Below are 72,089 nucleotides of genomic sequence, written 5' to 3'. Positions count from 1 at the left end.
CCCTTAACTTTTGTTTGTCTAGAAAAGATTTAATTTCTCCCTCATATCTGAAGGAAATTCTTGCTGGATAGAGTATTCTTGGCTGAAGATTTTTATCTTTTAAAGCTTTGATTATGTCACTCCATTCTCTCCTAGCTTGTAAGGTTTCTGTAGAGAAATCCACTGAAAGTCTGATAGGAGCTCCTTTGATAGGTTATTCTTTTCTTTTTTCTTACTTCCCTGAGTATTCTTTCTTTATCTTTCCTTCTTGCCAATTGTACTACTACGTGCCTTGCAGTAGGTCTTTTTACATTGACAAATCTAGGAGATCTGAAAGCTTCCTCTACACACATTTCTCCGTCAATCCCAGATTTGGGAAGTTCGCTTCAATAATTTCGTTAAGTACACTTTCTGCTCCATTTTCCTTTTCCACGTTCTCGGGAATTCCTATGATCCTTAAATTCTTACTCCTCATTGAATCCACATTCTCTCGGAGATTTTCCTCGTTTTTTTTTTTAATTCATAGTTCTCTTTCTTCCTCTGTCTGGAGCCATTCAGCCTGTCTATCTTCAATTATGTTAATTTGCTCTTCTATGGTGTCTACATGGGCATTCAGGGAATCCATATTCTGTTTTGTCTGGTCCATTGTGTTTTTCATCTCTAGTAATTCTGTTTGATTCTTCTTTATAATTTCAATCTCTTTTGTGAAGTAACTCCAGAACTCATTGGCTTGTTTCTCTATCTTTCTCTGTCCCTCATTGAGTTTTTTTATTATAGCTGCTCTGAACTCATTATCACTTAGTTGACCTAATTCCAAGTCCTCAGGACTTAATTCTATGTTTTTATTGTTTTCCTTCTGGTCTGGGGCTTTTATAAATTGCTGGATGGTAGAGGAGCATTTTTTTCACATGGTGGTAGAATTTGGTTGCAGTTACAGCCTGTTGCCACTAGATGGGGGTCGAGAGCCACGTGTTCTGAGCTCTCGCCTTCGGGCAAGATGGTGGCACCCAGTGCGCTTTTCCATGAGGGAGGGGCTGCTATTCTTGCAGCCGATCTGGATTCAGATCAGTTCTGTTCTCTGGTCTCCTGAGGCCCTGGGTTTATGGGGTCCCTGTGCACTGAAGCATTCCCCCCTAGCGGGTTTCCACTGAACCAGCAGCAGGAGTCCTGGATGATCCCCCGGTCACGCAGCCCCTCCACTGCTCCTTCCCAACCAGCGCAGCAGGGATCGCAGACTCTAGGGGAGGGAGCCACTTGCTCTCCTACCATTCCAGCGCCTCCGAGGCCATCAGCAGGTTTATGGTCTCTGCCTTCTTGGTATTGTAGGTCTCTAATGTGTTGGCATTAGATTTATTCTCTGAAATTCAGTTTTTCCAATCCTTTGTTGTATTTTGGAGGGGAGAGAATCCCAGGTCAGCTCACCCCGCCATTTTGCTCTGCCTAGAAGACCTGTCCATTTACTTTTTAATAGATGCTATTATAATTTCTATTCTAAAAGCCATATTTGATTCTTTAAAAAATCTACTATGCTAATTTTTTTGTAGTTTCTTATTCCCTGCAAGTATGTGCAAGCTTTTACTTCATTTATTTAAACTTATAAAACATAATTCTTGTAGAATATTTTCTGATAATTCTCATCTGTTGTCTTATAGTTCTGTTTCTGCTATTTTTCCACCTTTACTTATGTATAGTACCTTGTTTTCTTATATACTTTGTGATTCTACACTGTGGGCTGCATATTGTCCTTGAAACATTATTTGTGGAGAATTTTGATGCCTTGAATAAAGCTACCTTCTTTCAGAAAGCATTTTTATTTGTATTTATGTCAGGAGCCTAGAGGCATTACTAGTCTAAGACCAATTTAGATTAAAATTAAATTCATGGGCTTGATATTTTTTCAACTACTTAAATGATATGAATGTGGACTGCAAATTTTCACTAGGACCAGTTTGTAAACACAGCTTCTAAGGGAAAGATTTTATTTTTCCTCTGCTCTGCTCAGCACCAATACAGACACTTGGGGTTATTTTAGGTGGTGTAGGGGGATGAGTTTATCTCTTGTCATCCTTCCCACAATGCTGCAGTCCTTTGGAATCTCAGCTTAACGTGGGGAGGGGTCCTAGTTGACTCCCTTCCATTGAGTATGCCCTGGAACTTGATGTGAAAATCAAAGTTCAAGTTTGACATAGCAACAGAGATTGGATTGGTGGTTACCTTAGGGCAAGGGGGGCAGGGGGAGGGCAAAAGGGGAGATTAGGCTCACATGGGTGGTGATGGACTGTAATTAGTTTTTGGGTGGTGAACATGATATTATCTACACAGAATTTGAAACATATTACTATGTACATCTGAAAGCTATATAATGTTATAACCCAATGTTACTGAAATAAAAAAATTTAAAAGAAATAATATCCAAAGTCAAAAAAGAAAGTTCAAGTTTTCAGAAATTGGCAAAGGCCCTGAGGACAATAGCATCGAATTTCTGAGCCTTCATTTTCCTCTTAGGCTTCATAGTTGCTTACTTTCTTATCAGCTCTTTGATGCCTTTAAGATCTTTTTATTATTATTATTTGATGCAGAACTTTTAGTTGTGGGAGGTTTTGGTATTTGATACAGAATGCATGGTTCAGGGAGGGATTGGTCCCAACAAATTGATCTGCCTTCATCACAGAAATAGAAGTCTCCTTCATGTCTTCTGGATCCTCCCATATCCTTTAGCTCCCCTCTTACCCTGAAAACTTGCTATTATCCAGGTTTCCATCCTTGTATTCTTTTCTATTTGTGTATGTTCTCCCTTGGTTTGGTGACATCCACTGGCATGGGTTGATTGCTACATTCCTGTCTTCTACTCTGAGTTGGACATTTCCATGTGGATGTATTTGCCTGCACCCTCAAGTCAGAATCTTTTCTCATGAACCAGTTCCTCCTGTCATATTCATCTGTGAAACAACACTATTTTCCCAGGCATTGTTCTCAATATGTAAAGTCACAATTGATTCTTCTTCATCCTGTGTAAGCAGTGCCTCACAGTTCTCCCACAGGCTTGCTATCTTCCAACTTGGTCACGTCTCATCGAGCCATTGCTAACTTTTACCTGGGCTCCCTTTCTCTGTAATCTTCCACCTCTGGCCCATTCTGGGCATTTCCTCCAGTAGTGAATGCCCTTTTTATGAAACGCTTCATGGGTTTACATTTCTCAATCAAAAAAGCCCAGACTCCTTAACCAGTTGTCATGTGAGCCCTACATGATCTTCTTCTAGGCTTTCTTTTCAGGCTTGTATCCCACTATACATAGGCATTAGGCCAACTCGACAACTTGCAAATCTCTGAAAACACTGTATATTTTTCTATTTCTATACTCTTGTACATTCCATTTGCATTCTGGAATAATCTCCTTCATGTATCTCTCTTGAAATCTAATCATGCTAGGTCGAATTCTAAATGTCGCTACCTCTAAAAATATCTTCCGTCTTCACCCCAGCCTTTTTTTCTAATACCCATAGAATCTCTTATATATCAGATTGAATCATATGAGATTGAAGCTTTGATAGGTCAAAATTGGCAATTTCATTTGAGTTGACCTAAAACCTAGCTCAGTGCTTTATGTAAAATTAACACGTGCATAATAAGTATTCACTTAAATGAGTGAAGGAACATTTTGACAAAAATAAGCAATACAGTCCAACAATGAAGGAAGATAAGTCTACTTTAATACTTTCAGAATAAAGAGAATTGAAATTTTACTCCCCTAAATGTATGAAGTATTGTCAGTGTACATTCATATACACATACAGTAAGTGAAATTGCCCAAGGAAGTCAGAAATCACTATGGCTGGAATTCAGAGAAGAATAAGCATAGCAAAAGTAGCAGAATTACCCATGTTTGCAGCTCATACTCACTTCATAAGGCTCAATGGAAACTGATAAGCTACATGTACCCAAATCTACTTTGAACTAATTGAATGCAAGGGACTCTTTAAGAACAAAGTGTTATTATTGCAACAATACTATTGAAAACATCATGTGGTAATTGGAAAATAAAGTCAGGAACTGCAATTTAACTTAAAAATTAAAGGAAATTCATTTAAGAGCTCTCTTGGCATTTCACTTCTTGTTGCTAAAAATCTACTTTTAAAAGCCAAATTAACCAGATTGTCCATTAACATTGATCACATTAGCTAGATAATTTCCAGGTCTCGATCTTACTTATGCTGTGTGAATGCAGCATAATGTGAAAGTGAAGACAATGTGTCTTTCTTTTTTTCTTTTTTTTGGGTGAGGAAGATTGTCGCTGAGCTAACATCTGTGCCAATCTTCCTCTATATTGTATGTGGGACACTGCCACAGCACAACTTGATGAATGGTGTGTAGGTCTGCACCTGGGATCCAAACCTGTGAACCCTGGGCTGCCAAAGTGGAGTGCGTGAACTTAACCACTCTGCAACCAGGCCAGCCCCTGGGGACAATGTATTTTGATGCCTAATGTACTGTTTTCACAAGAATCCTCTCTGCCATGTCCATTGTTAGTTAGAACTGCTTTGTATTACATAAGCATGGAAGAGAACCATTAACAAGGACTTCTCTGATGTCATAAAAACAATGTCTCCTCTTTGCTCTCTTGTGTAATGAAGGACAGAGTTCACAGATAAATATGAATGGGACTCCGCCAAGATTTCCTTAGCAGTACCTGTAATAAAGACGCTGAGCTGAAAGGAAAAATCCTCCTCCATTTGCTGAATTGGCTACTTCACTTCTCAGAGCTGTCCTTACAGCTTTTTATCACCAGGGAAACAAAGAATGTACCTTGAGCTCAGTGCCAACCTTTGCAACTCTCCCTCTTAAAATAAAATGAGTACATTTTGTACCACCTGCAGAACAGGAATAATTAAGCAATAAGCTGAAAAACATGAATACAACTTGATACTTTTCTCAATGAACTGATATGTATCCAACTAGGAAATCAAGAATCTTGCTTTTTGACAGAATAATTTTTAAAAATATTTATGGCGATGTTTTCATTTTTGTGCAATGTTGTGGTTACTTTCCTTTTAATTTGCTTAGGATTGTATGGGTTTGGTTGTACTATTGGTGGAGAAACTCTAGCATCTGCTCTATTTCAAACCAGAAGAGCTCTCAGATGTATAGTTAATGGCCATCCAGGATGGTTGCAGTGTTGTGTAAGCTTATAAAGCATGTTTGCTGGGGAAAAGTAAAAACAAAAACACTGAATCAAAGACCTGAGTTTGATTCACAGTTACTACCAATGAGGTGTATAATCATGAGCAAGTTTTTAACCTATTTTTTTTAACCTTTTCTTCCTTTCTATAAAATTAAAATGAGACTATGCACTTCTTACTTTATTAAGATGCTGTAGGGATTAAAGTATATTTCATAAAAACTCTATGAGGTGCAATATAGCATGCATCCATAAGGTATTACTGTTGTTAATTTCTCTCATAGAAAGATAACAATGTAATGAGAACAAAGAATACTTTAGGAACCGTGAGTGCTATGCATCACTTAATAAAAGGTTGGCTTTATTTCCCCAAATACTTTCTTTTGCTGTTCTGCTACTATTATTCAGACCATTAAGGGAAAATGGTGAGCCCTGTGAACAGAATTATGTGTGACCTATTCTGTAATGCAAGTGGGAGCTCTGTTCTCTGATTGCAGCATTGTAATCTCCCATTACAGCATGCACGGTAAATCATTCTGCAGGCAGAAGGCAGGTTGGATCCTCAGGTAATCTGTGAACAGTGACACTCTTTATAACAAGGCTACGCCACTCTGTCCTCCGTGTGATGATGGTGTCTCCAGCATACATGGTACTGCATTTCCACTAGACAGTTAGATGTAACGATCAATAAAAGAAGATCTATTTTTATTCTGTGGAGCAGCTTCTAAAAGGTGCACAATGAGTAAGATATACATTGAACAACATAGCAGACCAAGAAGCACAGATGATATCAATCAAACCAATGATAAAATAGTAATATCTTACACTTGTATGACACTTTTTTGGTAAAAAAACAAAACAGAAACAGAGCCTTCTCATGGATGATTTTATTTGATTTTCACAACAGCTTCATGCGGTAGGTAGGCAAATTACATTTACTGCCATTTTTACAGACAGTGAGAGGGGTTAAGTGACTCGTCCGAGCTCACAGAAATTTTATGATTCCTACTACAGCTCTCTTTCTAACATTTCTGATTATGCAAAAGGCAGACAAGAAACATTCCACCGATTATGTTGCTTTATTAAATTTTTGTTTCTCACCTTCTCCAATGGAGTTTGTGACTAGGTGAAGGTAATGTGAAAAGGGAAAGGAGAGACAAGAAGAAAACATAAAAACGGTATTCTTCAAACTGCACAAAATTCTAATGTATTGGGGCTGGCCTGGTGGTGTAGTGGTTAAGTTCGCAGACTCTGCTTGGGCAGCCTGGGGTTTACCGGTTCAAATCCCAGGGGACAACCTACACACCACTCATCAAGCTATGCAGTGGTAGTGTCCCACATACAAAGCAGAGGAAGATTGGTGCGGACGTTAGCTCAGTGGCAATCTTTCTCACACAAAAAGAGGAAGATTGGCAACAGATGTTAACTCAGGGCCAATCTTCTTCACCAAAAAAAAAAAAAGGTAATGTATTATGCTCATACATTTGGTTTTGAAATAGCCATCTAACAGCAGCATGTGGCATTCACTGGATTTTTTTCTGTAACTGAAATTAATTTGATTTTGATAATTTTACTGTAACCTTTGTGTAGGCACCTTAAGATGCACTGAAATGAAAAGTATCAGTTGTTCATTTTTAATGATTTCCCAATAATCTGGATGCCTCCTGCCACATTGCCATACCTCCCTCCACATGTCACATACTCATACTGCTTTCCATGGCACTCCCACCAAATAAATAAATAAATAATGCATGTATGCATGCGTTAAGAATTTATAATTGGTCAGATAATTTTCTAGATTCTTTAGCAAATATTGTCTCCTTCCTGACTTGAAGAAACCGTAAGCTTTTCGACAGAGAAGGATCTCTTCAGTTAGGGGCCTGTACATTTTGAGAAATAGTGTTTGAAAGTGTTGAATGGAAGAAAACTCAATAAATGAGGATAATGTATAACTCTGGGGCTCCTAAAACTAGACGAGGGAGGTGGGAGTGTGACAGGTTTTTCATCAGTCTCTGCTCTTTTCGTATCTGGCATGGAATGGGTGCTTGGTAACTGTTTGCTGGTGGTTGGTTAGATGGGTGGATAAATTTAAAGTGACACACTCCAAGTGTAAACTTCCTGTAGAAATTATATCTTAAATATCTCTTGCACTTTTGAGCCCCAAATTGGCCCTGCAGGCCAATGTTGGGCAAAATCATAAAAAATTACATTCTTTTTCACTTGACCTCTTACTCATCTTCTTGGCTCTTTGATTCACACAAAAGCGTTGAAGAACATGGTAGCATTTATTAATTACAGTGCAATTTTACATAACATCCTTATAATATATGTACGGCAGACATTATAATCAATACCCCTTCAAAGATTGAGAAACTGATGCTCAGAGAAAGGAGTGCAGCCAAGAATTTGGTCCAAGTTATCTGAATACAGACATGTCCTGTATCTTTCCTATCAGACTTTTCTCTGCTATCTCTTAGAATCTAGCTGTCAGCTATCTATCAATTATTCCACCAGTATTTATATGATAACTAATGATAGTGCTTAGACAATGCTTCCTAGGACACTTAAAGTCTGGAAAATGGCAGTTTTTTAAAAACCTTCAGGATCCAAAGGAACGAAATTATAAAGGTCAAAGGATAAATTGGCAGGGTTCATGTGTTTGGTCAGGAAACCCCACTCAATGCTTCCTTGAAGTCACATTCTCAAAAGTCCTCTGTTGATTAATGTATGTATTCACACACATGGGAAGGGTGGGAAGCAAAACAAAATTTTATTTATCTGTTAATGTCACATGCAGGTTCTAATCCTGACCCTACAAAGACATCCTTCATAATGTTCTCAATGACACACTTAATTTCAGAGTCTTAATACAACAAAATTACACTTCTTCAGTTAATTTCTTTGCTTGTTTGTAAGTGAATTCCAATTGGAATTAAGTTTTTGCCTGGAAAACATGATCTATTCCAAATTTCAGCATTTTCTGTGTCTTTTAAGCACTGTCCATAAAGGCCTCTGGGAAAAGGTTTGAATTTATTTTTGATTATTTTGTTTCTTGCCCACTAGCCCCTTGCCTCCCTTTCATTTTTCTTTATCTCAATCAAGGCCATCCTGATTTTAAACATGAATTTGGATTCTGAAATCCTCAGGCAACACTAAGTGTTGTCCTAGTTAATAAATAATAGTTATTTAGTGCAAAATTTGTCTGTACCTTAACAAAAAGGGAAAGGGTAAGAAATTGGCAAAGATTTGAATAGTGTGCTTCAACCAGCAATATGAGACATGTTTAAAGATAATTTTCTAGGTTTGCACTCATATATTACTATACTGCAAATATAATTTTTAATATTTTAATAGCTATATTTGAATATAATTGGTGTTCTTTGCAATCCTGTGTGTTTTACTTTATGCATTTAAATATATTTTTCTGATTAGCAGTCCGTCTCATGCTGCTAAAGAGTCCATGGCACAAAATAGGTTAATAACTCTTGCTCCACATGCTGGGATACTAGAGGTCAAACAAAAGACAAAGCTCCAAACACTCATTTACAGAAGTTTAGTGACATCAACACAAAAGGGCCTACTTGTTGTGGTGGCGAAATAAAATGAATTTAAAATAGATAGAGAAGAGATATAATGAAGAGAGTAATGGATGTAAACTTAGTTTGTAAAGTGTAAAATGGTTATGTAAATAATGATGTTACTGCTATCACAAGAAACAATATTAGTGTAAATAATAATATTTACTACCTCTTGAAAATTATTCCTTTTGCCAAGCTTTATGAAGTTTCTAGGATTCCACTCCAGTGGAAAGAAAATTTTAAATTTTATTTAATCTTCATTCAGAAGATAAACTGAATTATAAACTACCTATGTCCTCCTTCCGTATATAAAGCTTTTATTTCCCCCCCCCTCCAAAAGAAAAGGATTTGTATATCTTAAGTATGGTAATTTCTCTGTTTCAAATTTTGTGCTGCATATTCTGGTCCCTAGGAATAACTGAAGATTCTGGAAAAATATCATGTAATAATATCTTTTTAATTTATAAAATGAGATTTTTTGAAATATGTATCTTCCTGTTTCTACAGTTTTCTCCTCTGTACAAAGATTTTACATTTTGCAGCCACAGAACTTGATTTTTTTCTATCTTCATTCCAAAATATCTTATGAAATGAGGCATAAATATCACCCTAGACAAGAGACATTTCATGGAGGAAATGGAAGAGGGAGTTGAGGAACTCTCTAAATTGATCTACAAATTCAATGCAATCTATCAGAATTCTACCTGGCTTCTTTGCAGAAATTGACAAGCTCATATTAAAATTCATATGAAATTCAAGGGCCCCAGAATAGCCAAACAATCTTGAAAAAGAAGAACAAAGTAGGAGGGCTAGCAATTCCCGATTTCAAAACTTAGTACAAAGCAATAATCAAGACGGTGTGCATTGGCATAAGTATAGAAATAAAGATCAATGGGATAGAACTAAGAGCCCAGAAATAAGCCTATCTATGACTAACTGATTTTCAACAAAGACTATTCAATGGGGAAAGAATCGTCTTTCCAACAAATGGTGCAGAGACACCTGGATGCAAAAGAATGAAGTGCAACCCTTACCTTACACTACATAAAAAAATTCACTCAAAATGGGTCTAAGACATAAGTGTAAGAGCCAAAACCACAAAACTCTTAGAAGAAAGATAGATGTTAAGTGTAAATTTTCATGACCTTGGTTTTGGTAATGGATTCTTAGATATGACAAAAAAGCACAAGCAACAAAAAAGAAAAAATAGCTAATTGGTCTTTATCAAAATTAAACTTTTCTGCCTCAAATAACCTCATCAAGGAAGTGAAAAGACAACCTACAGAATGAGAGAAAATATTTTCAAATCATATCTGATAAGGGACTCATATCTAGAACATAAAAAGAAGCCTTATAACTCAATAATAAAAAGAGAATGCAGATAAAAAATGAGCCTGGGTGTGGAGGACTGAAAACAGAAGAAGTGGTTGAAGGATTGCATAAAAAACAGATGGGCTTCCAAAACCCAAATTCCTTTGTTCCCCACCTCAGCAGAAGGCTCTCACTTTCGTGAGAAAGAGCAGAAGGCTCTGAATATGAAACTCCAGGTATAACTGAAGGCAAGAATAAGGCTCTGAAATGGAAAACAGAAGTTTTCAGGGAAATCTTGTATTTCTACCAGAATATTGGCAATCAGGTTTATACCCCCAAGCAGGAAATTGGGAGATTTCTCCCTGGAAGAACTGACCAGCCCAAGAGAAAATTTGAGGTATGCTCTCAAAACAAGTCAAGTTTTTGCTTAATCACCCTAAGTGGCCCATTAGTCAGCAAGCCTTTCCCCTCACACAGAACTTCTAATCATCAATCAGCTTTTTAGTAACATGCTCCTGAATACATAAATGCAGGATCATCAGATAGATTAGGGAAATCTCAACTAAGAAGAATTATATACAAAAACACTTCACACTTATACTACACATCTGTACACAAAAACCCAACTATAAGCAATATTCTTAGCTAAGAGAAAATATTAACCCATGAAATAAGAATAAGATACTATAAAAAGGAACCCTCAATAAATAAAAAAGAAGCCATGGAAATTCCAAAAAGATGGAGAGAACAGAAAGTTTTAAAAATTCAATAAAAGTGTTGGAGGATAAAGATGAGGATGTCTCTGAGAAAGCTGAAGTAGAAGATAAAGGGGTAGAAAACAGAGAGAAAGGAAAACTATAGGATCAGTTCACAAGATCCAAACTTGAATTACTAGGAAATCCATGAAAGAACAGAGAAAAAGGAAAAGAAGGCACTATCAAAGAAGTAATAGGATAAAATTTCCAAAAGCGAAGGTCATGATTTAGCAGATTGAAAGGACTCATCCTGCATAATGGATGAAAAAATCCATATTTAGGCACATTATCATGAAATTTTTGAACACTGTAGTTAAAGAGAATATTCTGCAAACTATCAGAGAGAAAACCAAGAATGAAGAAAACTTGATACCAAGGAAACAATAATATTACACACAGGAGAGAGATGAAGGAAAATTTCACGACAACAGTTGTGCAGATGGAAGGGGAAGAGACGAGGCTTCACTGGGACATTGCCAAGAAAGAAAAACGGACTTACAGAGTAGCTGATATGTTAGCCATATTTAGCAGAGTTTTAAAGTTCTGTGAGAAAATTTGTGGCTGAATTAATAACAGGTGCATATAAAAGTAAGGAAATTTTTAAAAAAACAATTATTAACCTTAGGGAAACAAAACAAAGAAAGGAAATACAGTCACTCTATAGCATGTAGTTCAACTATTACAATATTTACATATATTTTAAAATGTAAATATAGAACAATGATCTAACCAAAACTATGACATAACCAAAGTAGAAGAAGGGGAAAACGAAGAGGGAGAACACATTGCAGCTATTGACAATAGCCAAAATGTGGAAACAACCTAAGTGTCTATTGACAGATGAATGGATAAAGAAATGTGTTGGGGCTGGCCCGATGGTATACTGGTTAAGTTTGTGCACTCTGCTTGAGTGGCCCAGGGTGCACAGATTTGGATGCAGGGTGTAGAACTACACGCTGCTCATCAAGCCATGCTGTGGTGGCGTCCCATATATAAAATAGAAGAAGATTGGCACAGATGTTAGCTCATGGCCAGTCTTACACACACACACACACAAAAAGAAAATGTGGTATATACATATGTATATATATGTATATGTATATACAATGAAATATTATTCAGCCGTAAAAAGAGAAAGAGGTCCTGCCATTTGCAGCAACATTGATGAACCTGGTGGACATTATGCTTAGTGAAAGAAGCCTGTCACAGAAGGACAAATACTGCAAGATCTCATTTATACAAAGTATCTAAAATAGTCAAACTCGTAGAAGCAGAGAGTGAATGGTGGTTGACAGGATCTAGGAGAAGGGGGAAATGGGGAGTTGTTCAACAAATATAAGGTTTGTGGGGCCAGCCCCATGGCCAAGTGATTAAGTTCGCATGCTCCACTTCAGTGGCCCAGGGTTCCTGGGTTCGGATCCTGGGTGCAGACCTACGCACTGCTCATCAGGCCGTGCTGCGGCATCCCACATTGAAGAACTAGAATGACTTACAGCTAGGATATGCAACTATGTACTGGGGCTTTGGGGAGGAAAAAAAAAAGAGGAAGGTTGGCAACAGATATTAGTTCCGGGCTAATCTGAAAACAAAAATAAATACAAGGTTTCAGTCATGCAAGATGAATAAGTTCTAGAGATCCGCTACACAGCATCGTGCTTATAGTTAACATTACTGTACATTACTGTGTTCTACACTTAAACATTTGTTAGGAGAGTAGATCTCATGTTATGTGTTCTTACCACAACAGTAAAAAAGATTGACTTGGAAAATAAGATAATTATTAAGAATGGAGTCAAATGGTTTCCATTATAGAAGATAGACCAGTAATCCAAATGACTGGCCTCAATAGCTTTGGTAAATAGAGAAGTCTGAGTCTGCTTCTGCTTGTGCATTAGCATTCAAGTTATCTCAAAGATGGGCTGAGGAGGCTTTGGGCAGACCAGCATCCCATGAATAGAAATTCCAGAAGACAGGAACCATAGACAGAATGAAGAGTTTGATTAGGATGCTTTTTACAAATGTGAAACTGTCACATTTTGCTATGAGTCAACAAATAAATTTAAAAAAGAAAAAGAAAGAAAGAGAAGAGAGGACAGTAAAAGAGGAAAGTCATCATCTTCCTTATCAGGAAGTCAGTGTATAAGTCTAAAATTGAAAAATAAAAAGTAGCAGTGTAGGAGTGCTGTTTTATAAACATGATATATTGTGAGTGGGTGGAGGAATAAAGTTGAGTAGCCATTTATGGAAAGATTTTTCTTTAACAGGAGGAGTAAAGAATGACTTCATAGAGGAGAGGTCTTTATCAAATTTCTTTTGGTTGCAAGAAACAGAATCTCACCTGACCTGCCAAAGCAAAAAAAAAAAGAAAGAAAGAAAAGGGAGCGGGGGGTAGTTTACTATAAAGATACAAGGGTAGTTCCTGGAACTTAAGTATGGAAAGTACAGCTAATGCCTAGTGAGGGACTGGAACTGGGAATCTCGTGCCAAATGGAACAAGGGTTACTATATCTACCCCTTCAGAATCACAAGGTCTATGATCTTTGCTTTTCTTTGTTCATCTACCTTTACTACTATTTATAGAATGGCTTTCTCTACTTCTGAGCATGGTTCCTACAGAATGACATTCTCAGCCCCAAAGCCTACATCATCTAGGTCCAAGGGGGATCATCAGAAACTCTCTAAAACTTCTGAATCCCAGTTCCAAATAACCAGAAGAGAGGATCTGAGTATCTCAACTTTGATCAGGTATCAATTCTGGCCATATTAGCAACTGCAAAGGTAGAGGGGTCGTTTATAACAAATAAAGCAGCAGAAGCCTCTACTGTGGCCAGAGAGTGAAAGGAACTCAAAGAAGGAGTGGTGTAGGGTAGGCAGAAATCCTGACAGGTGTCCATCATATATTTTCATGATAGGTATGTTTTGGGCAAAAGAGATATTGGTAAAGAATTCCAAGCAGAGGAAAGAACTGAAGCAAAGCAAGCAAGTGCAGGTCCTGCGTGGATGCCAATATATGATTCTGTTTAGCTAGCAGGGATAATGCAGGAATGCAATGCTAAACAAGGTTGGAAACACAAATTCTATGACCTTCAGACCTAATCCCACTCTTCGTCTTTGCCTCCTGGCTGAAATATCCAGGGTTCTGTTTGTCCTTTGCTGATGGTTGCTGTGTTTCGTAATGTTGGATTGCTTAGAGGATTTGAAAACCAACCTGTTCAGGCCTGTCTGCAAAAGCTTATAGAGGTAAAGGAGTGAAAGGTTTGTATAAGCATCCTGCCTAACACTGTACAAGGGAACATTTAATATCCTAAATCCTCAATTAAAATGGTTTCATAATTATTTTTCCTAGTGAAATTTTAACTAAATTTATACTTAAGAAGCATTTAAAGTACTTTCGAGAGAAAAGGTGATTTTTCAAGCGTCCAGTATAACATCAAATCCTGAATGCCATCACTTGACAGAGGAAATGATTTTATAAGAGAATAGAAAAATTTCCTAGAAAAATACCAAAGTGAAAAACAAACCAAGCTTCTTTGACAGAAGAAATAAAATGGACAAACATCTCTGAAGATAAGTTTTTGAAAATGTGAGAAGACACTAACCAGCAAGATTAGGAATAAAACAATCAACGATGCTTCAAAGATTAAAAAGGTAACAAGTAGGTATTATGAACAACTTTACATGATGCATTTGAAAACTCAAATGAAATGGATAAACCTCTAGAAAAAAATATGATGTCAAAATTTATTTAGGAAGAAATGGAAAATTTAAAGTCATATAACCATAAAGGAAATTGAATCAGAAGTTAAGAATTTTTTTCAGACACTACTTTTTACAGACAGTGTTGCCAGCAATTTCCAACAAATAGTCAAGGAAAAAATAAGTCTGCAAACATTCAAGGAAAAAATAACTCCAATCTCACACAACTATCTCAGTGTATAGAAAGTGGGAATATTACTAGTTAGCTTTACTAGGCTAGTGTAACTTTGATACAAAACCCAGTGAAACATGAGAACAAAATTGCAGATCAATCTTGCTCATGAACACAGACACAAAATTAGAAACTTAACAAACAGAATCCAGAAGTTTGTGTGTGTGTGTATGTATGTTTTAAGATAATGCATCATTTGGTTGACCCCAGCAGTGCAAGTCTGATTTTATGTAAGAAATAAATTAACATATATCACCATATTGACTGACAAAAGGAGAAATCGTATAATCATCTCAATAGAAATAGAAAGAGCAATTGATAAAATTCCACATCCTTTTCTAAATTAAAAGAAAATAAATTAGAAATAAAAGAGGCCTTCCTTAAATTGAGAAAGGGTAGCTACAGAAAGCCTACATCCAGCATTATATTTAACGGTAAAATATTTAAAGCATTCCTTTTGAGGTTATGAACAAGACAAGTGTATCTGCTACCACCATGTGTGTAATATTGTACTGGAAGGCTTAGCCAGTAATCAAGCAGGAAAAAGTACTAAACAGTATGAGGATTGGAAAGAAAGCTGTCATTACATATCATCACACATCATTACTTGTGGATGTAAACTTTATGTGGGAAATCCAAAAGGAGCTACAAATAAATTATTAAAATTAATAAGGTAATTTAGCATAGTTGTAGGATATAAACCTCAATATACAAAAATAAATTTCAACAAACATAAAATGAAGTTTAAAAAATATATTTACAATAACATCAAAATTATAAAATGTATAGGAATAAATATAAGAAAATTGTTCAAGATCGTCATAAAAAAATTATAAAACTTTATTGAAAGACAAAGAAAACCTACATAAACATAGGTATACACATCGTATACATGGATAAGAAGACTTGACATCATAGAAACACCAATCCTTCCCAAACTGACATGTAATTTCAATGTTTTTCCCATCAAAATCCCAGTAGGTATTTTGTGGCACTTGACAAGCTGATTTAAAAATTTATATGGAAGAGCAAGGGCCCAAGAAGAAGAAAAAGAAAAAGGAGTGCTTACTTTATCACATAGAATTATTATAATGCTCTAATAGTTAAGACCAAGGGGCTCTATCATGGGATAGTCAAATGAAACACAACAGAAAGTCCAAAAAGTGATCCACTCAAATGTGGATCTTTGATATATGACCAAAGGTATGTAGAGGTCATTGGAGAAAGAATGTTCTTTGCAATAAATTATCCTGGCACACTTGAGTATCCACGGGTGAAAATATAAAATCATATCCCTACCATACACTATGTTTAAAAACCAATCCATTAAATTAAGTTTTAGATGAGAAAGGCAAAGCTAACAACATAGAATATTCTTTTGATCTCCATATAGGGAAGGATTTCTTAAAATACAAAAACCATAAAGGAAAAGTTAAATTCTATGATTTAATTCAAAAGACATAAAAATAGTTAAAAGAAAATACACAAGCTATGAGAAGAGATTTTTAACACACAAAACTGAAAAAGATTAATATCCAAAATATGTTTAAAAATCAAACAAAAATAAAAACATTTCCTGCAAATGAATTAAAAGAGAGAAAACAGTTCGACAAAAAGGGGCAAAATCTTGAATGAGAAGTTCACAGGTGAATAATCATAAGTGGACATAAACACAGGAAAAGATGCTCAACTTTATTAGAAATGCTGAAATGTAAATTCAAAATATAATGAGATAATATCACACCCCAAATGGAAGATAAAGTCTGGCAACATTACATGCTGGTGAGGATGTGGGAAAAGGATGGGTTTTATACCGCTGACATGAGTATCAATACCCCATGACCCAGGAATTCCACTCCTGGAAATCCACGTGCATATGCAGCAAGAGAAATACCCGAGAAAGTATATAGTAGCACTATTTATTATCTCAACAAATTCTAAATGACCCAAATGCCCATCAACAATAGGACCAACAAATAAGTTGTGTGTTACTGCCATGGATTACTGTGCACTAGTAAAATTTAACAGATTTCAGCTACACAAAACAACATGAATTTTAAAAAATTTTATTAAAAATATATATGGTATGATCCGTTTCATATAAAGCTAATATGTTGTTGAGCGATTCAAGGAAAAGGTAATGCTATTATAGGAAGAAATGAAATTATGAACACAAAATGCTGGAGCATAGTTATCTGAGACAGAAAATGGAATGAGGTAAGAAAGGGACACACAAGAAACTTTAATATTGTTGGTCATGTCCTGTTTCTGGACTGGACAGTGGATAAGTGAATGTTCATTGTATTTATCCCTTACATCTTACACATGTTCCATAAATATTTTTGCATGGGTCTCAGTTTTTAAATTCTTAAAAGTTGTTTAAGTATCTCAAGCATAATAACAACTTTTCAACACTCTGCATTAGCACCATCTGAGAGAGTCTGTGCTCCGGTCAAAGGATCCAATCAGCTGAATCCTATGGGAGCAAAATCCCAAATGCAGAAATGAATGCATCAGACCACTGTAGCCTGTCACACCCAGTCACCTCATCTCACTTCTCTTGTTCCAATTCTTCTTTTGCCAACCCATCTCCCAATTATAAATTTTACATCCCACATCGATTTGCCCACAGGGAGAGCGGGTACCGATCAACAAACATGAGTCACCAGAGAGCTTGATAGCTCCATTCCTCACTGTAATTTAAAGCTGGCATTCTGGCTGATATTTTAAATTCTATAAGCATCCTCAGGGACAATCTATGCCTGCTGAAGAGAAGAAGGAAAGATGAATCATTCCAAGGACAAGTGGAAGGGGAAGCTGAGAAGGAGGCAGAAGGGGAGAAAGCCATAAATCAGATACAATAACAAGAGACTTTATTATAGGGCACTTAAACTGGTTGCGTGCGGAAACAGGAGTGTTTACAAAGCAAATACACAACTTATAAAGTAGTGCCATCACAGAAGACAGTATCCTGTAGTGGAAAGAACAAAGTTTTCAGAGTCAAATTTGGCTTGTGTACTGGCTTCCTCAATCATGAGCTCTGTAAGTCTCAGTATATTTATCTGTAAATGAAGATAATAATACTGGTGATGAATAAAGATAATATACTGCAGCTCTTCTCAAAGGAAGGCAATTTGGTAACATAGAGGGGCTTGGGTTTTGATGCCAGACTCCAGCCTGATTCTGGCTCCACTACCTTCTAGTTTTATAGTCTCCAAGACTCATTTTTCTCATCTATAAAATAGGGTAATGAGACCTACCTTGGGGATGTCATGAGACTTAGAGATAATGAGCCAAGTATTGACACTTACAAAGTGTTCAACAAAGCTTACATAATACTATTGTTACTGGATGTTGATTCGTTATTAAAAAAGCAAGATCAGACATGGCTAGGACATGGAAGTGGAGAGACTCTGGGGACAAGGAGAAGGTGTAGTTACACTGATAGGCCATCAGCATGAGCTGAGGCAGGAGGGCAAAGAGAAGAAATAGTAGTCAATAGCTACATGGGGCTGGCTATGGTAAACTAAGGAGGAAGCACCAAGCAGGAAGGAAACTGGCCTTAGGTTGGTCTGATCATGGCATCAGTGATTCAGATATGGGGCTTCTACTCAAAGACAAATATCTATTCACTGAAAAGGAGACTGGGAAGAAGGAGTCCTGCCAGTCAGTCCCAGAGGAACGTGGGTAGCAGATGGGTAATCGAGATAAGGATTCTGACCCAGATGTAGTTGACAGACATAAGATGCGGAATTAGGTGGTGGAACTGTGGCATAAGTCACAGTATTAATCACATATTCAAAGCAAGAGTCCACAAGATCACAGCAAGGCTGACAGATGCAGAGCTTGCTTTGGCTTCTTAAATATTCTAACCAGGCTAAAGTAATCATTCTCTCCTCTGAGAAAGGAATGTTCGGGAGCTCTAGGGTATAGTGTCTGGGGAACTCATGGTGGCAAGGGGATAGAATATTACTTAACCTGGGGCTATATTACACAGAACAGAGGGAAAGTTCTGTGAAGCAAGATGCTGGACAAAAGCTAGATGCTGGCCAGCCACATCATCCAGAACAAGGCCAGGCAGAGTCCTAGTCATCAGGATGGAAGGCAGGCTTGAAAGCTGGAGTAACCTGTGCTAGCAAAAGTTTCTACAGATGGCATTTTATCTGATGTGTGAGGGCTTGAGAAATAACATGTGGATGGGAACAATCAAAGTCACAGAATTTGCTTGACACAACTGTGCAGGTGTCTGCACGTCTCAGTTGCAAAGGTGAGGGGGTTTTATCTGTAAGGAGCCAAGCACATCCCATTTTCAGAATGGCTGAGATTGGCAAAAAGGGCCTACTGTGGAGCTGATGCCCATCGCATGACCCAATCCCAAACCCACGCTTCTTAGCTTGAGCCATCTCTGCTAGTTCTTAGGAATGACAGAGCAAAATGCTCCTCACAAAGATATCTGCCCCTGAGTTCCTGGCTATGCTGGATGCAAACTTGGTGTTTGAAGAATAAAAATCAATTTCCTGAGAGAACTCTATACAAGAGTGTGTCATTCCAAAGTACTATGAAGAGTTCTATAAATATAGTTGACTTGGAAAATTACTTTGAAGGGAATACAATTGTATTTCTTGAATGGGAAGCTAATCTAGTTTCAGAATAACTTTTTCAAGACAATTTTTCTTCCTAGTTGCCCTCTCACTGAGGACTGGAGAAGTGTTCTAATACAGTAGATACTTGCTTGCAGCTGCCTAGGTTTACTTTATAGCTAAAATTAATTTCAGCACATGCATTATGGTTTGGGTTGCAGAGTGTCATTTGGCTTAAACATGATTCCCTACTCAGGGCACCAAAGAGTGCTTTGCTTTTATGTTTGGTAGGACAGGTAGTTCTTTCCTCTGTTACTAATAATCTCTTTTATTAATCATCAGCTATGCCAAAAAAATTGCCTGGATGCTTTTGAGCATTAATGACAAAGGTCTGCTTTTTCCAAATGCCCTCCAACTCGAGAAGAAATAAATCCCCACAAATTCTACCTCCCACACCAGGGGGGTTTATTCCATCTGAAGTTAGAGCGAAAAGCAGACTTAGGAAAATAACTGGACTTTCTAATCCCGATGTAAAAGGTTTAATGTCTTAGTTCACAACTCAAGAATTTTAATTAATAATAATACTGTTCTCTGGTTCTTCTATTCACCCTTTTACTTGGTTAAATATCAATTTATTAATTCTAGTAAATATTTATTATTTGTTTATTCTAAAATGTCTACTATTTCACTGCACATGACATCTCTAAAAATACAAGATTCATCAGTAAAGCCATCACAATTGTCATTTCTGGTGCTTGGTTCTCTTCAGTACTCTAGGGGGAAAAGACCTTATGTCTTTCCTCTGTTCTGGCTTGGAGAGGAATTTAAATATTCCTCCATTAAAAAGTCTGTTTCTACCAGCCTCAGCCTCTGTGGCCATCCAAACTGCTGACCTTTCTCTGGAATGTCAGCTCTTTAACTGGAACTCCTTAAGTTTCCAACTTAAACTAGCTTCAAGCCTATTTTGGGGAATTGGACTTTTGTTTATATACGAGGAAAATAAAATTGCTTTTTTTTTTTAAGTAGACATGCTGGAGCTGTGTTCTGAATGAGGAGCAGGACTTATCACTTTTATTTGGGAAGATTTGTTTCTGGGTCTTATTGTGATTCTGTTAGAGAACCACCCGTGGGCATGTCTGGAAGAAAGAACTTGAGAAAAAGCAGGAGCTAAATTGTGTTGCTTAATAAAGTTACAGGGATTCTTGGCTTGTCCCCTGGCAGCTAGAGGAGAATAAAGTATTAAGGACCCCAGGAAATGTGAGGAAGTGGGAAGACGGGAAATTGCAGACCCCAGCAACCTGAGGCATTAGCATCTGAAGAGAAAGATGGCCCCTAATGGATTCCTGTGTGTATGGATTGGCCAAGTTCTTCAGAAATATTGAAGTCAGCCATCCAGTTAGCTTCTTCACGTCTGCTATGATCCCTCTATTATCCCCAAATCTTTATTAAAATCCGGTGACAATAGCTGCTTTGTGGTATATTTACCTTGGGAATGAAGGAGAGGGTAGCTTATGCACATTTGGGACAAAGATGAAGAAAGGAGAGAGCAGGCAGCAAGAGTGATGAAAAACATGTATGGGTGACTGAGGCAAGGCCGGGAGTTCTGAGGGACAGATGACAAATGGCTCCCATTCCAGGAGCCCTACAAGCATTAGAGAAGGAGCTGACCTTCCCAAAGCTGTATGGCATGGGGAAGGAGCTGAAGCAAGACATGTTCCCAGAACACTAGAAGACTCAGACACCTATGAATTACATATAACATACAAACTTCTTTTTTTCTCTTTAAAAAGTCAATATCATTTCACCTTATAATGACATTTATGTGGAAAAAAGCTCATTGCCATATTCTTATGGTCTACTCTCTTCAGTCCAAAGCAAACAAATCCAAAGGAACTGGTTGTTCTTTGACAATCCAACTAACAGAAGACTTGTTTTGTTAGGCTAGGACAAAAGACCCTTGTTCTATTTTACGTCTTATAGTGGTATTCAAACATTCCTGTGAGGAGAGCATTTGCAGCTAAGTCACGTTGGTTTCTGGCTGCTCCACTAACCACAGTCCTCCTCAACTTCATTGCTTTCAAAGAAGCAATGGAAGCAAGGAGACAAAGTTATGACTCTCTATAGACAGATAACATAAAACGAGGATGAACCTCGCAGACACTGGGTTCTTTGCTGATAAGTCCAGAATCAGCTCCTGCATTCATCTCAAAACCAGACTCCTGGCAGCCACTAGGGGTCAGTTGGAACTGGCATGTGAGATGTAATGGACCCCCTCTGTGCCCTGTCTCTTCCTCTTCGCTCACCTTTCACTACAGACATTGCTGCCGCCAGTGCCTCTGCTTGCAGGTGCATCCTGATAACACTTCAGATTAACTTCACCACTTGTCTCTCGCTTTCTGAGGCAGGGCTTTTCTGTCACTCTCTTGAAGGACCCTTTGGGAATCTGTCACACTCCCTCACATGTACAAGAAGCTTGTGCCTTTAGGGCAACTCTTGACCAATGGGGGATGGGAGCCAGTGGATAAGAACTAACTGCCCTCTTTTCCATTCCCTGGGTGGCCCACTCTGAGGCACAGTCTACACTGCTTGTCAGAGAATCCCAGTTGCCTACAGCAGTGACCAACTCAAGAATGCACCCTGCTGTCAATTTTCCCTCTTGCCCTCCTTCTCTCTCCACTGTCTTCTGCTCCTTATTCTTGGGACTGCTTCCCAAAATGAAATACCTGCATGCAAGCTCTTTGAGGGGAAAACCAGGCCTAGTAAACTATACCACAACTAGTGAAATGAGTCAGTTTTATAAATAAAATAATTTGATTTTTACTTTGTTATGATTCTTTTATAGTCTCTCCCTCAAGAAATCCAGAAAGGATTTAAACATATGGCATGACAAATTGTCCTTTACACCTCTTCATTGCATGACATAAAATATTGTCATGTAGATTAATTTAATCTCTAATTATTTCATGTTTGCATTTTAAAAATAATCTATAGATGTTTGAAATATTTGCACTTAGTTTTATTACTGACAATTTAAAGTAAACAGAACTTTCCATGTATCTTTTAATTTTACTTTAGAGCTAGCTTTATATTTATTCCTATTTAGTATATTGACTTATTTTTACACTTGGCACTTATTTTTGTGAGTTATATGAGATAGTTTTGATAGAACCTGATGTCAGATTTACCGACATTGTCCCTGCCCTCTTGGAAATTCTGGCTGTTAATGAGTGTCCTGTCCTCCTTACGCTTTAAAACAAAAAGGAGGGATCTGAGGTGCCTCAGGACAATCAAGACTTGAGGTTTGTTCTCTGATGTTGCTGCCTGGTTTCTAGAAGTCCATGGAAATGGGAGTTAGAGGGTCAAAAGTAAGTAATTATGATATACCTCAGTGGACAGTTGTGATGAGGGCAAGGCAAATAGGTAACAAATATCTACAACACTCCAATTCCAACTCTTATGATTAGAATAATGCTCCTCCATCTGGCCGGTGAAGGCGAGTTTCTTCTGTTTCATCACTCCACCTTTGTTCAGTCTCATGTTCATCATTTAGCAGCTATCTGCATCCCCGTTTCATTACGGCACTGAGAAGGATATATTTTCACTGTGGTGCTGGGTACCACCTGCCCGGGAAGCTGGCATCACAATCTTCCACCTAGTTAGGAGTGTCTGAGAATGGAGACAGGGTGTGAAGTGGTCTTTTGTTTCTCGGGGCCATGGGAGAATCAGCTTTTATCATCTTTAACTATTTGTCTTATCTGTGAAGGAATGAACATCTAAGTGACTGGAGAGTAGTCTTGAGTAGCATAAATAAAGGATGAAGTCCTCATTTGTTTCTCTTGACCTAACAACCTATTCACTTTTTAATACACTCTTAAGAATTTCACCTCTTTATAGCTTATTGTCTTATTCTTTTGTAATGTAAAATAATCTTTACACCATTTCAAAGGCAAAGGGAGAAGCCCCTTTAGGAAGTTAGCTTGTGATAACTTGTGGTAAGTTATCTCTTGACTTTATGAGTGAGGTAGGAGAGCACAGGGATGAAGCAGACGTTCTCTGGTTCCATTCTGAGAAAGGCTGCTCAGAACCAAGGAACAGTGATGATTACAGGATTGAAGCGGTGAAAAGTAGGCGAAGGTAACTTCTAAAGTGAAGTAATTAGTAATTAATGGTCTTAGGAAACAGACAAATTCTGATAAGATTACTGAGTCTTGAGGCAGCCCAGAATGAGAAAAACGAAAGCGTTTCCATAGAAAGGAAAGCATATACACATATATATATGCAAGTGAAGCTTACAGCAGTTTCTCAGTAATAAGTGAAATATTAAGTGAAATAACTGATATTTGGCTTATTCATAGCCTTTAATCTAAATTGCACTATTGGAATTTTTCTTCAATACCATCTAAAAAGCTATATAAATAAAAAGATACTTGCACCATTATTTATAATAGTGAAAAGTTTGAAACCATCTGAATAACACATCACACATTTATTGGTTAAATATATTATAACACATCAATTCAATGGAATATTTTGCAGCCATAAAAGTAAAGATTATGAAGACTATATACCAACACCATGGAAAACATTTCTGATACCTTTATTAGAAGGCAAGGTTTCTCAACCTCAGCACTGTTGACATTTCAGGCCAGATCACTGTTAAGGGGGTGGAGGACTGTCCTGCGTTGGTCTCTACCCACTAGATGGCTCAGCTGTGGCAACCAAAAATGTCTTCAGACACTGCTGAAAGTGCCAGGCTGTGCGTGGGGGTGGGGAAAACATTCCTGGTTGAGAACTTCTGTTAAAGGGGAAAATCAAACTACAAAATTGCTTCTATATTATGATGACATCTAAGAGAAATGAAGTATGCACCGAGATCAGAACAAAGAGTAAACACAAAAATCAGAACATTTATTTATTAGGTGGTGGTATTCTGAATAAAATTCAGAATATAAATTCTGATTAGGAATATAAATTCTCAATAAATAAAAATTTGTAGAGAAAAATACCAGAATTGGAGTAACAGAATATTACAATTGTATTATTTTTGTAATAAAATGAATGGTTTGGTTAAGAGTATATTTTAGTAAATTGTTTTCTTACCTCTAGTCCTAGTAAAGCCTACCCATTGGATTTCAGTCACCTAGAACAAATTCCATGATTTACCTTCCAGCAGGTTCCCAGTCTCAGAGTTATGATATGGAAACATGGTTAGCTTTGTACCTCTTGTCTTTCTCAGTGATGGAAGGTCTGTGTTTTCATTTGTTAGGGCTGCCGTAACAAAGCACCATGGACTGGGTGGCTTAAACAACAAAAATTTATTGTCTTCCAGTTCTGGAGGCTAGAAGTTCAAAACTAAGACGTTGGCAGAGTTGGTTCCTTCTGAGGGCTGTGAGGGAGGGATCTGTCCCAGACACCTCTCCCTGGTTTGTAGAGGACCATTTTCATGTTCCCATGGCCTTCTCCTTATATCTTCACATTGTCTTACCTCCGTCTTCTAATTTTCCCTTTTTATAAGGAGACCAGTCATATTGAATTAGGGTCCACACTAACAATCTCATTTTAACTTAATTACCCCTGTCAAGACCCCATCTTCAAATAAGGTCACATTCTGAGGTAATGAGGAGTTAGGACTTTAACGCATGAATTTGAGGTGGGGGGGGGCACAATTCAACACATAACAGTCAGATCCTCAAGATGAGCAAGAAGAGCTCTTTCTAACTGCACACAAAGCCCTGGAAATTTTGATATGCTCCTCACAGATTTCTTACAAATGGACAGGTGCCCTCTCTTGCTTCCCCTCCCTGCCCCATTCCCTAAGGGAGTGTCTTGCTTTAGGAAGCCACTGTTACTGATGAGACTGTGTGATATCTTTCAGGGGGTGTTGGACAAAGCCAGAAACCACTGGTTTTGGGTAATGTTTTAATAACCTAGATAATAAATATTTTAATATGCCAGTAAAGTGAGCTTTTGTTCCACATATCAACTACATGTAGATGAAAGGTTGAAAATAATATTCCTGTTATGACTTGAGAACAAAGTAGAAAATTTACACGTAATGGCCATGGGGTGGATTTATTTCCATAAAATGGCATTCTCTGCAGTTTCAATTTCATGTGAAGAATTCTAAAATTTCCAAGATGCTACTCAGCAGAGCCCTGCTTATTTATGTGCAGTGGAAGAACCAGTCATGGATTTTGGCTTAGTTTCCAATCTAAAAGAATTTAAGGAAAGTGTTATTTTCAGCCCTAAGTCTCAAAACTTCACCATATTCTAGTGTTAGATCAAACACAAGACATAAATTTAGCTTTCTATGGATTATATGGACCCAGATTCAAAAGTTGATGTTAAATTGAGACCATTTCACAGAAATTTTAGTACATATATGAAGTAACCTGGATATGAGTAACTGTCTTACTAAGTAGTATTGAGACCTTTCACAAGTAACTCGGATGCCAGAGGGGGCCTATATGCCTCTGTTCATCTATGCTCTTTTCATATTAGCCAAGTAGAAATCCAGATTCAGAATTCATCCTCTTCCCAGATTTCCACAAGAAATGCAATGATTTCAAGTATACATTTGGATTTGTGCATACACTGATGATCTGGAGATTACCAAGAGCCCAGCGCACAGCTTCTTTCTCTTTTCTTGATTTCTCCTTTTTGTGTTTTCTCCACCCTACTCCTCTCCCCAAGCCACACTATCCCCTCAGCAGCAATGCCAATTCCTCTTCTTACTTCATGCATAACATGGATTACAATGTACCAATGTATTTTATTTTATTTCCTCAAATAAATGCAGAGATTTCCCTAAGAACAATCAGGAGACCAAATGTTTCTCTATTCCATTACACATTGACCATGGGTAACTTCTTTAACCTCTCTAAAGACATACAATGGAAATCCCCCCATAAGGTGATATAACATGACTGGCAAGGACCTCCATCCTCTGATCAGCCCTTTCTCAATGAGGAAAAGCTGAAGTTTATTTAGGTGGGAGAAAAAGAGAAAAAGCTAGAAGGGAAAAAAGTAAACAATCTCAACCCATTTAGGGAATGCAGGGAGAGGAAGATGGATCCCTGAATCCTGAATATTCTCTTGACCTAAACTGGCCAACTAACTGGGAAACATCACAACTTTAAACTTCAGAAGATTCTCGACATAGGTAGATGGCACACTTGGACCCTGGAACTTCCTGCATTTTATTAATCATGCAATAAAATGACCACATGTTACACAACTGAATTTTTAGATCTCACTTGTCATGTTAATGGTAGAGTTTATATGAATATGGAATGATTTTTAAAGTTCTTTAACGTATCATGTCATTGGACTCTTAGAACAATCACCCCATTTAACAGGGGAAAAAACAAACAAACAGACATTTCTGAAGAAAGTAAGGGACTTAACAAATTAGTACCAAGAGTTGAAACTCCTATCAGTTCTCCTGATGGCAATTGTACTAATATTTCCTGGAGGTATGCTTCATTCCCCAGGAGACCTCATCAAGACTAGACAGTAGAAACTTATTTTTCCTCCAAAACACTTATTTGGACTGTACTCAGTTAATTATCTCATGTTTTACCTGGCCAATGTCCACATGTTTTAGAACTATGTGGGCCCAGGTCTTCCATATTTGGTGGACTCCAATTGCAAGCTGGGTCTAAAACAACCTAGTCTAGTAAATTTGATCAAGCATGTAGTCATTTTAGTTAAATAAATGGATGGTTAATTTTATGTCATAATTTCAGAAGTTGCAGGTTTAAGTTAATGTTTGTTACTTGGTGCTTTGTCTTGGCAACTTCTCATGTGACACAAAGTACTCATATGCTTTACAAGAAAAATCTTGTTCATGCTTGGGGCAAATTTCACCATGGTAAACCAGTGCAATCTGCCTATGCTTATGCCATCGCTTTCTCTCTGCTCTCACAAGTGACTTCAACCTGTCTTCTAGACAAGTAAGGATATTAGAGCTGTTTCAGTCTTAAAGTTCCTATAGCATCATTCTTTGATGAGGACTTTTATATTTAACCCCAAAGCCATGAAGTCTGTTTGTATGATCAGAAGGAGAATTTGGGGACCAGAGCAAAAAGTGACCATCAAGCAATAGATTGCTTGCTGGCATTTTGATGATAAGCAGTCTGTGTTTGAATCTCCTTTCTGCCATTTGTTGACTGTGTGACCTTAGATGCTTTACCTGTCTTCTCTAAGCTTTAATTTTCTCATCTGTAAAATGAAGACAAGAACAGCGTCTGTCTCATTGAGTTAGTGTGAGGTTCCAGGGACTTGAGGCACACAGATGTGTTAGCACAGTGCCTGGCACATAATGAGAGTGTAATAAATACTAATTATTATGACAGAACCTCTTCCCTCTACCACTTCTTGGACATGCAATTCTGACCAAGCCATTCAACCTCTCTAACCTCTATTCGATAAGGAAATAGACTAGACTAGACGTTCTCTAAAATTTTTTCAGCTATAATTTTCTAGAAATCAAAATCATTCTGTATGTTCATTGCAGTGATAATTAGTACTCACCAAACACTCTATATGCTCCTCTTCATTTCCCAGCATTTTAGTTACTTGGGGCCTCATAACTAGTTCTGGCCAATGGAATGTGGTGTGAATGATGTACTTCTCTGTGTCCAGGGTAGTCATGAGCCACTGTGAATTCTCCACATTGTCTCTCTCTCACTCTCTCTTGCTTTCATCAGTTAAACTGAAAGCAAAGAATTTTTAAGACAGCTTTGTTGCAATATTGAAGCAATCTGGATCTCTGAGATATCACTGGAGAAAATCTTCCTGGCCTGCATTTGACTGTGACAAGAGTAAGAAACAATTCTTTGTTGTATTAAGCAAATGAGATTTTGAAGTTTGCTGTTAAAGCAGCTAGCAGTTACTTGCCCTGACTTATATAGTACTCAAACTCCTCCACACCTGATATCTCAAATTTTTTATGTAGGTAAATTTTTAAAAAAATAACACACACAATTGTTGGGAGGTGGAGGCGGGGGCAGGACGGAGGAAAAGAATGTAATTAAAGATCAACATGTGGCCTGAGAAGCATGCGTGAAAAACATGGAAGAGGCCAAGAAGCCAAAAATGGCATTGTTTTATGGCTTTCCATAAAACAAAAGCTCCAGGTTTTTGTGGAAGTTACCACATCCACCCTCTTTCTCATCAACTTGGTTCCAGGTTTATTTCACTGTTCATGCAGGGTGGCTCTGACTCTTCAGCCAGAAATTCCTCAAGCTGTTTTTATAACACCTTACCATTTCTCTTGGTATTTCACCGGGCATCGTGAAATTCTTGAAGCATAACTAATTTTATTACAATTACACTAATAGGAATAAAAATGTTTCACACTACAGGTAAAATGGAAAAGCACACAATATCTATGTGCCTACTTCACAAGACTGTTGTGAAGACCAAAGTAGATACCAGAGGTTAAAATCCGTGAAGTGCTGTGCAGTAAGGTGAGGTGGATGATGTGATGTTGGAATGAGGGGTATATTGCAAAGGCACTAGAACTCATGAAAGAGTCTGAATAGCTGAGATAGGAAAACTATATTTTTAAAGAGACAAAACAAGAAAGTCAAAATACAAAGTATGGTTAGAGATCTACACAGGAACTTTACTAACAGGAGCCTAGATTCATTCTGCAGAGTATACCCCATTTCCCTAACCTTTTTCTTTTAAAAAAAGTAGTACATCACACAAAAAAAGAATAACACCTTCAGAATAACTGAAACTATAAGAGCAGTGAGAATGGTCTTTCTAAGCAGCCACGTATTTACACATCTCTAGATAGTTAGGGAAACTGGAATTCTTTGAGAGTTTGCCTCTATATTCTATTAACTAAAAAAAATAATGATAAAGGGAGGCATATATCAATGCCATTTTATTAATAATGATTGATTTAAATATGAATTTGAAAAGTAAGTAAATACCACTTACTCAGCTCTCTATGTCATTTATCAAGATGGATTTATCCAAGCCATTCATGATTCAAATGGAATGTTGGAACAGAGACTACTGCACCATAACAAACAAGGTAGATGAAAATCTCAGAGGATGACTGTTGACCTAATCCAAACAAATATCTCCTCGTTCCACTGGCTGTTGCCAAGTCTCAGTAGAGTGCCAAGAATAAATATAGCACAAGAGAGGAAAGGGGTCTGCTTGGTTTTCTGTTTGTGATTGTTCAAGCGGATGAGTGATAGAGCTGAGAGCTGATCTCCGCCAACTGTATGGAAGCCATCAGATCATTGACGTCAATGCTCAGAATGGGGTGTGCTATGAAAGCAGTAGTCCCTCACAAGATAAAAGGGAAAGTAAACAGTGTGACCTGAAGAAGAGGATGAGGCTCGAGGCAATGTCTTAGGTCACTGAGGCAAGAACAACACTTCACTGTATCAATACTCACCATCCAGTGAGGCCCCTCTTGAACCCTGGTTGAGTGGGTTTTCCTGAAAGGGAATTGCAGGAGAACTTGGTGGATGGTATGAAGAGGTACTAAGCAGTATCATATTAATATCAGAAGAGCAATGACCCATGTATTCTCTGAGCCTTTGAGCTACATACATTGTGTAATTTACAAGAGATCTGCTTCTCTAAAGTCTGGCAAACATTTGGCCATTTCATCTCATATTCGAGCTACATATTGAACATACTATGATTTTAAACAGATGCAAAAATCCATGTTTAATAGTTGTCAATGACTCTACATTAGATGCAACTAACCGTCAAATGGTTCCCCAATATTCACATACTGAATAGGTTTTTGGCTCCTCACTCAGGATCTAGCAATCAGTGAAGAAGTCACTACCTCGAGGGATAGAAGGCAGGGAAGGGGAGGGAGAGGAGAGCGAAGTGTAAGACCTGGAGAATGGAGGGAGGGGATAAAGAACCATAGGAATAAACAGGACTGAGAGCCCTGATGGCTGCATGTCAATCATTGGTTCTTCTGTCAACCACAAATTCCCTGAGTGGAAGAGGGAAAACTTGTCAGCAAACTGGACATGCTTCTCCCCCCAAGACACACACACACACACACACACACCCCTGAAGAACATTTAAAGTATATCTCAGTTTCACCTGGAAAAATTCAATCTTTTAAACCAGAAAAGGATTCTTAATATAACCTAAGACCCCAGATCTGTTCAACATCAAGTTTGATCACATTATTCAATACCTTGACATGAAATATACAGTGGTTGGGTGGAGCTCAGCAGCATTCTTACTTTATTCAGCATGCTTAAAATTTCTTTGCTTCTTGACTCCAAAGCTTTCTTCTAGGTTTAGTTTCCTTCTGACTGAATTACATCAACTAGTAGTTTGTAAAGCAAAGATCTATAAGTAGTAAAATTTACTCTTGAAATGTCTCTATTTTAATTCTTTAATGGTAGGTTAAATGGATATAAAGTTTCAGGTAAAACTTTATTTTCCCTCAGCACTTTAAAGATGTTTCATTGTTTTATGTCTATTGATGCTGAAGGGAATTGTCTATCAGCCTAAATATCATTCCTTTGTAAGCAATATTACTTTTTTCTTGGTTAGTATTTAAGGTTTCCTTTTTGCCTATTCTGCAATTTCAACATGAGCTCCTTCAGACTTAGCTTTTGATATATCTCAAATTATGGAAAATACTTAGCGATGATTCCTTTCAATATCTTCTTTTCCTCTACTTCTTTATATCCTCTCTTTCTGGAACTTCACTAGACATATGACAGAGATTCTCAAACTATATATCTCTTTCATATTCTCTATTTCTTGATGTTTTTGTGCTGCATTCAGAGTGATTTTTCTCAGATCTGTCTTCCAATTCACCAATTTCCTCTTCAATGAGTGTAGTCTACTGTTAATACATTATTGTCCTTTTTTATAGAAATTTTATTAAGATGTAATTCACATACCATACAATTCACTCATTTAAAGTATACAATTCAGGGCCAGCCCCATGGCCGAGTAGTTAAGTTTGTGCCCTCCGCTTCAGTGGCCCAGGGTTTTACTGCTTAGAATCCCAGGCACAGACATGGCACTGCCCATCAGGCCATGCTGAGATGGTGTTCCACATAGCACAACCAGAGGCACTCATAACTAGAATATACAACTATGTACCGGGGGGCTTTGAGGAGGAAGAAGAAGAAGAGGAAGAAAAGAAGATTGACAACAGATGTTATAGTTCAGATGCCAATCTTTAAGAAGAATAAATAAATAAAGTGTACAATTCAACACTTTTAGTATATTCACAGGGTTGTGTGAACATTAGCACAATTTTATCACACTTTCATTACTCCAAAAGAATCCATGTACTTTTAAGCTATCACCCCCAAATTTCTCCTCACCCTAGATAACATCTACATCTGTCTCTATGGGTTTTCCTATTCTGGACCTTTCATATGAATCATAAAACATGTGCTCTTTTGTGAATGGCTTCTTTCATTTAATATAATGTTTTCAAGATTCATCATGTTGTCACATATGTCAGTACTTCATTCCCTTTTATTGCCAAATAATGGTCCATTGTGTCATTATCCCACACATTACTTATCCATTCATTAGTTGGTGGACATTTGGTTTTACTCTGCTTTTTGGCTGTCATAAATAATGCTGCCACAATCATTCATGTACAACTTTTCTGTGTAGACATATTTTTATTTCTCTTGGATATATACTTATGAATGGAATTGTGGGTCATAAGGTAACTATGTGTTTAACCTTTTTTTTTTTTTTTTAAGATTTTATTTTTTTCCTTTTTCTCCCCAAAGCCCCCCGGTACATAGTTGTATATTCTTCGTTGTGGGTCATTCTAGTTGTGGCATGTGGGACGCTGCCTCAGCGTGGTTTAATGAGCAGTGCCATGTCCGCGCCCAGGATTCGAACCAACGAAACACTGGGCCGCCTGCAGCGGAGCGCGCGAACTTAACCACTCGGCCACGGGGCCAGCCCGTGTTTAACCTTTTGAGGAATTTCTAGATTGTTTTCCAAAGTGACTGTATTGTTTACAGGTGGGAGGTTGATAGGGACTGCACTGACTCTGTGGATTTATTTGGGGAGTATCACCATTTTGCAAACAGTGAGTCTTGTGACCAGGCACGTAGGATGTCTTCCCATTTATTTTAGTCTTCATTAATTGTTTTCAACAATGTTTTATAGGTTGCAAAGTATAAACTTTACACTTCTTCTGTAACACTTATCCTAAGTATTTTATTCTTTTTTATGCTATTGTAAATAGAATTTTTTAAATTTAATTTTAAGATTATTCATTGCTGATGTATAGAAATACAATTGATTTTTGTACATCGATCTTGTATTCTGAAATCTTGATGAACTTATTATTTCTAATAGTTTTCTTAGTGGATTCCTCAGGGTGTTCTAAACACAAGATCATGTCATCTGCAAATAGAGACAGTTTTCCTTCTCCCTCTCTAATCTCCATGCCTTTTATTTCACTCTCTTAGTTAAATGCACTGGCTGGAAACTTCAGCACAATGTGGACTAGAAATGATGAGCAGACATCTTTGTCTTGTTCCTGATTTTAGGGGAAAGCATTCAGTCTTTCATCATTAAGTGTGAAGTTAGCTATGGACTTTGCCTCGATGCCCTTTCTGGAGTTGAGAAAGTTCCCTTCTATTCCTAATATTTTAACTGTCTTTATCATGAAAGGATATTGCGTTTTGTCAAACGGTTCTGCTGCATCTATTCAGAGATCACGTGGGATTTTGTCCTTTATTCTATTAGCATGGTGCATTACATTAATTGACTTGGGGGTGTAAAAACCAACTTGCATTAATCCCACTGGGTCAAGGTGTATAATGCTTTTCATATGTCGCTGGATTCTGTTTGCTACCATTTTGTTGAGGACTTGCATCTATTTCTTAAGAGATATTCGTCCATAGTTTTCCTTTCTTCTGACGTGTTTCTCTGGATTTGGTATCAGCATAATAAGAGTCTGATAGAATGAGTTGGGAATTTCCCCTCTTCTTCCATTTTTTTAGAAGAGCTTATAAAGAATTGGCATTAATTTTTTAAATGTATGGTTGAATTCACTAGTGAAACTGTCCAGGCCTGGACAGTTAGTAATCACAGTTTTTTTTTATTACTGATTAAATTTATTTCCTTGTCATAGGTCTATTCAGATTTTATATTTCTTATTGAGTCAGTTTGGTAGCTTGTGCCTTTCTAAGAGTGGGTCCCTTTTATCTAAATTATCTAATTTATTGGCACACAAATGTTCACATTATTTCCTTTCAATTCTTTTTTATTTCTGTAAGGCTAGTAGTCATGTCCCCACTTTCATTCCTGATTTTGATAAGTTGAGTTGTCTCTTTTTTTGCTTTGTTAATCTAGCCTAAGTTTTGCCAGTTTTGTTCATTTTTCAAAGATCAATTTTGTATTTCATTGATTTTTCTATTTTGTTTGTCTCCTATCTATTTCATTAATTTCTGCTGTAATCGTTATTACAGCATCAAAATGAGAAGGGAAGCATAAGCTATCTTTTCCATTATTCGGTCTTACAAATGAAAATAAGCAAAGCCACAAACTCATACTATAGGAAATTAATTATTGCTTCAAACCATCCCCACACCCTCAAGCACAAGTGCCCACAACAGAAGCTGGTTTAAGTGTATAAGAATCTGGAATCCAAAGTCTGAGAGGAGAATCAAAAAATGTCACCCTCTGACAGTACTCCTCATCAAAATCACACAATGAAATCAGATAGTCGTCTGCACAGATAGGCTCTACCGTTTTTCTCTCCCTAAAGTGAACTTATAAATGCTTCACTAACCAAACTAAGATGCATTCCATCTAACCAAAGGACTAGAGCAATTGTTCCCAAACTTTTTACCACCAGTGTGACTTTTAAAAATTTACTTCACCTGTGCCACCCCCATATCAGCAGAGTCTTTAAAAGATTTTGTCTACCAAATAAGCTGCATTTATAGCAAGCAATAATAGACTATTTGTTATGGCATATTATCATGATTTTTTGGTGAATGTTAATCCAGATAGTAAATGATTTATTAGCAGCAAAGTTTATGATAGTATTATGAAATCACATAAATTGCTATCAGGACTGTAAGACTACTAATAAACAAGATTAAGTAAGAATCTAGTCCCTTAGAACATAGAACTCTTGTTTGCTTAATATTGACTGTCACAGTGGCAGGATTCAACCCATTCAAGTCAAACACTCTAACTACTTGACCTGTGCTCTAAGAGCTGCATTTGGCTCAGCACTCTTGTCCCAGAATTTCCTATGATGTCCTCAATGGCCAAATTAAACTGAAATTATAGTAACTTGGTCTTAGTAATAAGATAAACACACACTGTTTAGAAGCTCTGCTCAGCTCAATGATTCCCAAACTGTGTGCCAAGGCACACCACAGTACTGCAGCCAATTCACAAGAACACTGCAGGATATTTTAAATTTTTCAGGGAAACAGCAACAGCTCTCAGATACCACATAAACTATTACTATCAAGTTGTGTGAATGTAAATATTTAATAAACAGAACTGCTAGGAATTTTTTTTGGCCTCGGAATGCTATGAAAAAATTGCCAAATCACTGTGACCTGAGAAAGTTTTACAACCTCTAGTTTACCTATCTGAGTTTTCCCCTATACCTTTATTAAGGACAACTGTATGGGTTTCATTAGCCTTTTTGAAATATTAAGAAGAGCTCCAAGAATCTTTCTTGCCTCATGAGCCCCAAGTTGGTAACTGGTAGACTAAGGTGACTCTAAAGTCACATCAACAGAACAAAAGCCTACATTATCAATCAGTGCATCCTTCATGGCGATACCATTACGGCAATACAATACCTCCTGTTCTTGATCACATTTGCCAAAAAACTTTGCTAGAGGTAGAAAATGAGCAAAGAGGGCAATTAACTTGTTGTGTCACATTTGGGAAGATACTTCATTCATTCAAAAGAACTGATTAACTGTATACTGTGTGTCAGACATGAGTGAACAAAACAAAGAGGCCTAATATGCTAAATCTAACGACTAATGACTAATATTCTAAATGACTAATGACTAAAATCTAATGACTAATATTCTCAAATCCAACGCTTAAGATAATGTCAGATAATGGTCACTGCTGACAGGAAACATAAAAGAGGGGATTCACAGTGTCAGAGCAGTGGGGTATGGTCAGGGAAGACTGCCACTAAAGTGACATTCAAGTAGATACCTGAATGAAGAGGGAGAAAGTCACACAGGTAACCGGAGAAAGAGAGTTCCAGGCAGAAGGTTCCAGCAGGTGCAAAGGTGAAAGCATGTTTGGTATTTTAGATACAAGTTTGTGTCTGGCAAGTTGGAGTCTTTAGAATTTGATTCTCGGATACTTGTTAACTTATTAACCTTGGGAACCTATAAAGCCAAGAGTCAATTCAGGCATGCCTTGTTGACCGGACCAAGATGCAGACACCCCATTAGGTCCCACAGAAAGAGCTTTCTATTTTTTTAAAACAACATCTTTACTACAGTAATTTGAAGAATTGGATCTGAAAAACAAAATCAGATACTCTATTTTGTTAAGGTACTTTGGAAAAGACTGATGATGTCTTATCTGTTACAAAATTCGTAAGACCATTTTTCTCTGAGTAGTGAGGTTAAAAGTAAATTGTACTTCCTTCTTTGCATACATTCTGTATTATTTATATTTTTACAGAGCATTTTTAGTAATTAGGGAAAATACCAAAACCATTTTCATACTCATTTTTTAAAAACATGTTACAAAACTATGTATATGTACTATATATGTAGCAAAATCCTGTTTTTATATAAAAATATAAAACCTGTGTGTACCTGTGTGTCTCTATATTTATAAATGTTTTGGTGAGGTTTTGTTTTGGCAGGGGGAGAAGGTCAATGTCTATGGAGATGTACCTGTTTATAAAAAGAAAAAAAAATTAGAAGAGCAGAAACCAAAATATTAGCCGTGGTTATATCTATGTGGTTAAATTTTTAAAAATCATTTTCTGTATTACATTTTAAACTTTTTTATTGAAGCACAACGCGCACAAAGAAAGATGCAAAACATAAACGTACAGGTCAATTAATTATCACATATAACTACCCAGGTAACCACCAACCAGATGAAGAAATAGAAGCTACCAGCACCCCAAAAGCCCCTCATGCAAACTCCTTCCACCGCTCATATCTTGACTGCTAGCACTAAAGGTTAGTTTTGCCTGGTTTTGATATTGAGATAAATAAAATCACATAATAAGTACAACTTTGGGTTTAGCTTCTTTCACAATGCTTCCTTCTGTCAATTAGATACAGTCTTTTTGGGGTTGAAGGAGGCAGAATTGTTTCAATTCTTCCTCACATAATCAGCACAAGTTACTTTCATTTTTGTCAAGTGCATTCACATAGATGCACATTTAAGCCTCACAAAATTCAGTGAAGCAAATATTCCTGTCATCACTATCCTCATTTTGTAAGGTGAGAAAACAGAGACACAGGGAGACTAGGCAAGTTGCCCACAGTCTCACATTGAATTGGAGGTGGAGATAGAATAGGATTCCAGGCTCCCATTCCTGGAGTCTAGATCCCTTACCGCCAGCTAGAGAAAAATATACACAGCTACTGTCCTCTCACATATGAAGAATACAGCTTGACCCTCTATGACATAGTGTGACACCCAACAAATTTCCTTTTTGATTTAGAAAGCATGATTTGCTACATGGCTAAGAGGGAAAACATCTTCTGGAATCTCCCTTGACCTGTACTGAACAAAGAAGAGAAGAGTTTGGATAACTTCAGCCTCTGGGTATGTGTGTTCCCAGCCTCCTCCTACCCAAGCAGTGCAGTGCACAGAACATCTCATAATCTCCTGTCCTTGCTGACTTCCTGTTTTCCCTTCCTTCTTTCCTCCCCTCCTTCCTTCCTTCCTTCCACCCTTCCTTCTCTCTTTCCTTTCTTTCTTCCTTCCTTCCACCAAATGCTTATTGAAAGTCTACTATGCACCATACACTATTCTTGGTACTTATTATCCAGCAGTAAATAAAACAGACATGGCCCTAGCCTGCTTGAAACTTACAGGCTAGCAAACTGGGGTCATTTGTAAACAAAAGATCCCAAGTGTGCTAAGTATTAAAAGCTCGTGCAGTGAACCTGGCCCAAATTAAGAGATAAATGTTTGATCAATGAATCAATGTTTGAATGAATGAACAAATAAAGAGATGGATTGACTGACCTTTAAGATTTTAGAACTCTGAGATTCTTACCGTAGCAGAATAATTAGAATTTTTTTCTGACTCCAATTTTCTATTCCTATATTGGCATGAGTGAAAAACACTGATGAAGAATTAAGCTAAATCTGTCAGTCAAAAAACTTCATAAGAAAATCAATTAAGTAGCTCAAAATCATTTCTGTACTTTCAGGGAAAAAAAAGCAGCTGCCTGATGATATTTTTAATTGAATTCAGAAGCTATTACCTACAAGAACCTTTAATTTATTCTTACCCAGTCAATTGAAAACAATTTAAGCAAAACAGAATCTGTTTTCTTCTAAATTGCAACTGAGCTGAGAGCTGTCACGCCAAGTTTCACCCAGTGTGAATTTCAGCAGCTGTATGATAAACACCAGTAAAAGAAACCTTTTTCTGGAATGCCAGCAGGACTGCTTTAACCAAGTTTACGCTACCAGGCAACAATCTAAGAAAACCAGTATTCTGTTGCTAATTACTCATCTAATAAGGCTAGAGAGGAAATTACAGAAAAAAGTAATCTGCTTAGTAATTCCCCCATTACTCCATCCTGAATTATCTCTTATCCACCAAACAGTGAACAGAGAAGTTTCAGAGAATCCTAGTTCTCATTAAAGTGGGGAAAGAGAGAGATTGCCTCCTTAAAGGAATGGGCTTAGCGATTCCATGCTAAGCCCTAACCCCTATAGTAATTTACAAATGTAGTGGGTGAAAGTGACAGAAAAGGAAGTCTTCCAGAGACTGGTAGAGCCACAAACCCTAAATTGATGTGAATACTGTTAGCCACATTGTAAGCTGGCCTCTACTGGCTCGTCCATTCATTCATCACCTGTGAATAAGAAAGAAAAGCTTACAGTCTAATGTGGAGGTCAGATGAGAAACAGGTACACAAATAAACAAGATAGTCAAAGATAAGTTTGTCTTAAAAAAACTGTCAAGGTGATGTGATAGAGAGTAACTTGAGAAGCCTTATTTAATAGAGTGGTTAGGAAAGGTCAGAGTATTCTTCTGGCATAAGGTTTTATGTTACAAATGTTTTCTGTGTTCTTTTTAAATCAGTCTAATCATGTTCCTGTCACATTAATTGATGTGGACTCCCAAACACTGGAAGCTTACTCTCTTTTCCAGCCAACTCATGACGAGTCTGTGGAAAGAAAGGGAAAGGAAGGGAATTGGGGGGTGGGGGAGAGCCTTAGCAGAATGGCTGAAATGAGCCAACACAAGAATACAAGGAGAAAACTCACTTCTTCCTTTATGATCATGGTATAGGCAAAAATTCCTGAGAGAGGCTAGCAAACCAAGAATATTAAAAAAAAACATTGAAAAACTGGATTTCATCAAAATTCAAAGCTTTTGCTCTTAGAAAGACACCATTTAAGAAATGAAAAGGCAGATCACAGATTGGAAGAAAATATTTAATGTATATCCAAAATATTATGTGTATATGTATCCAATATATATCTGTATGTGTAAATATAACATATATGACATATGTATGTATCACGTCATATGTACCTGGAAAAGGACACATAAAGAACATAGAAAGAACTCTCAGACAGCAATAATAAGAAGGCAAACAACCCAGTTTTTAACTAGACAAAAGATGTGAACAGGAACTTCACAAAAGAGGATACATAAATGGCCAATATCACATGAAAAGGTACTCAGCACCATTAGTCATTAGAGAAGTACAAATTAAAACCACAGTGAGATATCTCTTCATACCCACTAGAATGGGTAAAGTGAAAAAGAGGACCCATACCAAGTGATGGTAAGGATGTGGAAAAACTCTCATATACTGCTGATAGCACACACAAACTTGTATACAATGTTCATAAAAGCTTTATTTACAATAGCCAAAAACTAGAAACAGTCCTACTGCCCATCACAGGTGAATGGATAAACAAGTAGTGTTGTATCCATAGGGTGGAATACTAATCAGTAATAAAATGAATGAACTATTCATACATACAACAACATGGATGAATCTCAAAAACATGCTGAGAAAAATAAGCCAGGCACAAAAGTACATGCTGTAGGGTATCATTTATATGCGATTCTAGAAAAAAGGAAATCCCCTCTATAAGTAATAAGCAGATCAGTGGTTGCCTGGGGCTGGGGTCAGAGGAAACTGACTGCAAAAGGACACGAAGGAAATTTTAGGGGTGATGGAAATGTTCTATCTTAACTGTGATGGTGGTTGCACAGATGTATACATTTGTCAAAACTCTAAAAATGTGCACGTAAAAAGATCACATTTTATTGTATGTAAATAATAATAAAGTTGATTTTAACTCAATGAAGTTGATTTTTAAAAATTAGCTTCTTTCAAAAAGTAGTCTTAATGTTTTTTCATAGCACTGGTGTAGGTGTGTTATTTATCAGATCAATTCACAGAATTTGAAATTGGAAAGCTAGGCAGACATGGAGCCAAGATCACCACCACAGCCCCAAAATATTCGCAGGCAGAGTTTACCAAATTTATCATATCAGTCTTGAAAAATGCTCTGTGAAAAGAAAAAAGTCTCTAGTTGGTCCAATAGACTGCAGAAAGATAGAATATTCTATCTATAGATTCACATTATACATTACCATAAATATGGTTCTGAAAGTCCTACAGTAAATAAATATCTATTTATGCCAGCCTTTCTTAACTTATTTGATCAAGGAATACCTAGTGGAATACAGTTTGGGAATGCTAAATTAGTTGATCAATTTCAATCTGGAAGGAAGTGTCTTAGAGTTTTTAATCACCAATACGTATTTTAAATCTCAAAAAAGAGCAATTTAGTATGTAGCATTTTGCACATGTATTTGAGCACGGTACTCTTTTTCCAGCAGCATCTTGCAAAGTTGCTGTTCCTTTCCATTTTCTTCCAAAATCATTTTTCTAGGGTTCTTCCAAAGATCTTGGTCCTTGACTCTATCCTTATAAACAATTTGGCCAAATGGCAAAAACAAGATTGTCAAATTTCCAGATGATACAAACTTTTTTTTTATTCACTAAGATCTGGATAGGCAAGATTGATGAAATTGTTTTTTAAAAATCTCCTTTGGGTTTGAAGAATCAATTAGTTGAGTGCATATGTTTTGTAGGGGACAGAGGAGAGCTTGCTTTGGCATTTTAGTTGATAATAAACTCAACCAAAAGTATAATGTTGTGGCATCAAAAGCCAATTCAGCTGTAGTCTCCACTGTTAAGAGAATGGTGCCAAGAAATAAGAAGTAAAAGAGCATTGTAGATAAGTACCACTGTAGATCCACAAGACGGTGAAAGGTCTGGGAACGACGTCAAAGGATGAGTGTTCAAAATCTGGGGAAAAAAAATACACAGGGATAATAGTATTTGCCTCTAAATACATGGGGAAATTTCATAAATGTCATTCAGGCATCTTGATTGCCAGCTTCTAGGCCTAGTTTTATTTATTTATTTATTTATTTATTTGTTTTTTGAGGAAGATTAGCCCTGAGCTAACTACTGCCAATCCTCCTCTTTTTGCTGAGGAAGATTAGTCCTGAGCTAACATCCGTGCCCATCTTTCACCACAGCATGGCTTTTGCTAAGCGGCCCCATGTCCGCACCTGGGATCCAAACTGGCGAACCCCAGGCTACTGAGAGGTGGAACGTGCGAACTTAACCGCTGCGCCACTGGGCCACAGGCCTATTTTTAAAAGCTGTGATTGTACCTAACTAGGACTATCTTAACCAGAATGAAAATTTGTTCACAAAATCCACAGGATCTGGAAGGGTCAGGTTCAGAAAGTATGGAGGGAGCTCTGGGACAGGGTAGCCAGAAGCCCAGCAGGAGTAAAGATACAGGAGAAATCTGGTGCACACACCTCCGACACTGTCACTAATGATGAATGACCAGCCCCTGCCCCCAGGTTCTTGCAGTTACAGCACTCACTCAAGATTCAAAACCCCATTAGAGAACAGTCAATGAGTTAAACCAAAATCACATGCCTGGCCCTGGCTGGAGTTATTTTGAGTTCTTCCAGAGAACAGAACTAGCAGCAATGAGACAGTGTCTGGGACACCGTAAGGATGTCCCTGCTCGGAGAAAGAGTTTGTACTAAATGAACTCTTATCAAAGATTCTTTCTCAATGTGGGAAAGGCAACAATTACTTAGACTCATTCAGTGAAAACTTTAAAATCAATAATGAACAAACAAGGAGATTTGAGGAATAGAATGCACCTTACAGGTCATCTACAACATCATTTAATCTTTTTCTACATGGAAACTGGGACCTAGGGAGATCAACTGATTTTTTTCAGGGACTCTCAATGAGTGCATATCAAAATAAACATGGACCCAAGATCTCCGTTCCTTCAACCCATCCTTATCTGTTATAAAATACTGCTGCCTTTTTCAACTGAACAATCTCAGTTATGGAAATGTAAAATTTATTAAGATCTCCAAATCTACTCATTTTTGTTAATAGAATTAATGTGAACACAGGAAAGTATGGTCATGTGGAGAAGGAGGAGGTTGTGGGGAGAGATGGAGACAAGATAAAAAAATCCATTCAAACTTAAAAGAATTAATTTTTCTGATATGACCTCTAATTTACAAACATGTCCTTGGTTTTGATGCTAATGGTTTTGGTGCCAACTTTTTCTGGTAATTAAAGTTTGAGTGTTTAAGGAGAAACAAAGCCTTTGACTACTAGCAAGACCTTAGGAAAATGTCACTGTGAAGGCAAATTATTTTTCATCTGCTTAGTAAACTTTTTGACTGAGGAAAAATCAATACTTTACCAATTCTTCTTGCAGGTGTTGTTTGTCTGATACGTCTCCTATGTCATCTGGAAACAACAGTTTAAACACTACTTTAATGAGAAAAATCGCCCATGGCTAGTCTGACACTGCCTTAAACAGATTTGTAGCTGATAAGTGACTGATAAGATGTTTGCTTGAAACATTTTTTGAAGGACAAATCCATTATTTGTTGCCACTTTTTCCAAGATCCACAGAGAAATTAGCTTTAATTATTCCTTTGGTTGCCAGAAGATAGCAAATCTTCCTTTCTTGAGAAAGAGGGGCAAACACTACTAGTTACTGGTTTTGAGCAATTCTTTCATAAATCAAAATTTTGAAACTAGCAGATTAAACCATTAGACAGCTTTCTCTGAAGGACAGAGTACCTCATATTAATTCTTCCTCCTCAATGTAGAGGCAGAAAAAATATAAGGGTTTCCTTAAGCATTGTGTCAAAATATCAAGATAAAACGTGAAAATCTCAATCATTCAGAGACTTCATGTATATGCCTAATAACTCTGTGGCCTCCCACTTCTTTTCAAATTCATATAAGGTATAGATTCTCCAACTGTTCCCACCCTGAAACATAGTGTCCATTAGCAGCCAAGGAAGTAGCATAATCCAGAAGCATTCATTTGAAAGAAAATTAAAAGAAAAATAAGAAAGAAGAAGGGACATTAAGGGACTGGGAAGGAGAGGTCATCCAAAAATTGGGGCCCTTCATCACCATTCTCTCCATAAAATTTCTGGGTGCTGTGGGGGACTGGCATTGACCACCTCAAGATATGTCTCTTTGGCATGAGGATTATTTGGGGCTGGCTACTCTTAATAAACTGCAGAAGGAGAAGGGAAGGAGGCTCTGAGGAGTGGAACTTGCTTGCTCTTTGTTAGGAGACATTTACATTGTAAAGGAAATCGCCATCTGTAAAGGTGTCTCCCTTTCTGTACCAGGAAGAAGAGGGGGATGACCTTATCTCTAGAAACTCTTAATCAATGCCAAAGGCAAGGACTTAAATCTGCATTTGTTTACTGTACTCGTGTGGTAATCTCCCATGATCACCTCCCCCTCCACCCCCAACATCCTCCTTTATCGTTAGCTGAAGATGATATTTAAGGTGGTAGCTTCAGCCATTTTGGCGAGTTGCTCAGGTTGCGTGAGCCTCTCCCATGTATACATGTTATAAAGCTTTGTTTAATTTTCTCCTGCTACTCTGTCTCATGCAAATTTAATTCGTTCTCCAGCCAGAAGAACCCACGGTGGGTAGAGGAAATGTCTTCTTCCCCTACAGTGCCTTCCTTAATAACAACTAGAAGGTCCTCTATTCTGCTGCTCAGCAGCTCCAGTGGAGACACCTCTTCCTCTCAGAGTATGAATCCTACCATTTGGCTGATTTAGACACTGTTGGTGACAGCCTGTTCACCACCCATAACACCACAGGTCAGAGGGTAATCATTGTTTCTTCTGAGCTGGCTCAGTTTTCTTAGAGTGGAGCTCCCACTGGGCAAGCTCCCGTGCAGCAATCGACTTCTTTCTCACTCAAATTTCATAATTCACCTCAGGATTTTGGTCATGACCTCGCTTTAAATCCCTGATGTTTCAAGAGGAGGTGCTCATACTGAACTAACTCTGGGAATCATGCAGGAGGAACACTGTTTGCACAGCACTTTTCAAAATAATATTGTGGCAAGCTTCCCAATTCTCAGCCATAGCATCCTGTGGAAACAGCAAAATTGTTTAAAAAGCCAACAACTGCTTTGAATTAGAACAATTCTGCAGGGGCCCAGGGCAGCAAAGTTTTTATTCCTAGAATCTAGAATAGTGGTCTTCTTAAACCATAATCCAGATGGATCTGAAACAAAAAGTTTGACCCCCCAATCAATCTCACTTATGAAAGCATGCTTTTTTTCTTTATTCTATTTCATTTAATGCAGGTTGTGACCCATTAAACTGATTTCATGACCAATTCATTGGTCACAACCCACAATCTAAAAACCACTGCTCTAGAACATGGAGAATTTCTCTCCTAATCTGAAGTCATTTCAGGCGGCAATGTTTTAAAGATTCTAAAGCAATGCTGCACATTAGAGCCACCTGAGATGCTCTATAAAAACGCAGATGGCTGGATCCCCAAGCTAGAGATTCTGATTCAATTGGTGCCAAGCATCAGTCATATGCAAAAGTTCTCCAGGTAATTCTCATGTGTGGCCAGGATTAGAAACCATTGTTCTAGTTGAAAGCAACTAATAAGAAAACCCATTATTGCAATACACTTTTTGTGTGTGTGTGAGGAAGACTGGCCCTGAGCTAACTCTATGCCAATCTTCCTGTATTTTATGTGGGATGCCGCCTCAGCATGGCTTGACCAGCGGTGCTCAGTCTGCGCCCAGGATCCGAACCTGCAAACCCTGGGCCCCCCGGAGCAGAGCACACAAACTGAACCACTACACTACCAGGCCAGCTTCACAATACACTTTTTAAAAGAATCTCTCCTTGTAAAGTTATTCTACATGATATAAATTTGCCAATCAACAAGTTGTTTATCATTTTGCCATATTCAGTACAGGATGATCTTTAAAGCACTTTTACATCTTTTCCCACTTGACCAGGAGAATTCCCAAAGGCCAAGAGGCCTGACCACTTGGCCTCTTGCCTTGGACACCGTGTCAAGGAAGGCATGGGTTATTTCAGAGCCACCTTGGTCCGTGTGACCTTTCCTCTAGTGAGCTTTATTTCCATGAACAGAAACTAGATGCCTGAGAGCTGATGCACGGAAAGTGACTGCTGCTCCACGGCAGTGACCCTTCACCTACTAAACTTCCCCTTGTTGACTCCAGCGCCAGGCAGCCAGGCGGTGCAGCCCAGGCTGTGGGGGTGGGACTGACCTCTCACCCACTTAGCCAGAGAGAGGCCAGGCATCTGCTTAGCTTCAACAAAATGGGTTATGTTTCTTCCTTCCAACACAATGTTGATGAAAATTGTGTGTGACAGAGAGTAGCTTGATCTTTATTTTTAAGCAAGAAATGAATCTATGAATTAGTGCCGTAGCAAAGGAAAACAATCCCTTTGCTCCAAAACACAGTGCATTTTGAGGTGCCTATTTGTTGAAAGAAGAGGTGGGAGAACCCTACTGTAAAAGGGGTAAAAGGAAGAAGAAAGATGGGGAGCCCCACACCTTTCCTCTTTGCACTCAGCACTGACTGTTGAAATGCAGCCAGGCCCCTTGCATCAATCAAGAACATAAACATGCTGCCCAAGCTCAGCAGTGCCGGATCCATAAATTTATTTCCAAAACAGAAGGACCAAAACAGGAAAGGGGTGTGTGTCTGTGTTATTACTGTTAAAGCTAAAGACGGTCTAGTTTTCTCTCTGGCAAAGTCTAACCAATGCTCTAGACATGAGTGGAGACTAGAAAAAAAAAAAAAAATCAGTGTCCTTGAAGAAACAAACTGTTGAGTTTCCAGCATCTTTTTGGTTTGTTTTCAAACTCAGTTTCACACAGTTGCCTGGTTTTGGCCAAGAGGGCAAACAGCCAGTCTTAGTTCTAAAGTGTCAGAAAGGTTTAAAAAACCTTCAGATTCTCAAGCCCCAGAAGAGTGTGCAAAGATTTCTGTTTAAGCTGACGTTTAGAAAACCCACGTTTCCTACCAGCTCTGTGACTTAAGTGACTTATTGTCTCCTCTGCCTCAGTTTCTCCTCTGCAGGTGAAAGTGCTGGATTAAATGAATGATGTTCATCATGCCTCTGACAGTCTCATTAAGGGGCATTTCTTCCAAATGGAAAGGGGAGGGCGGGGGCAGGGGTGCTGCAGGCCAAAATGTGGAGGCTGCTCGGACCCCCAGCCCAGGAACAACAAGCCGTTGCATCTCCCAAAACTGATTCACTGATTCTCTGATCTCTAGAGTGCTGTGTTGAGAAGAATCCTAAGGATGTTATGATCTATTATTGGTGGCGTCAGCCACACTTGGAGAGGGAGGGACTACCTGCTTGTGCAACATGTACTTTCTTAAACTAGTATTTTCAAAAACAGAAAATTTTAGTTTGACATCTGGGTGTCTGTCCTTTTCCTGCTAAGCATATACGTATACAATGCATTGCACATTACTAATAGGCCAATACACATGAATGGATTGAATTAACCAGGGACTAAAGAGTATTTGTATAACTGATTAAATTTTCCTATTTTTAAGTGGCTATTCAGTGAGATGTTGATACAGTTTTGACCACCCTCTGCACTGGGTTAAGCAGAGAAATCAAAAAAGGAAGTGACCTAAAATTTGTCTCCCTGATGACCTGGTGCCTGATTGTGTTCCTTACATTATCTAGAACATCAGAAAAGTTTGTCTAAGGCAGCCAGTCAGTGCTACACAAACCAAGGCTGGACTTTAGCAAAACTTAGAGTTTTCCAAGTAAAAGATTTCTATTTGGACTCTGTGGTGTGGGTGTGTGGGGGTAGGGGGAGAAGACATGTCCTGTTTGGTGATAGTCTTAGGAAATTCAGACAATGATCAGCAATCAGAGAAAAGGAACAAGTCACAGAACTGGAAGCAAAGTTTCAGCTGACAGCAGCTCAATGCCAGTGCACAGAAGACAATGGAAAGGAATGATAAGGGAGAGAAAGAGCTGACTCCTGGCTCCTCAGGTCTGGAATCTCCAAGCCTCTTGGAACAGATGTCCAAGGGGGTTAGAAGTAGAAGGCAGGAGAGTGACAGACCCAATTCCTTGTCCCCATTCTGCCTTCCAATTTGGTCAAAAGCCTATTTTGAACAGATATCTGCCAAATTCTTCTGCCTTTTCTTTTTCTACACCTATTTTCATTTTAACTTTTGAAACAACATTTATTTTCCCTATAATTAAGAAGTAACATGTTTCATTGTTTAACATTTGGAAAAGCACCAAAAAGGCAAATAAAAATAATTCTGCCACCCAAAAATAACCATTATGGACGTTCTGAGGTGTTTTCTTTATACATATGTTTATGCATATGTTTGTGCATATAATACTCAAAATATTATCCATGTATGTTTTCCACCAACATTTTTATTATCCCATGACCCCCTCTCTCATTTGGGCAGCTGGACCATGACTCACAAAAAGAGCCAAAAATACTTACACAAGTTTGGGAGATCTGCTTTACTAAGGAATAGAGATACATGTTTTGTTTTTCTTTCTCAGATCCACAAAAACCTATGTATGGTTTCTAGGATCCTTCCACTAAGCCCCTCTTAGGATTCATTTGAGCTGTTGTCAAGTTTCTCTCAACTTTAATTCTCTTCTGCACCCCCAAAACCGGAGAATCTCTTCTAGTTTGAGAGGTAATAGTGGGAACCTTGATGTGATTTATTGCACATTTACTATGCTCCAAATTCCTTCAAGGCCTTGGTCTTTGAAACTCATTTTCTGCACCAAGACCCAAAACATGGCAAGAGTAGAAATGGCTGCATGAGGGATTAGGCAGACAGGACTGAATCAACCTTCTAGAGCTTCCTGTAGGCCAGTGTGGTACAGTCATGACAGAGGGTCACTGAGGAGGATGGGGTGTGAGACTACCGTGCAGTACATTTCAGGAACAGCAGAATGAAATGCTGCTCATGTACCCAAGAGCAAACAGAGGCCACAGTAAAAGAACCAGACCCAAAGAGGTCTTTTGGATGAGAATGAGGGATGATGGAGCAGCAATTTGCATGAACCAATAATCTAGGACCTGATTTAATGAGAAACATCTTAATGGAAGCTATCATGGCTAGATGACACCAAGCACTAGATGTCCATCTGCCCTGATACCTTGGGCCTATATGAGCTCCTGGGAACATGGATGCGGCCCTGAAGGAAAGAATGGTAAAATCTCACATTAACCAAAGGGCCTTATAATAGACATTAAATTGACTTACAGGAAGGAAAAAAAAAAAATGTTGGCACTTTCACATTTGGCATTTATGGACTGAAATTTGTACCCACTCTCTATATTTTGAATGGCTTAACTAGGATTGGTTCACTCAGTGAGTGAAACAGAGAGAGAGTGAGCCAGGAGTTTCCCTAAGCGTATAATTATGGTGTTGGACCCTGGAGACCACACTGGGTGAGAGGAGAAGAGAAGACATAAGAACAATAAGGAAGGCAAAATGGGAGTCTCAGTGAGTCTGAGGTACTGTACTTGAGATAATAGTTGAGTCAAATACTCCAGGAGCATAGGAAGTGGTCTGCGGGGAGTGGAATACTTGCTTGTGATATTTTGGATCTGGTGGTATTATTTGTCAAGACAAGTTCTAGCTGAGGTGGGCTGTAGATAGATTTTAATAAAGTAAAGAGATTGATGAATTGAGGGGTGAAAGTGTAGATGGATCATCCACAGTAATGTTGAAACCAACAAGAATGATGACAGGAATCATACTGGCAAGGTAGCAGCCAGGTTCTCCACAAAGGTAGTTGGTGGTATCGTCTGATGCCTTGTCTTCAAAGGTCCTGTGATTGTAAAGGAGAATGAAGGAGTGATGTTTTGAGTGCTGAAAGGTAACAAACAAGGTTTGGAAGGAGGAGGACACCCATCTGGCCTTCAGGCCATGAAATATTTTGCGTTGAAGGGAAAAGCCACATCCACTTAAGAGGTTGCATTGAGACATGGTGTCCTCAAGTTGTAGCAAGAATATAAAGGGAATATTCAGAGAAGAAATTGGGAATGTAGGAACTTTGAAGACAAATGCTGAGTTCCAGAAGGCAAAATGGAAGTGTTTGGAAGAAGAGCAAAGAGTGAGAGACTAGGTCAGGTTAGGGGACACACAAAACCACCTGGAGAAGAGACTAGTCAAAGATGGAACTGAAGGGAAGAAATGTCAAGTGGTACCTGAGTTAAATCAGGACTTGAGGCATGATAAATCTGGTCCAGGTAGACTCTGAGGTCCAACAGTACAATATAGAATCCAGAGAACCATTTAGCAGCACTATGTGGAACCAAATGTCCACTGTTCACTCCTGCACCTAAATGTGTTACGGCAGCTGGGGGAGAGGGATCCCACCAGGAACACAGGCTGCAAAAAGGCCTGAGCACTTATTATCTCCTGCAGTGTTATGGTAGACAGGGGAAAAATATCTCACAGGGAAGTAAAGATGCTTGTTCCTTGGTTAGTAGTAAGAGCAGCAAAAGAAGAAGAAAGGGATAAAGGTGAGAATGAAGGAAGTAAGGAAGCAAGGAATCTAGGTTGGATAGGGAAGAAACGGAAAACAGAAGATGAATGATATATCATTAGCAAAAGGGATAGCCAAGGCCAGAAGATCTTTATGAATGCCACAACAGGGTTAGAGAGAGAGTGGGAATGAGCCAATGGAAAAAGAGGAGACAGTGGGTTGGGATCAAGGAGAAGGGAATCACTAGCCTTCATGTTTTCAGAGGTAAGATAGTCCTGACTGATAATCAGGCATGCGAAGTGGCCACAGGAGTGGGTAACAGAAATGCAATGGGTGTCAAGGTCACTGAGATCAAGGAGTTCAAGGAACTATGAGGACAGAGAGTTAGATAATTCATCCACCTGGCTTTTGAAGTTGTCCAGGATTATACCGTTCTTCAGAGCCCCAGATCAACCTTTCAATCCAGTGGCAGTAGGCCAAGATAACCATGGCTGGACCATTATCACTCATTGCTCAGCATTTATTTCTAGAAACGCTATCTTCACTTTACCCTCCCAATCCTTTGCATTCAGGCAAAATGGAGTCACACAGGACCACTGGAACTATCAGTGGCACAGTTAGCAATAGCAGTGGTCTAGTTCCTAGCTGGCTCAATCCACTGATGTTTCATCCCATAATCCCATGGGACAAGGAAAAACATAAGGACAAATAAGTGACAGAGAACAACCTTTCCCAGAGCAATGTATACACTGTTCATTTGGTCAAGAACTATTACCGGCTTTAGTATAAAGCACTGAGCCATGCACCATGGAGAATATAATAAGGAGGTATTAAAATAAGAAGTGAGAGTTCCTCCCTCCACACATCTCAAACACTATGATTGAGTGTTTGGCGGTGTTCCTTCCCAGAATCTACCATGCATATATCAACCCATATTCACATAAACAGTTTTACTTTTTCTTTCTTTCTTAAAGAAAAATTGGACCATACTGTATACACATTGGTCTGTGACATGCTTTTTACAATTAATAAAATATAGAGGGCAATATTCTAACATATAGACAGTGTCAGTCTAGGTCCTCTGGTAAGCAAATGCTGAGACAGGAGTGCAGAAGATTTGGGGTGGTTTTTGGGTTTTTTTGGTAGAAACAAAAACATACATTTACTAAATCAGTGGCTGTATAACACATACCTGGGACCATAACAATCTGCTCTAGGAAAAAGACCACGTCCAGCAAAGCAGTTTCCATAAGGGCTACTACTCCATTTATTTATAGTAATCTATAGTCATTCACAAGAAACCATCCAGTTTCCCCATGAATTCAATGGAGATATGATGGAACTACCACCCTTGAGATACGTATAAGGATGGAATTGATCTCCATCATTCCCACCAGGATGCCATATTGCTTTTTATTGTTATCTTAGAGGCAGTTTCAGAGGCTTATACTTGGCCTTCCCCACTGTGACAGCTCTAACCCCAAAGGCCAAGGACCTAATGTGGGATTATTCTAAATGCCAATTGCCAAGCATGTAAATCACAGTTATTCATTCAAGGACCAGGGAAATGACCTCTGTCTCTGCCCAGCATAGGACTGTTTTAATGGGAAATGTTTACTCTGGAGCTCTCAGCTGGGTTGGCTGAGAAATGACCTGTGGGAGACAAAGGGGGAGAACGCAGTATGGGGTCGGGAAAGCTTTCAGACTGTGGTGCATATATGATACCTGTGAAAGGAAAGGGAGCATGGGAAGCAGAATGGAGCAGGGACAGACTCAGACCACATTGAAATTTGACAAAGCCTCAGCCAACAAGGAGAGGTCCTCAGAGCAAAGAATTCCCATTGGCAGAGTTTCACATTGAGGAGAAATAGCTAGCCCCAGATGCTTATCCATCACTGGGGGCTGCTTGGGAAGAGGATCACCTTGGTTCAAATGCCGTGTGGATCCCAAAGGTGCTGCAGTGGGACGCTGTCAGCTAACTGCACTCCTTCCAACTGACAGCAAGGATTTTAGTGCATGCATGTATTAGTTATTTATTCATTTCCCCAAGCTGTTTGTTTTCAAATTATTGTTCTTACAGGTAATACTGCAATGAACAATCTTGTACATATCTTTAGGCTCTCTGTTGGCAAAACTGTAGAATAAGTTTCTAGAAGTGGAATGGCTAAAACATCACGTAACTATTCTTAAAATTTTTATGGATTTCATCAATTGCCTTCCAAAACATTTTTGCCAATTTTACACTCCCACAAATAGTATAGTAGAGGGCTCATTTCCCCAGGACTTGCCAACATGAGATGTTATTAGCCTTTTTTGTTACTTGCCAATCTAATGGTAGAACAATGATGTCTAATTATCTTTTTACTTTTTCCTTTCCTACTCACTCATTAGTTTAGGCATGTTTCTATGTGTTTATGACGCCGTTGGTTTTCTTCCTTATTTTTCATTTCCTTTGCTCACCTTCCCTTATTGCTTTGTTTTTAAAAGCAAACATGAAACACAATTGAGAAATTTCTTGGGGGAAAAAGAATGCTAAACTTGTATTTGAAGCTGAGACAAAAATTCTTCTTGTCTTACCACAAAAAGTCAAGATGTGTTAGCTTTAGGATTCACTTGGTTTTTTCGGATAACATTGGAGCTACAGGTGCAAAAAAAAACCTTTTTGCTTTGGTGTTGCTTTAGTGAGGGGAAGGACTGGGGCCTTGATAAGAATAAAGAGGCCAAGAATGAAAAGAAGGGCTGCTCCAGAGGGAAGCGTTGTGCATGGACAGAGGTGAGATGTAGCTGTAGGCTAACAGGAGAGGGGGCCTTGTGTGAAGAAAGTGGGGAGAGAGTCTCACCATCTAGCTTCATTTCCCAGCAATGGCTTAATAGCCCTTGAGTTCTCACCCTCCCTTCACTCATAATTACAGCCATGACTGTTTCCCTGGTGGTTTCTCATTAATTCAAAGTGTTCTCACACAAACTCATCATTTGTGTTCCCTCCTCAGTCAACTTACCATTTTCTTCTGGCTCTTTTTAACTTCCCTGCTTCTGTTAATGAAATCATCCCCACCCAGTAGCACAGGCTTAGAACATCAGAGAACTTTTTTTTGCCTTCCTTCTTGGCTTTGACAAAGTCTAGAGATCTTACTAACAAAATGGCCCTTTCAATGCTCTCTCCCCATTGCCCCAACACCTTTCCTCTTTGTCTGCCTATGAACCTTTGTTCAACCTTTACAACTCAGACATGTCACCTCCTCCAAGGAAGTCTTTCCTAACTGCTTTTTTCTTTGGATTATTTACATGTCTTTCTTCCATCTTTGAAGACAGGGATTATGCCTTTTTCATCTTTATGTCCCCAGCACCCATCATAGTAGCTTCAACATGGCTTCAACGGTTCCATGTTGCCTGCTCCAAGAATCTAAAAGTCCTCTTACTAGCATCGAAAGCTTTCATGATATAACCCTAATCTTCCATTTGCTCCTCCCATCGGGTACTCCAGGCTAAATTAGTCATTATTTCTCCACTATATCCCTCGCTCCTACTTCTGGATTTTTGCTCAGTCTTAGACATCCTTCCTCACTGTCTACCAATAATTTGCTAAAATCTTGCTCATCATTTTAAGGTCATCGCAAAAGCCAGTTCTCAGAGGAAGCATTCCTGAATCCCCAACATAGTTCTTCCTCCAAATACCCGTGAGCACCATTAACATCACCACCGTTCAGCACTGTAACTATCACCACCCACATGACAAATTGATCAAATCTCTCCTATGAACTGTTTTTACATGCATTTAATTGTAAGCTTTTTGCCCTGAGGATTAAATGAAAGTCTCGTAAATTAAAAAAATAATAATTGACCATTGTTTCCCATCACCAACTATTAGTCTGACGTACTTGAGAGAAGATGTTTTTGCATCCACGAAGGTGTCTCGTCCAGCTCTGGGCACCTAGTATCCTCTAAAAAACAAATAGAGATTTAGGCCTTGCTTTTCCCAATCTCCTCCCCAATATTCCCTTCTCATTCCCAAAAGAAGGCTGCTCCATTTCTTATAATAGTCACTTTCTCAGAGAGACCTTCCTTGCCCACCAAATCTAAGGTAGTTCCAGACGTTTATATCCTTCAGGTGCATTTTCCTCATAGCCCTAGTCTTAATTTAATGCATACGCTTACTGTCCTTTTCTTGTGTAACGCCTGTTTTCCCCACAAGTCTATAATCTCCATGAGGGAAGAGATCATGAGTATTTTGTTCCCTATAGAAACAGCTATTTCTTAAATAATCATTTGTCTGTTACACATTTTGTAAATATTTTCTCCAACTGTGTTGTTCATTTTTTAACTTTAAATATTCTGCAGTCAAATTTGTTCATCTTTCCATCATTGCTTTTGAAGTTCCTGTTATGTATATTTTAAACTCCTTCCGTGGAATATGTCCCTAGAGGTGGAAAAATTGAATAGACATTTCTTTAAGGGTCTTGATGCATTTTGTCAAATTGGACATGCCCAGCCCTCTGACAAAAGTGAGACTTGCATTCTTAAAGCTCTACCAGCAGCCTTATGGTATTAGATTTTGCCAGGCAAGCTGGACAGAATTCATTTAATGCTAGGTAAGCACGCATGAAAATTTCAGGAATCAGTAGCCTCAAGCAGGGATGCTGTGTTTAACATTGTGTACAAGGGGCAAACTTCAGTACCTGCCCCCCTCCCTGACCCATTAGCACTGAATCATTTGATAGTCCTCTCTCACGGTTTACCTTTATTCAAATGAATGCACAGATTTGTCCATACCCATTTCCCTCAAATAATTACCTTTGCTTTACTTCTGTAGCAACTAGATCACCTCCAAGATTGTGGTCATTCTGAGAGTAGAAGTGTCACTCTCTTTCTAGGTCACTCTCTAATCATGGTAACACATAGTGTCTTAGCCAACTGGCTAAACAACTTGACCTGGCTTTTCCAGCCCAGCTATCATAATCATTGCCAATTATAACAGGTCCCATCATAGAGAAATGACATAGAAGAATGTAATGTACTGTGAAAGGAACTTGGTAAATATTATTGAATGAGATGACATGGAGACAAAAAGTTTGGTGACCTCAGTTCACATTCAGCCCTTAGCCATCTCTGTGAACATCAAATGACTTCAACTGATCTTTAATCATCCTCCAACACACAGGGAGTAGTTCTGGGTAAGCCAGGTCAGCACTCAATGGGGCTTTCCTAAATTAGACCTGCCCGTAATGCATCATTTCCATCACCTTTCCTCTGAAAATTAAAGAGTATAATTCTTTATAAGACATATTTTTGCCTATTCCAGATCATACACACACGGTAAGAAAAATAAATGTATGTTTTACTGCTACTTCTGTTCTTAGGATGTAATCCAGGAAAAAGAAGGGCTTTTTACCTTAAATTTACTTGCTTCATGAGAGAGAGTTTTATTTTGTCTTTTGGCTTCTTGAATACATTTTTTGTTTTGTTTTTGCTTCATCGAGTTATGCAAATACACAGCTATGTAAATAATAAAGGATTCAGAGTACAAACAAGTACATCATAGTGGCACGAAAACCTATCTCCAAGGGGACAGCAGGTAGCGCAGTGGTTAAGTTCACACGTTGCACCTTAGCGGCCCAGGGTTCCCAGTTGGGATCCCAGGTGCGGACCTACGCACCGCTTGGCAAGCCATGCTGTGGCACTGTCCCACATATAAAGTAGAGGAAAATGGGCACGGATGTTAGCTCAGGGCCCATCTTGCTCAGCAAAAAGAGGAGGATTGGTGGTGGATGTTAGCTCAGGGCTGATCTTCTTCCAAAAAAACCCCACCTATCTCCAAGTGGAGATGCAATTTGGAACTTTCCTCCATGTTTCCACAACTCTTTAAGCTTGAGCAGCAACAATGCAGGGTATAAATCACAACATGCATCAGACATGGTCCCAACCCTGATCTTTTTCAGAGGAGGGGGCTCAGAGAGGGACAATATAAGAACATAAAGAACTACAATACACTGTAACGTCATAGTGTCAAAAGCCATACTTGGAAGGAGGAGAAGGCAGAGGCAGTCAGGAAACATCTCCCACAGCACAGTTTGTGCCCGACATTTACGGGGAGAACAGAATGTCTTAGGCAAAGCTTTGGATTAAGGACATTTTGTACAAAGGGAACAGAGTGAGCAAATTACTTGAAGGGAGAAAAAGGGGAGTCAAACTGACAAATGGATCCCTTTTAAATTTCATTTTTAATTAACAGAGTTAAACCTAATGGAGAGAATACACATTCACATTACTGGAGAGAAACAAATTGATGGCCTTTTATCACCACAAGAAAAGGTAAATGTATTTTGGGCAGCACCTCAAGTCTCAGCAAAAGGAACTTCTAGTTCCTGACATGTGGTGTTCTCTCCTGGAGAAAATGCTGGAAGAGCTCTTTGGGCGATTTACTCCTTTCGTTGTCCAATGGGAGAGAAACCCATACTTTTGGACGCACTTATTGGTTACTGTAAAAGCCCCGCTCTGAGCAAGGACCAATTACATCCCGGAGCCCCAATTCTTGGAAATAGTTTCTGGCCGGGAATGCGTGACACTGAAACAGCCTGTACTCGTAAACAAGGACGAGTCTGGGCGGGACCCCAGCCCACGCGATCCCGGGCCCTGTCCCAAATGGCTGGTCTTGAGCCCACGTACCTCTAGATGTCCGGTTTGGCTTCCTCCTACCTCCCTACCGTACCTCACAGTCTCGGGCACTGGTGCCAAGCCTCACCGCGGGGCCCGCGGCCGGGGGAGGGGCCCACAGTTCTTTATCTGAGCTGATTGGCGCGGCCCCAAGTTCAGGACGGGACTGTACGTCCCACTGACTCCTCCCCGCCGGAGTTGGCGGGGCGGGGGGGGAGGTGCGGGGAAACAGATAAAGCCGCGGGAGGCGGCCGGTGGTGGCAAGATGCGAATTTGATTCTAGAGCCATTCAGTGCCCCTGCGACTCACTGCCGGGCTCCTCCGCCCCGAAGGCCCCCCGAAGCTCAGCGCAGGGCAGGGTGCTCGAGCCCGCCAGCACATCTGTGCGCTCCGCCTCTCGTCGATCCCAGGTTCTGCTCCCCGCGGCTTTCTCCCCTCAAGTCAGACGCAGCCCCTGCCAGAGACGTGGGCATCGAGATGAAGGCGGCCCGCTTCGTGATGCGTGGCGCCGGCTCGCTGAGCGGCGCCGGCCTGGTCCCCCGCGAGGTCGAGCATTTCTCGCGCTACAGCCCGTCCCCGCTGTCCATGAAGCAGCTGCTGGACTTCGGTGAGCGGGGACGTAGGGCCGGGCGGGGTGAGGGGTTTGGGGCTGGGGAGTTGCCATAACTTTGTGCCCCAGTGCAGGGAGGCCTGGGCTCTTGGCTTAAGACAACTGAGATCCGCTTTCGTGCTGAACCCTGGGGCCTCGAGGCCAGCGCACCTTGCCTTTTCCTGGATCTGCCTTCTTTCTGACAGTTTTTGCCAACAGATCAAGGCCACTTACAGCCTCGCTGATGCTGGATGGTTTGAGCTCACCTTTCCTCCTCTTTCTGTCCAAAGCATGCGGTCAAAATACTTTTTGCCTTCAGTCACCATTTAACAATGAACTAGAAACTTTGTCCCCTCCTTCATGGCATAATACTTCTTGAAGAAAATTCCTAGTGCTATAAGGTAGCCTCAAATTAATTAAGGTTTTATCCCTTAGCCACTCTCCACCCGTCCACAGGGTACATCTCTGCATTCCTAACAAATTTCTTTGTTTCTTTACCATTATAGTTTTCCATATGTTTGCATTACTGCTGAAAATATTTACAAACTTTCTGTAGTAATCTTATAAGGAAAATTTGAAGGATTTAAATGTGATGTAATTTATCACTAGTCTAGAAACATCATGGCTCCCATCCCACTCGCTTATGCCCCCTCCAATTTCAGATCTAGAACTCTGTGAACGATGTTATCTCATTGACATTGTGGTGTTGACTGAATTCTGCACTCTCTTATAAGTACTGAGAGCTGTAGGATATTCTGACTTCTTGGAAGTGAATCCTTTTCAAAAAGAGAAAATAAGAATTCTCATATTGGTCACTTTAAAAGAAAAAAGAAAGAAAAAGACAATGAAGAAGAAAATACTTAGTCCTGAATTATCTATAAGCAGTAATCCAACTGATGATGAAATATAATTTTATAATGTGTGTGCATGTGTTCAGTATTGGATGAGTAATTCTATTCAAATGTCATTTAGACATACTTTTTTTCCAAAAACTAAATAAATGTTATTTATCACAGGTTCCAAAAACGCATGTGAAAGAACTTCTTTTGCATTTTTGCGACAAGAATTGCCTGTGAGGCTAGCCAATATCCTGAAGGAAATTGATATTCTCCCTGATCCATTAGTGAATACATCTTCAGTGCAATTAGTTAAAAGCTGGTAAGTGGTGAAGCGTTCTAAACCAGTCTCTAGTTTCAAGACAGTTATCTGAGTATGAATTCTTATAATATATTAACATAATTGGAAAACAGGTGGTCTGAACAGTAAATGCTTTTGAAAGATGTAAAGAATGTTTTATTAACTTAGAGTAAGTCATCATAAGGGCAGTTATAAGGCTATAAACAGACATTTTTTACTCTGAAAAAGTACATACTTTCACAATACAATTTTTACTTCTAGAGGAAATATGAGAAATAATTGACACTTGCAATTTTAGTTTTGTATTTTAAATAATAAAAGACAGTTTCATATTTCAAAAGGAATCCTACCCTAGAAATCAATACAAATGAGTACTATTTAGAGAGGCCCTAATTTTTGTTACTAACAAGCAAATTAACAGAGCAGGCTGTGGGTTCAAATCCTGCCTCTGCCTTTTCCTAGCTGTGGAATCCTTGGCAAGTGTCTTCAATACTCTATGCCTCAATTCCCCCTTCTCTTATTGAGGGGAATAAAGTATATGCCTCCAAGGGATATTTGAGTGTAAGTGACTGAAGTAAGAGGTAAAAAAGCACTTAGAACGGTACCTGGCACACAGCCAGCACTCAGTTTCAGTTTTATCATCTCATTTAACAAATAAGGGTGCTGAAGCTTAGAGAGGGTAGATGACCCACAAGAGCAGATTTTCAGAGAACAGAGCCAGGATATGCACTGCAGCAGATATGCACCAGAGCCTCACCCTAATCTGCTGACTATACAGCGTTTTGTTCATTGATTCAAGAAATATATGCATTCCACACCCATTAAACAATGACAATCTGAAACACATATTCAATCCATAGTCTTTACTGCTGCTTTCGAGACTTCTACCCACACATGAATGAATGAAGTAGAAAGAAATATGAAATCTTTCTTAAAAATTTCTAAATACTTTTGCTATAAAAAATGAAAACATTTGCCAAATAAAACTGAATATTGCTCTGGAATAGTTAAACATAAATTTTAAGTTAGAAAGTTGAGGGTTAAAGTTGCATCTTTCCTTTTTTTTAGATATATTGTTTTCCAAATGTCTTGGAGGAAATTTGTCATTTTAAACATAATGCTTTATCTTTTCAAATCATTTTAAAAAGGCAGTCTGTTTTCAGCCACTTGGATCTGACTATTTAATTTTCAAACTTAAAGCACACCTATTGCTTTGCAGGTATATCCAGAGCCTGATGGATTTGGTGGAATTCCATGAGAAAAGCCCAGAGGACCAGAAAGCATTGTCAGAGTAAGTTCTGTGAATTAGACTGAGTGTCTAAAACTTTGGCTATTTCCAGACATACTCCTAAGATATTTTTTAGACCTAAATTAAAGGAGCTCCAACCCTGAATAATAAACAACTACCCCCTTACAAATGACAAGTTCTGTCTTGTTGCTTTCTTAAAGGTGATAATGAATTATGGCATTGAAAAATGATGCTGAGTAGGAACAAGGGTAGAGGACTTTTTTTTTAAGGAAATCTATCTTTACTGTAAATTTGGTCCAGTGATTAGATTTGTAGGAGGATTTACTATTACCTCATATTAATGCATTGGAGACTAAACATTTCCTTTCAGAGTAACTGACAGTTTCTATCTGTAAGAATAAGAAATATTTCCTGAATCTGACAAGAAATTTGGAAAGTTTTTTTCACCATGGCATTCTAGAGTCATTTTCAATTTTAATTATTTTTAATTACTATTTTTTTTAAAGAGAAGGCTTATTGAACACCTAGAATGAATACACCAGTCATAAAGCTGGTATTTTAACATGTAAGCTAAAAGGAAAATAAATCTGTTTATGAAATGATCTCTTCTACTATAGTCAAAGAGACTGATGAGAGCCTTAATAAGGCTTCATCCAAACATTTTATCATTTGATTTGTTTAAATGGGTACTTAGAAAAAGCTTTGGCCTTCTTTGAAGTAATCTAAGGAATGTATGTGAATGAAACTTACTTGAACTTTCACTAACTGTAAACATATTTTGTATTAGTTTTGTAGATACTCTCATCAAAGTTCGAAACAGACACCATAATGTAGTTCCTACAATGGCGCAAGGAATCATAGAGTATAAAGATGGCTGTACAGTTGACCCAGTCACCAATCAAAATCTTCAATATTTCTTAGATCGATTTTACATGAACCGTATTTCTACTCGGATGCTGATGAACCAGCACAGTAAGTTAGCTCATCATGGTCGTGTTATCCAAACACGAGTATAGAATATAAGCCATACTCAAACTAGATGTTTCGCTGTTCGGTGGGTCACGTTCTTTCTCAGTGGTAGTTTTAATCATTATTATTGTGATTTCTATAACAGTATTTTTTCTTTTTATTTTTCAACAGTTCTTATATTTAGTGAGTCACAGACAGGAAACCCAACCCACATTGGAAGCATTGATCCAAACTGTGACGTGTCAGCAGTGGTCCGAGGTAATTTTTAGATTTCTGCATTTGCCTTATTGAAAATATACACTATATGATTGATATATCTATAGTTGGGGTGACTTTGTGAATGAATTTGTATTCAGAGTGTTCCATTTATATTTTTATAAATAGTGTCATGAAGGTCCTTTGCTTTTGAGAGTCAGGGGTTTAAGCGTTCATTTATAATATTAAAGAAAAAATCCAAACATCAACGGCTAATGTGCTGTATTCTTATATATTGTATTTGATCTCTGAAGTGTGCATATTTCCATTGCTACAGCTATAACTTAAACACTGTCTTAACTTTTTCTTCAATAAAATATTTTAAAAGCTTTTTTTCATATTCATAAACCTGTACTCTAATGAATATTTTAGATTAAGGGTAGTATACACACTGAAGATCACTTGAAAATTTTACTTGGCATAAATTCATTTCATCATTATTAAAAAAATTTTCTATTCCAGATGCCTTTGAGTGTTCAAAGATGCTTTGTGATCAGTATTATTTAACATCTCCAGAATTAAAGCTCACTCAAGTGAATGGTAAGCTATAAATTAATATGTTTTAATCTATGGAAAATTCAGTGTTCTCACAGTATGATTGCTTCTTGTAAATACAAAGCACCTTTTGTGTTCCTTTTTTCCCTTCTGAACTTGCACACAATTTCTTTTTGAAGCCAAAGTTCTCTTTATCTCAACTGGAAAGTTCCAATTGAGCATGTTTAGTCGCTAATGACGATTCATAAAGAAGAATGGTTTAAACAAATAATTTGGGATTTAGTGGAGCACCTAAGTTCCAATATCTTAAATGAAAGAAAGTTTGCTTACTACAGAATATAGGGGATAGGGAGGCCAGAAGCAGGAGAAACCACTTGGTAGCGGAGCTCTCCGCCTTAAGAGGTCACTCATAAGACCTGGAAAGAAAAATACCTTAAATTATACTGTAAGACGTAAACCAGTCACAGAAGGACAAATATTGTGTGATTCCTCTTCTATGAGGTATCTAAAATAGACTCATAGAAGCATAGACTCGAATGGTGGTTGCCAGAGCCTAGGGGGAGGGGAAAATGAGGAGTTGCTATTCAATGAGTGTAAAATTTCAGTTATTCACGGTGAATAAGTTCTAGAGATCTGCTGTACAACATCATGCCTATAGTTAACAATACTATATTGTACACTTAAGTATTTAAGAGGATAGATTTCATGTTAAATGTTCTTACCAAAAGTTTTTAAAAATTATACTGTCAGTGTATACCACTGTTCTGAAAGCAGAGCGTACTTCAATAGCTTCAACTCTAGGGTGTATGAAAAGATGAAGTCTTCCCACATGGACTGAAGTGATTATATGATGAATGCAAGGCACTATTTTTATCTTCTCCCACAGTTGCGTCTCAAAGCAAGACAGTGTACTTCAATTGGAATAACATTCTCCTTTCAATTCAAAGTAAACATCTATTCCAAGTAATAGTTATTCAGGAATAATGTTTGTTGGTGATGAAAGTTAAAATTAAGTTGCTCAAGTTGAGAGTAGCCTAACTCATGGATTGGGAAGATGCAAATATAATTAATTGTTAAACTAAAATAGAAGTACAAATAAAGATTGAAAAACATCTCTAAGCAATAACAGCGTGGTTGCATAATACTTGTAGATAGACTGCTTGAACTCTGATAAAATAAAGAGGGAATTGTGCCAGACCTTGTGTTCTCTGATTCAAACTTGGCCAATGCCTGGGACACCAAAGAATAATACTTTTATTTTTCTTTTCAAACAGTATTATGAGGTTTTTGTTTCTGTTTTCTTTAGCTGTTTGGTGAAATTTAAGCATGTTTAGCCTATAATGTTTGGGTCATAGAAATCAAGAATAATTAGATGTATTTTCCCCATACATTAAAAATATGAAAGTTATAGCTAGCATTAATTTTGATGTTACACTATAAACACTATATTTATTTTTTCTTCCTTCTTAAAATGCATATAATTTTAACTCTGAAGTTGTCCAGTACAAAAGTTTTGGAAATAGAAACAAATAACCCATCTAATCTAATTTAGAGCACTCTTGTTGTCCACTTCATTTGAGTTTGTACATTTGTAGAGAAATGCAAAAATTAATCACAGAGCACTAGGTAGCAATGGTAGTAGCATTTTGAAAATCAGCCAGTTGCGTTCACTCTTTAAGAGGTAGATTCTAGGGTAGAATTTTGGAGCGAGGAGGATGAGGGGTATTCCAGTACTGTTTAAGTCAAAAATGTTAATCAAATAGATATGGAAGTTTATTTTAATGATATGTTTGTTTACCAATTCTAAATGGGTTTAATTTTTTCTAGGGAAATTTCCAGGCCAACCAATTCACATTGTGTACGTCCCCTCTCACCTTCATCATATGCTCTTTGAACTATTCAAGGTATGACACTTCAAAATAGTTGCAATTTAGTTTTTTTAAAAAATGTTCCTTGGTTACTTTTATTTTCCTTCATTATTTCCCACTGAACAGGAGCCTTACTATCTTCTCCCAAGCACACTTCTGTGCTTCTAACAGAAAGAAGCTACAGTTAATGTTTGAAAGGGTACATGCAGTTCTTTGTAGCATCAACACAAATTTGAGAATGCACAATACGATTCATGATGTCTCAGTGTTCCCTGTTCCCATTATTTTTCAAGTGTGCAACAAAGCACTAGTCATTCATGCATTCGTTAAGGAAGGTCATGGGACGGATACTTCAGGCAATGAGGCGTTGTTACCTCCACCCCCACAGGCAGATCTGACTCCAAATCCAGAGGTTCAAGTCCAGAATTACTGTAGGTGGCAGGGCCCTAACCTGAGTCTATAATATACTTGGAGGACGGTAGGTAGGTTCCTTCAATGATCTGCTTTAATGTGCATATGAATCAGCTGGGGGTTTTGTTAAAATGCAAATTCTGATTCAGTAGTTCAGGAGTAGGGCTTGAGATTTTGAATTTCTAATAAGCCAAAAGGTGATGCTGCTGGACCACAGGCCACACTTTTCTGTAGCAAGACTGTAGGGCAGTGCTTCTCAAACTTCAGTGTGCATTAGAATCACCTGGAAGGCATGTTAAAATGCAGATTCTTAGGCTCTGCCCCAGAGACTTTGATACTCTAGGTCTGAGAATTTGCATTTCTAACAAGCTCTTAGAGGATGTGGATGTTACTGATCTGGGGTACATGGGTGCTAAGAATGAAATCCTGTCCTGGACTCTGAGACCAAACTAAAACTCTGCACTTACACCAAAAGATAGAAAAACACCTGAAACTTTATGATGCTTCCCAAGAGTCTCCTGGACTGGAGAGGAGAAGTGTAAAAAAAGTGAAATCTACCTCTAATTCTGATAAAACTTTCTCAAAACTTACTGTTTCCTAACATATTCTAATGGTAGTGCAAAGAGGTATTGATTGTACCAAAAACATCTGATCTGTTTTATTTCGCTTCAGCTAATGATTAGTACTTAATATTATACAGAAACCAGAAAGCAGATAACCTACCAGAAGAAGGTTAGAGAGGAAAATGGGTCAAATAAACCAAAACTTTGTATGAGATTCATCAAGTTGTCTGAAAACGTGTTTGAATTTTCTTCTCTGTTAAAGAACAAACGATACTTTTTTGTGGATTTGATTTATTTTTTAATTGAATGGTCCAACTCATGGAGTTATTTTGCCATCATTGGTAAAAGCTAAGATGATAATAAAATGCAAATTGAAATTTAATTTAGAATTATTTGCTATCCTTTTAAATAGTAACAGCCTTTTCCCGCAAATTTTATAAAAGCCAATAAATTGGTTCAATGATTCACTGTTCATTTGTTATGTAATAGTCTTTAGTGCTTGGATGTAAAATGTAATAGAAGGACAGAAAAGAGAGAGCCAGGAAATGGACTATAACAACCAATTTCTACATTTAAATTAAGCTTACAAATAAGAACTTGACAGCCAGCAGAATTGTTTTCCCATTAGACATTACTCCCAGGAGCTATATTACATGGTAAATGAATATTTTTCATTATACATCCTGGATGACGCATTCATAAATGGCTATTTGCAGAGCTGTTTTACTACGAACTTGAAAAAATAGGAACGTTGAATTACCCTCCGTGCTGCTTTGATTTTAAACATAAAAAACAGTTATTTATTGTCCCTCCGTCTTCCGCCATCGAATTCCTATGGTTTTGTTTTCTTTAGAATGCAATGAGGGCAACAGTTGAACACCAGGAAAATTGGCCTTCCCTGACACCAATTGAGGTGATTGTTGTCTTGGGAAATGAAGATCTTACAATTAAGGTAACCATTCTCTGTTTTTCTTTCGAGTCTTTCTGGAGAGAATTAAAAAAGAGTCAGTAATAGTAAAGCTCTCTGCTTGGAGCAGAAGATCAAAGTCATGTATACCAGGTGACTTTTAAATGAAGGAAAGACATTTTTATGTAGACAAATGCACATCGTTTTTAATATGTAGCTCTAATGACTTGTTTTTTTGTTTAAGATTTCAGACAGAGGAGGTGGTGTTCCCCTGAGGATCATTGACCGCCTCTTTAGTTACACGTACTCCACGGCACCAACGCCTGTGATGGATAATTCCCGGAATGCTCCTTTGGTAAGACCAATTATATAGCTAAATTCATCCCAGCCACCTAGTTCTAAATGTAGAGGAAAGATTACAAGAAAGTATTTAGGCAAGTTAATCAATTTAGTTAAATTGGGCATGGAGGCTGTGAGAAAGAATGATAAAGCAAGCTAAAAATGGTGAAACAATTCTACAGAGTCTCTGAATGGAAGCAGAAAATATTTATCTAGGTTCTAGGACATCAGTATCAGGGAAAATAATAACTCCTTCCTATATTTTGTATTCCAACAATCGTGTCCACCTCTTTACCAATAACTGGTCTTTCCCCTCTAGGCTGGTTTTGGTTATGGCTTGCCAATTTCTCGTCTCTATGCCAAGTACTTTCAAGGAGATCTGAATCTCTACTCTTTGTCGGGATATGGAACAGACGCTATCATCTACTTAAAGGTAACCTTTAAATTCAATAGAAAAAACCCTATTTCTGGAAAGATTGCTTCTCTTACAGCCCTGAGTTCTATGGTCCACAGCGAATACCCCAAACTGAGTTAATGCAAATAATGAACACAAGTCAGTCTGTTTTCTGATGGTGTGCGTAGATATACGATTTAATATTTAATATGGTAACTTACCAGAAAGGAAGTGGTGCGAGGCTACCTGCCTCCAGTGGCAAAACTGTTTCTCAAGAAGCATATTAGTTTCTGAGTCAGGAGAAGCTCCAGTGAATTTTTTATTTTTTATTTTTTTTTATTTTTTTTTTTAAGATTGTATTTTTTCCTTTTTCTCCTCAAAGCCCCCCTGGTACATAGTTGTATATTCTTCGTTGTGGGTCCTTCTAGTTGTGGTATGTGGGACGCTGCCCCAGCGTGGCTTGATGAGCAGTGTCATGTCCACGCCCAGGATTCGAACCAACGAAACACTGGGCCGCCTGCAGCAGAGCGCGCGAACTTAACCACTCGGCCACGGGGCCAGCCCTCCAGTGAATTTTTTAAGGCAACTCCTTTTGGCATCTGTGAGAATAGCTGTACTTTTGTTTTATTTAAACTTGTGGGGAATATATGCTAATAATATTCTAGCCTAGAAAAATAACTGCTATCAAGATACTCAAGACCTTAAGCTGACCTTTTTAGAAATCCGGGGAAAGGAAACCCATTTAGAATTTCCTGTTTCAACTTTAAAATTTGGTGCATGTTTTATCTTTTTTTTTATTTCTGGTACAGCCTCAGTTTATTTGTTAAGGTCACTGTCCTGATTCTGTTATTCATTTGTCAACTATTTTGACTGAAAATATATTTACAGATATTAGGAACTAGAACATTAAGCTTCTAGACTCCCATTTTGTGCAAAGGAATTTGCCAAATGGCCTTTGACCATCTGAAATAGTTAATGTATTCGATTCTTAAATAAGCAAAAGTCTTCAAAGTATTGAGAAATATTGATAGATTATAGATTTATAATATCAGATTTTAATACATTAATAGTATCAGATTAGGATTCTCTCTTTAGCAAAGATACAAAGAACAGCTCTGCTATTCAACTCCATCGTATCAGCAATATCCAAACAAGGGACATGTGCAAATGTTGAATGCAAATTCTGTCCCCTAATTTAGAATCCTGTGTGTACTATTTCAACCCCTATAGGGTGGAGATAATATTTATTTTTTAGTTTTCTTTTACACAATGCCTAGCATGTTTTGGGCTCTGATGTGCTCTTATTACTAAATCAATTAAAAGAATATATTTGAATGTTTGAATGCTTAACCTCTGAGTTTATTTTGAGTAATCACTTCAAGTACAAATTATGCCATGAATAATTTCTTTGGTTTGATTTTTTTTCTCTTCCTCTTCTTTCAGGCTTTGTCTTCTGAGTCTGTGGAAAAACTCCCAGTCTTTAACAAATCAGCCTTCAAACATTATCAGATGAGTAGTGAGGCTGACGACTGGTGTGTCCCAAGCAAGGAACCAAGGAACCTGGCGAAGGAAAAAGTGGCCATGTAAAGAGGGGCACACTGGACACTTTAAGGGATCAAAGTGGGTCCATGCCAGTGCTGCTTCCTGAATGTTTGCGTGTGTACTTTTGTCTCCTCAAAAACAAACAGCAGCAAAATCTCCTTGATCAGTACATTGATGAGAAGAGGAACAGCTCGTTTCTATGACCCAGGAGAGCATATTGCGGGATTTACAGATGGCTGCCTCTTTATTCTTTAACTTAGAATAACTCAAGTTTATATCAAATCCTGAAGAAGAAATAAGCCTGTTTTCCATTTGTTTATCAAAAAGAATGAGAAAAGGAGTGAAATGAAGATGTACAGTAGCAGTTTCAATAGACTGATATTTTAGGCCTCTGGTTGGTATCATAAGATACTGATATTTATTGAATATCAAGTGTCAGTATAGCTGTATTTTCCGACAGTCAAAGGATGGGGACTTGGTTTGCACTATATGGTTAGAAATGTACATCCTGTATATATCTGTGCACTTTAGGGAGGAAAAGCTGGTGATTAAAGGAACATTCCGTTTGAATGAGGAGGAAGGAGTCAAAACGTTTTATTCGAAGTTGCAGCCAAGGCATTGGGCCTATGTAAAAACTCAGAAGAAAGCCTCTTCTGATAAATAAAGTGCCTTTATTATGCTGCTTTTCCTGTTCACACTTCACATGATACGTGAACACTGATTGCCAGGTTGCCTAGTCTTGGTGAATTTTAAAATATGCACTGAATTCAGAAAGTTGTGGTTGTAGGGAGAGAGGAATTGCCAAAATGATAGAAAAAATATCTCTCACCTTGTTTTGTCTATAAATTGGAAAAACCAATGTTAGGAAAAGAAATCATGCATTTAAAACCTAACTCAGTAGAAAGGACCTTTCTCTACCTTGCAGTGGTGGTAATCTAAAGGCATCCATTTTCTAGGCTTAAAAAGATGTGTTTTTATATATTTAATTATATTTGCTACACTCCAGCATTAACATGTCTGTAAAGAAAATTCCTAATTATCAAATGGCTCAAGAACATTAGAATTTAAATACTTCTTGGAGTATTTTTGAAAAACAGCCTGGGAGCAAGAGGTTTCATGCCAGGATGCTTTCATTTGTGAATCATTGAGATTGAGAGCTGATGAATGAAAGCTGTAATGTCTATGCAACTTTTGGGAAGTTGAGGAATAATATGCAGGTTGACAGGCCAGTCCAGCACATTACTCTTAGAGAAGGAATGGGAAAACAAAAGAAGGAAAGCGGAAGGAATGAAAGAAGAAGGAAGAAGAGAGGGAGAGAAGCAGAAGGCAGGCATCTTGCTATATTCCCCACAAATTACTTCAAGAAACGATCCATATTTTCATGGATAAATTATTGGCAAGAGGATGAATTGGTGTCTTTCAAAACAGTATGTCTTCTTTGAATGACTCTCTCACTCTTGCAAGATAATAGGCTTTTGTGAGATAATGAACTCATCTATTTCAAATTAATAATTAGACGGGAGTACAGAAAAAATTAGAATTGTCTGCATTGTAGGATAATCAGTCCTGTCTATATGTTGAATTTAACGTTTGTGTTTAATTTTATCACGGCCTGGTGTTGTGATGCTTCTGGTAGTGGCCCTAGAAGCCTCATATTGCTTGTTGTGGATTTCAGAAGTCCTAGACAGTGACTTTTCTTGATGGTGGGACTCTGGCTCATCCATTAATTGATTACACAAAACTATTTGCAATAGGTTATTTGACTTTTCAGTTTTTACTCAAATTTAAACTTTTTTGCGTGTAAATACTTGTATTTACCAAAGATTTAAAGCAGTTGATTAATTAATTAACCCAAACACTGTGAACTATCTTTAAAACACTAGAGAAAAAGAAAAGTTGGTATCTCAATAACATCAGCTGTGTAAATGGAGTTCTGTAAAATAGAAACCGTCTACATTGGTATTTGCAAAATCTGTGAAGAGCTTTAGGATTCTAGTGGATAGATACTGAATGTTCAGGCACATTTAAATTATTAATGTATAAATTGTGTTTTTATCTCCAAGCTATGTACAAAGAAATGTGATAATTTTTATAATAAATATTTTTTATTATAATGGTAGACGTTGTCTTTTAAACTTCTTTTCTCAAATTACTGGCAAAGTACTAAGAAGAATTTGAGATAAAATTTTTCTTCCCTTTACATTCAAGTCTAACTTATCTACATATTTGGTATAGACTTTTAAAAGGATGGAAAGCAAGTTAAAATCTTAATGTTTAAATAACAGATAAGTACTTTACAGCAGTCCAGAAATTTCTGATTATCCTATGCTTTTCATGTATGCCTCAATAACACATAGTACAATGTGTGTTTATCTGCATAAATATATTCAATAATCATTTTTGCAATGCATATGTTCTCTACATTTTTGGGGTAAATTTACTTTAAAGTTTCACTTAGTGACTGTATTTACATTTGAGTAACAAATAGAGTACCAAAATAATTACTTAGATAACTTGGGTTCCCAAACAACTTCTGGATTAAATGTGTCAGTAATAATTGGATAGAAATTACCAAATTGAGTGGTGACATGTTTTATCTTTGCTATCTTCACACTGTCTTTCTTAACTACTTTAATCATACTTAATCTTTAGACTATGCTTTGCCCACCTCCAGAATGCCTTCATGGGCAAGATTTTGCAAATAAAAAAAAAAGAAGGGAGCAAGGGAAGGAAGAAAGGAGGAAAGAAGGAAGGAAGAAAGAAAGGGGAAATTAGAATAAAATAAAATTAGTGGAATGAGTTTGCCATAATTAAATTCTAAAATCTTGACAGGATAATCATATTTGAATCAGAAATACCATCAACCCAAGGCATTAGGCCCTGAAGAAGCGATAGGAAAGCCCTTCATCAGTGACACTCTCCTTTACTTGACTATGTTCATTTCTTCTTCTGTTAGGGAGGTATTGCACCATGTGTCTAAAAGAAGCGCGTGCACACACACACACAAGCATACACACGGAACGTACACACACATCAGATTTTGCTGTACAATTTCCATGGATTAAGCTGCTTTGAGGGCGGGGAGTTAGTGCGCTCCCCAGGCTCATCATCTTCATCTACGTTTTCACAGAAGCCGCAAAACTTCAAGTCCCACAATTCTTCATGTATGCACACATACATCTTTAACTCAAGTCAGTGTACTCCAAAGAATACCAATTTTCAAGTTCAACAAAGTGAGCTGAATTTTCATCAAAACTATCTTTATACCATTTCTTCCAAATTTCAAATTTGCATAAAAATAGTAAGAGTATTTGATCTTCACTACAATGACGTGACATGTGCAGAGAGAGAGATCATTGTGAGCCAGTAGCTTGGGCATTGACCTTGATAATTTCCTTATTCTCCTACTGCACTTTAAGGTACTGCGCTTACACTTAGTTGTGTACCCACACTGCAAATGTACATGGAATCCCCAGGTCACTTTGGTCTCTCTTGGTGGAAGAACTGAGGACTTTCATAATTTCACAGGAGCTTATGTAAGAAGCCCCTAAGCCCCCACCATGGATACTTAGAGCAGTAGGATTCTATCTCCATTAGCATTCTGTCCACACATCCCTTCTTTTGGGTTTTTCACTTTTTACCTTACATCACAGATACTTAGGCACTCAATAAACACTCCCTAGATAAATACATGAATAAACACATAAACAACCTTCTGCCTGTAGAACACCATTCCTGCATTAATGGCAGATTGGAACTCTGTGTTAAATAAAATGTACATCAAATTTTATAAGATTTTATGCTTTAACTGATACTTAAGAAGTTTTACAACATTGCATAAACTCGGGAATACTTTTCCAAACCAGTTAAATTGCAACTGATCTTTGCTTAATGTTGCTCTATATTGGTGGCCTTTGGCCATTGGAAATTATCACAGATTTCAAAAGAAATTAAATAATGTTTAAGTAAAAGTTATTACTACTAAGAAAATTTCTTGAGCAAATAGGTCAGTGTTTCAGATTTTATGATGTTCTTCCTTCTCGTTCACCTTGGACTCAGATAAAAAATATTACCATCCATATTTCATGATCCCTTAATGGAAATGAGCAACTGTCTTTTAATGAGATTTTTCAGTTCCTACCCTAGTGCAAATAAACATTAAAAGCCACTCAAAATCAACAGAAATGTCAGTAGCCTTGAAAACATGTTGAATCTACTAAATGATGTGAAAATGATGTGAGCTGTCTTAGTGATAAATCCAGCAACAAAATAATAAAATTTATCAACGGATTATCAGACATCATTTTCATGTTTACTGCTACCATTTAATGTAGTGAAAATAACACAGGACTGATTGTCAAATAATGCAATATAGCTGGGAATTATTTACTAGCATACTGTTTTCCATAAATATAAAAGGATGCTTTAATATCTAAGACAAATAATCTATTTAATGGCAAAGTCTTGAGTTTTTTATCAATTCCATTAAAACTATGCCCTTTAATGTGTTTCTAGCCCCCACATATACCTTGATATTTGATGCAATTGCCCTTAACTCAGTCTTTTTCTTCACATTCATTTTTAAGCATAACAAAGTTTGTTTGAAATTATAGATTTGTAATCTGAAAGTGAAATAAAAATAATTTGAGAACAAAAATAAAAACCTTATACCATGTTCTTAGGTAATTCTTTTTCTCTCTTTGAGTCCGAGTTTTCTCTTCTACCTAAATGAGATCTAGCTGTTTAAGGAAGGCACTTCTAATTCTGAAGTCTTTGAATCTATATTTTCTCACAATTCTTTACTGAATACCCTGCTCCCAATGTCTCTTCAGTCCAAACTAGGCTTCTCATAATATTGCTGTCAAGCTCAAAAACCTTTAGTGGCTTCCTAGTGCCTAAGAATTTGATATTTATAGCTTTCTACAATCCAACCTACATGACCAACCTTACAACTTACATCTTCCATCACTACTCAGTATATTATCTTCTAAATATACAACAAACATATTTCCTTTTGTTCATTGTAAATATGCCTACCTGAAAGGCCCTTTCTCTTTTCTCTTTTTTTTCCTAAATGCTGCTCAACCTTCTAGACTCAACTCAAATCCCACCTCCATGGACTGAGCATCCCAGTCCAAAGTGCCCTCTTCTCTCAACTTCCTCCTCTAAATTCTCACATGGTCAGGACCATTTTAGTATTTATCACATAATACCTAAGGTTGTTAGTTAAGTGTTGTAGAGAGATATAAAATCCAGAAACCCAACTAGATTGTGTGTTCCCTGCCATCCAGGACCATGAATTACACAGA

The 72,089-nt window shown here is 38.0% G+C and overlaps 1 protein-coding gene and 1 long non-coding RNA gene across 2 annotated transcripts; one reads left to right on the top strand and one right to left on the bottom strand.

The window, feature by feature from the left end:
• Positions 1-38,925: 38,925 nt before the first annotated feature.
• On the bottom strand, positions 38,926-56,214 carry LOC123284484 (uncharacterized). The gene is made up of 3 exons (XR_006525473.2): positions 56,075-56,214; positions 53,290-53,352; positions 38,926-40,843 (listed from the first exon to the last, which is right to left on the bottom strand). It is a non-coding gene; the product is annotated as an uncharacterized lncRNA (long non-coding RNA).
• Positions 55,625-68,899, top strand: PDK4 (pyruvate dehydrogenase kinase 4). Its single transcript, XM_014853326.3, has 11 exons — positions 55,625-56,669; positions 57,668-57,809; positions 59,008-59,079; positions 59,825-60,009; positions 60,178-60,264; positions 60,724-60,801; positions 62,584-62,660; positions 64,452-64,550; positions 64,750-64,860; positions 65,164-65,277; positions 66,682-68,899. Exons 1-11 carry the CDS (start codon positions 56,540-56,542, stop codon positions 66,823-66,825), a joined length of 1,239 nt encoding a protein of 412 aa, XP_014708812.1. The 5' UTR covers positions 55,625-56,539; the 3' UTR covers positions 66,826-68,899.
• The last annotated feature ends 3,190 nt before the right edge of the window (positions 68,900-72,089 follow it).

The sequence above is a fragment of the Equus asinus genome, chromosome 1 (genome assembly GCF_041296235.1).
Source record: "Equus asinus isolate D_3611 breed Donkey chromosome 1, EquAss-T2T_v2, whole genome shotgun sequence".
NCBI classification, from domain to species: domain Eukaryota; kingdom Metazoa; phylum Chordata; class Mammalia; order Perissodactyla; family Equidae; genus Equus; species Equus asinus.
This window is presented reverse-complemented; position numbering and strand designations above follow the sequence as displayed.

Excerpts from the sequence above, each read along its gene's own strand:
- PDK4 (XM_014853326.3), top strand. The coding sequence starts at position 56,540 with ATGAAGGCGGCCCGCTTCGTGATGCGTGGCGCCGGCTCGCTGAGCGGC. Across the intron at positions 57,810-59,007 it reads GTGCAATTAGTTAAAAGCTG|GTATATCCAGAGCCTGATGG; the intron begins GTAAGTGGTGAA and ends ATTGCTTTGCAG. Across the intron at positions 60,802-62,583 it reads AAAGCTCACTCAAGTGAATG|GGAAATTTCCAGGCCAACCA; the intron begins GTAAGCTATAAA and ends AATTTTTTCTAG.